This window comes from Arachis hypogaea, chromosome 2 (assembly GCF_003086295.3).
Source record: "Arachis hypogaea cultivar Tifrunner chromosome 2, arahy.Tifrunner.gnm2.J5K5, whole genome shotgun sequence".
Taxonomy (NCBI): domain Eukaryota; kingdom Viridiplantae; phylum Streptophyta; class Magnoliopsida; order Fabales; family Fabaceae; genus Arachis; species Arachis hypogaea.
Window position 1 is genome coordinate 5,495,873 of NC_092037.1, and position 71,016 is coordinate 5,566,888.

The 71,016-nt window shown below is 35.1% G+C and overlaps 6 protein-coding genes, 1 non-coding gene and 2 pseudogenes across 12 annotated transcripts; 6 read left to right on the forward strand and 3 right to left on the reverse strand.

Moving 5' to 3' along the window:
• Positions 1 to 1,099: 1,099 nt before the first annotated feature.
• On the forward strand, positions 1,100 to 2,741 carry LOC112720885 (uncharacterized; annotated as a pseudogene).
• Positions 2,742 to 7,173: 4,432 nt separating this feature from the next.
• On the forward strand, positions 7,174 to 8,087 carry LOC140176469 (uncharacterized; annotated as a pseudogene).
• A 10,688-nt stretch (positions 8,088 to 18,775) lies between these two features.
• Positions 18,776 to 19,731, reverse strand: LOC112734410 (uncharacterized). The gene has a single exon (XM_025783718.3). It carries the CDS (start codon positions 19,518 to 19,520, stop codon positions 18,903 to 18,905), a length of 618 nt encoding a protein of 205 aa, XP_025639503.1. The 5' UTR covers positions 19,521 to 19,731; the 3' UTR covers positions 18,776 to 18,902.
• A 9,216-nt stretch (positions 19,732 to 28,947) lies between these two features.
• Positions 28,948 to 33,102, forward strand: LOC112720892 (uncharacterized). Its single transcript, XM_072205762.1, has 7 exons — positions 28,948 to 29,349; positions 29,989 to 30,174; positions 31,039 to 31,174; positions 31,574 to 31,691; positions 31,855 to 31,891; positions 32,377 to 32,644; positions 32,803 to 33,102. Exons 2-7 carry the CDS (start codon positions 29,989 to 29,991, stop codon positions 32,886 to 32,888), a joined length of 831 nt encoding a protein of 276 aa, XP_072061863.1. The 5' UTR covers positions 28,948 to 29,349; the 3' UTR covers positions 32,889 to 33,102.
• Positions 33,103 to 33,389: 287 nt separating this feature from the next.
• Positions 33,390 to 40,153, reverse strand: LOC112734421 (granule-bound starch synthase 1, chloroplastic/amyloplastic). 2 transcript variants are annotated; one of them, XM_025783730.2, is made up of 14 exons: positions 39,847 to 40,153; positions 38,549 to 38,925; positions 38,144 to 38,224; positions 37,946 to 38,044; positions 37,766 to 37,855; positions 37,303 to 37,366; positions 37,117 to 37,217; positions 36,914 to 37,023; positions 36,466 to 36,709; positions 36,189 to 36,365; positions 35,269 to 35,460; positions 35,075 to 35,161; positions 34,098 to 34,226; positions 33,390 to 33,792 (listed from the first exon to the last, which is right to left on the reverse strand). In XM_025783730.2, the coding sequence occupies exons 2-14, from the start codon at positions 38,897 to 38,899 to the stop codon at positions 33,676 to 33,678; spliced, it is 1,842 nt and encodes a 613-aa protein (XP_025639515.1). In that variant the 5' UTR covers positions 38,900 to 38,925; positions 39,847 to 40,153; the 3' UTR covers positions 33,390 to 33,675. The 2 variants fall into 2 exon arrangements, with proteins under 2 accessions (XP_025639515.1, XP_072061864.1); XM_072205763.1 differs by having other exon boundaries at positions 38,671 to 38,925; positions 39,847 to 39,987.
• A 10,628-nt stretch (positions 40,154 to 50,781) lies between these two features.
• On the forward strand, positions 50,782 to 60,411 carry LOC112734433 (uncharacterized). Of its 5 annotated transcripts, none has more exons than XM_072205765.1 (20): positions 50,782 to 50,961; positions 51,050 to 52,493; positions 52,930 to 53,241; positions 53,368 to 53,607; positions 53,725 to 53,842; positions 53,903 to 54,060; positions 54,159 to 54,798; positions 55,010 to 55,074; positions 55,205 to 55,306; positions 55,403 to 55,545; positions 56,129 to 56,184; positions 56,285 to 56,946; positions 57,073 to 57,263; positions 57,361 to 57,658; positions 57,762 to 58,049; positions 58,158 to 58,267; positions 58,409 to 58,739; positions 59,128 to 59,535; positions 59,614 to 59,860; positions 60,073 to 60,411. In XM_072205765.1, the coding sequence occupies exons 2-20, from the start codon at positions 51,072 to 51,074 to the stop codon at positions 60,096 to 60,098; spliced, it is 5,817 nt and encodes a 1,938-aa protein (XP_072061866.1). In that variant the 5' UTR covers positions 50,782 to 50,961; positions 51,050 to 51,071; the 3' UTR covers positions 60,099 to 60,411. The 5 variants fall into 5 exon arrangements, with proteins under 5 accessions (XP_072061866.1, XP_029146981.1, XP_029146982.1 ...); XM_029291149.2 differs by having other exon boundaries at positions 50,823 to 50,961; positions 60,047 to 60,411; XM_072205764.1 differs by having other exon boundaries at positions 50,837 to 50,932; positions 60,047 to 60,411.
• Positions 60,412 to 60,886: 475 nt separating this feature from the next.
• Positions 60,887 to 60,958, reverse strand: TRNAC-GCA (transfer RNA cysteine (anticodon GCA)). Its single transcript has one exon. It is a non-coding gene; the product is annotated as a tRNA-Cys (tRNA).
• Positions 60,959 to 62,364: 1,406 nt separating this feature from the next.
• On the forward strand, positions 62,365 to 65,637 carry LOC112734444 (pyruvate dehydrogenase E1 component subunit alpha-3, chloroplastic). The gene is made up of 3 exons (XM_025783766.3): positions 62,365 to 63,300; positions 63,838 to 64,618; positions 65,054 to 65,637. The coding sequence occupies exons 1-3, from the start codon at positions 63,067 to 63,069 to the stop codon at positions 65,329 to 65,331; spliced, it is 1,293 nt and encodes a 430-aa protein (XP_025639551.1). The 5' UTR covers positions 62,365 to 63,066; the 3' UTR covers positions 65,332 to 65,637.
• Positions 65,638 to 66,608: 971 nt separating this feature from the next.
• Positions 66,609 to 69,774, forward strand: LOC112734449 (uncharacterized). The gene is made up of 3 exons (XM_025783777.3): positions 66,609 to 67,480; positions 67,578 to 68,609; positions 69,026 to 69,774. The coding sequence occupies exons 1-3, from the start codon at positions 66,737 to 66,739 to the stop codon at positions 69,326 to 69,328; spliced, it is 2,079 nt and encodes a 692-aa protein (XP_025639562.1). The 5' UTR covers positions 66,609 to 66,736; the 3' UTR covers positions 69,329 to 69,774.
• Positions 69,775 to 71,016: the final 1,242 nt, after the last annotated feature.

Here is a 71,016-nt window from a genome sequence, read left to right on the forward strand (position 1 = left end):
CAATTAAAAAAAAAGAGACAACTACATACTTTATTCATGTGCTCAAAGAAGGGAATAGTCATGCGGATGAGTTATAGCTAAATTAAAAATACACTCAAATTCCTTACTTAATTGTTTATAATTCACTTTTTAGTGTGATTTCTCTTTAATTTTCTGCTGATGGTAGCTAGGGATTATCTTTCCCTAGAATAGTTTTCTGTATAGCTTTGTTTTTTAAGCTTTAACTCTATTGATTATAAAAAAATAGACAACATTCTAAGATAACATAAACAAAAATTCTTTTATCTAAAATAGAAATAAAGAAAAATAATTAAAAGCAAAAAAATATATGATCTACAAAAACAAATTCTCTGTACACACACATATATAATTTTAGCTATTCAAGAAAACATGCAAAAAAATAATAATAATAAATTAAGCAAAAATTATCATAAAAAGTTTGGTATTGTATAATATTGTAAACCCTATTTAGGTACTATCCTCATTGTAGTTAAAAATATTACTTATATTCATTTGTGTTTTGTGATTTTAGATAAAAGTATCTAACAATAAAAAAAAAGAATACATAACAAACTAGATTACAATAACGAAAAATGTTAACTAAACTTTTTTCTTTTTTCATAAGATAAATTCTTAATTAGGATTGGCTTGACACAATTTTTTTGTTGTAAAACCAACACAGTTTTTTATTAGTTGAATATGCTCTAATGGTTGAAAAATCCACCAAAAATAGCATTCAATAGCAAAAATTCATCAGAGTTGGTATTCAGTTTGATGTACAACTTAGATCATTACTCTACTATAAAAGCAGCAAGCAATGCAAAAACTTTATATCCATAAATATTTATCTTCTATTTTTTTTGAATATCGAAGACACTTTTCTAATATGGTAGTTTCCTTTTCTCTTGCTATCATGTTATATTTTTTTTCGTTTTTTTCTTGAATTCATATTTTATTTCTTGAATGTTAAATTTGAGTTCCTCAAAGCTATATGTGTTTATGTAGTTTCTATGAATATGTTAAACATATATATACAAATTGCGTTACAAACATTATTGTTCACTACTAATCATATAAGCATAATCATTTATAGGTCAACATGAAGTTTATTTGCGAAGTGGTGATATTATCATTGTCAATTATAGTAATACAATCGAGCATCACATTCTCACGAGAACTTGGAAGTCCAAATCATATCAAGACAACTACTTTTTATACCAAAACGTTCGTACTGGAACCAGGAAAGGTTAGCAGACAAACTTTTTTTGATGTTGAGTTTCCAAGAGGCCACGTTGGAATCAAGAATTTACAAGCCGAACTAGTTGATGAACATGGAAACTCTATACCACTGTATGAGGCTTACCTGCACCATTATTTTGTTTTAAGATATTTTGAAAATATCACCATGTCACAACATGCTAATAAAAGTCAACCTAATTACGGTAAGTATTTTAAGAGAAACGATGGTGCATGTCAAACTTTCGTTAATTCAATTTCTTGGGGTCTTGGAGTTGACGCACGAAGAACTAGTACAGAACTACCAGATCCATTTAGAGTAGAAGTAGGTACGCATCCTGAGGATGTTCCAAAGGAATATGATGAAGAGAAATGGTTAATCAATATTTTGGTCATTGACACACGTGGTGTAGAAGACAAGAAAGGTTGCTCCCAATGCAGATGTGACCTTTTAGACGTCAAAAGTAAAGATTTGACAAACACAACAGGCGTTGATGGAACACCATTGCCTAGTGATTACAAAGGAGGAATTTTTTGTTGCGAGAAGAAGTCTCAATGCAAATTACAACAGGGATACAATGAAAAACAAAAGAGAAAAGTTGCTATTAAATATACAATATCATGGGTTGAATGGGATCAACAGCAAGTGCCTCTTAAGTTTTATATTCTTGATGTTACTGATCAAGTCACATATAATGGATCCGAACCAATTCATCATTGCGCGGTAAGTGACAATTATTTTGTTTTAACTAAATGCTAAGACTTACACTTCATATATTTCCTATAGCGATATATTATGATATGTATTCGATTAGTCAAGCAATATTTATTTTGAAATAAAATGAGTATTAATAATTGGTTCATTTATCTACTTATCTAATAAATATCTAAACAAAAAATTAATTTGCTGTAGGTAGAGTATTCTATAAATCCAGAAAAGACTGATGAAGGACACTACCATATTAAGAAAACAAATATTCCAATGACAAAAGGTGGTAGTCTCATCTATATTACTGCTCATGTACATTCAGGAATTGTTAATGCAACTTTATATGGAGAGGTAACGTTCAATATTTACCATAATTCTCATGCATAGTATTTACCATTAATTACCAATCGTAAACAGTTACATTTATTTAACTATGTACCTAAATTTATTTCTTAAAAACAATAAGATTATTTTCTGATTCATCATCATCATCATCATTGTAGGAAGTTAAATTTTCATAATACAGTCACCATTAAGACGTATATGCCTTTTTATTTTTAATTCAGGATGGAAGAAGATTATGTGAAATTAAGCCAATATATGGAACAGGAAAAGAGGCAGGCAATGAAGAAGGTTATGCTGTTGGAGCGTCTGGTTGCTATCCAAAACCGGGCTCTATGAAGATTAAAGATGGTGAAAATTTAACTGTAGAATTTATACATGAAAACAAATATACCACTGGATTATGGGGCATTTCTATGTCTATTTGGCAGAAGACTTACCAAAATCTTTGTAAAATTATTGAGCACTACTAATGTTAGTTTATCCTCTTTATGTTTTATAATTTAATAAAAAAGCAAAAAAATCTAAGTAGCTTGTTTGTCATAAAAAATTATCGCAATAAAACACATTGACGTAGTTATTGTACATATGTAATTTTTATTCAATAAGATATTAAAAAGTATGATCAAGGAGTATGTTGTTACAAAAAAGTGTTTATTGTTTTTCAATATGAGGCCATAACTGCAATCCCGTCATTACCCGTGGTGGTTGGAAGAAGGGGTATGCATAAAAAGGTCAGAAAAAAGTTAAAAATAAAATGTTGATTATTTATTGATCGTAATGACTTTAAGACAGAGATAAAATTATAACTCTTCGAAAACATTTGGATCAAAGTTAATTATTTTTCAAACTTTGAAAACATCATCAAAACATTGGAAAAATGTCCCAAAAATGAGTGAGAGTATATGGAATATAATAAAATTGAAACTGATTTGATTTTTAAACAAAATTCTTTCTTTGAAATGTATGCAAAATGAGAATTTATTTTATCCTTTATTTGTCTAGAGGATTTTATTGTAGCTGAAATAATTTGGTGTGTCAAAAATACAGAAGTCATATTCATCTTTTAGAAATTAATATAAAAGAGAAGAATTTCGAGAGGTGAATAGGTGGTGGAGGTACGGCAGCACAGCAACCTGGCAAATCGGTAGCAATATCCAATGATTAGTATTGTTCTAAAATGGTGGAAAATGATGTTGTAAATAAAGTATACAAAATTAATAAAATAATAAATTCAAATGAATGGTAAGTCACAGTAAGTGATGAATGTACTATAAATGGATTATTGTTGAATTAATGAGGAATTGATTATATGAATGGCTTGATAGTTTGATTTGTTGAGGTAAACTTGGAATTCGGATGCATTATATTAGAGTGGTTTGGTTTAAATAAGTGTGGAATGGTTTGAAATTAGATTGAATGGAATTTTGGTAAAAGTTGGCAAATTGATAAAATTGGTGAAAACTAAATTTGACCAACTTCGGTGCACTCTCACTTGGCGCTAGGAGTTTGGATTCGTTCGAAATTTTTCTTAAATCAAAGTTAGTTAAAAGATCTTTAAAATGATTTAAGAATGATAGAAAATCAAATTTTATAGAGAAAGATATGAACGATTGAAAATCGATATAAAAAATTGAATTATGAGATTATGCAGAAAACTATAATTTCTTATATGCGTGCCCACACACCATATGGTGCGCATGCACGGAACGAAGGCAAAGGAAGTATTCGTGCGTACGCATGACAAGGGAGTTTTACAAGTTGTGCGTACGCACGATACTGTGCGCACGCACAAGCTGGGAATTACTTCGGGTGCGTGCGTACGCACAAGCCCTGTTTTCACACTTAAACTCTGTTTTCAATTGTTTGGTTTTTTCAACAAGCTTGTAAACTTTTGTACCCCTAATTAAGGTCTGATACCTAGTTTTTGGGCTCTAAAATGAGTATGAGTGTATGAAATGGATTGAATTGAAATATTCCCAAATAACGATTGGTTAAACCGGATGAATTGTTACGGAGATGGTGGTTGGTCCTACCCGCGATGAGGACGGTGGTGTCATCCCGCTCACGTGTTAATGAGAGTGAGCAATTGATAAAAGACTGCGGATTAATAAACCCAGGCTTGAGGGATTAATAACGAATTGAGGTTAAACTATCTTAATAACAAAGTAGAGTTTTGGGGTTATGATGAATCATGATACTGATTGAGACTGTGGTCATGACTGGCGTGAGTTTAGATTGTGATTATGGTTATTCTACTTAGAAATCAATTACTGATTAATGAATACCTGCTTGGGTAAGATGCAAGGATTGAGCTTGTCTCACTTGCTCTGGGTTAAGTAGAGATGGTGGCTTCGCCCTGCCTACAGTGAAGACTGTGGTGTTATCCTGCTCACGAGAAAACATAATTGATTTCTTGATAAAAAAAAATTGAGATTAATGAGTCGATTGTTTTATAAATTGATAAAGAGACGAGGTTAATGAGTTTAATGAAGTAAGAAATTACTAAAATACACTGATAATGACTAAATATGGCCGAATTGGCTGGATATGGCAAGGTATGAGTGATATCTCGCTTGCGTGAATTGGTATGACACCCGCCTGGTGGATGAGTAATGCCTACTTCGAGTTGTGGTGGAGAAGCACATGTTTGAGTAGACGAGTAATACCTACTCCAGATTGTGGAGAAGTCCTTGGGTAGATGAGCAATTTCTATCCGAGTTATAGTTTAAAGATAAATGAGTAATTCCTATCCGAGTTATGGTTTGAGGGTAGATAAGTAATTCCAATCTGGGTTATGGTTTGAGGCACCTACCTGGGTGGATAAGTAATTCCTATCCGGATTGTGGTGAAAACACCGGCATGGATAGATGAGTAATACCTGCTCTGTGTTGTGGTGTTCTATATCCGAGTTAGCTATCGAATATGTGTCAAATTTGGCATTATAATTGACAAGTGAGCTCATGGTCAATAGGACAAGCATGCATCATTTACATTTGTGTGACTTGATTGGGTGTGCATCTTGTATCTGGATTGCCTTATTTGATTAATTGTATTTATATGCTATTTGATCTAATTTCTTTATCTATTATCTCTACTTGTGTATTTTTTATATTGCTTTATATGTATTTGAACAATTGAGAGGTCCCTTATGCTAGCGATGGTGACGCTGAGGGCTATTTTTTATGAGATAATAAAAATTGAATGATTGGATGATGGAATTGAGTATTAGTCGAGATTGAAACTTCCTGGGTAGATGTAAAGGTCGTGGTTTGCCCCACTTACTTTGGGTTGAGAAATTGAGAGTACTAGTAAAACTGATAACTTATGTTGAGACTGATTGCCATTAATAATAATTGTTAGAGACTATAAAACTGGAAGGGTTTAATACTGAAATGAATAATAGTGATATTGAGAGAGTTAATAGTTTAGTGTTAGAAAGAATCGAGATTAGACACAGTTACCAAGGGCTAAGACTTAGTTTGTTTACCCTATTTGGATTAGAAAGGACACTAGGCTTGAACCTTGAATGATTGGAGTTTAAGAATTAAGATTGTCATGCCTTTTTATATTATCTCTATTTGGAATTATTACCCTACTGGGAACCTTCGGGTTCTCATCCGTTGTTGGATTTTATTTTCAGATGCAGGACGTGGTGCACCTCCTTGAGCGTGTTGGTTTTCTCTCAGAAACGAAGACTGCCTTTTGGGTTTTCATTATTGCATTAGATGTTGTTATTTCTCCACTTTTGTATATGTATATGTATATCCCTCTTAGGGTTGATTTATGGAGAAAACAGGTTGTATTTTGTTTACTTTTAGTTTGTATTATACTTTCTAGCTGGTCTTGTCTTTGCAAGTTGTGACTAGTAATTGTTATGTATTTTCTTTTGAATCTTATATATATTTCTGTCATTTTGTATATCGTTGGTGTTTCGAGTGCGATGCAATTATTATTCTGTCATCTTTCTTCACATGCTCCTAGCTATATTATATTTCTTCAATTTATATATATGTACTTTGTTTTTAGAGGTCGTAATGTCTCACTATCTTTGACTTACAACTGCAGCATAAGGTTTTGTGTGGTAGGGTGTTACACCCCAAATATGACCATACAAATAACTAGATAAATGTAATTTTTATTCACCAATATTCAAATTAAATACATATAAGTGAATAATAAATCCGGTAGAAAATTGTTTTAGCCTACATTTACATCAAATGATTATATTGAGTAAGATACATAAAACTATTTTTAAAATTCAATTAAGAAAAAGAGGCAACTACATGCTTTATTCGTGTGCTCAAGGAAGGGAATATTTTTTAAATTCCTTATTATTTGTTTATGATTCACTTCCTAGTATGATTTCTCTTTTGATTCTTTACTGATGTTAGCTACGGGTTATCTTTTCCTAAAATAGTTTTTGTTTGGGGTGGCAAATGGGCTAACCTATTCTGCCTTACCAAAAGCCCCTATCCAGTTTAATGAGGCGGTCCTGAAATTCTACCCCGCCCCATCTAATGGCGGGTAGGCGGCCAAAGCCCACCTATTCTTTTTTTTTAAACTATTAAACATTTAAACAATATATATAATTTCACAACCATTTCAATAAATTTATAATTTCTAAAGACATAAAAATTTATAATTTCTAAATTCACAAATATTTAAATATTTATGATTCTAAATATCTAATAAACATAATCATCAACCAAATCTTTTAAAATAAAATAATAAAACGAACATTATCCAAAATATATAATTAAATATCTACAAGTCTCTAATCAATCAAATATAGAATAAAATTGAAATTATAACTTAAATAAAAAAGAACATTTTAAATTCAATTATCATCTTCATCCTCTTGTAGAAACCTAAATAAAAACGTGATGGGCCTGACGGGTAAGCCTGTTCTGCCCCGCCGAAACTCGCCAAAGCCCACGAATTAGACAGTACAGGTTAGGCGGACTTTTTTATTATGGCGGTCTCTGGCCCGCCTTTTTTGGTGAGTTACGCGTGCCGGCCCAGCCGATTTCAGTCCATTTGCCACCTCTAGTTTCTGTATAACTTTGTTTTCTAAATTGTAACTCCATTGATTATCAAAAAAAGAGACATGTTAAGATACCATAAACAAAGTAATTAAAAGCTAATATTTATGATCTACAATTTTAGTAATACAATTAAGCATGACATTCTCAGTAGAACTTGGGAGTCCAAATCATATCAAGACAGATACTTTTTATACTAAAAAGATCGTACTGAAACCAGGAAAGATTAGCAAAAGGTCTTTTTACGATGTTAAATTTCTAAGAGGCCACATTAGAATCAAGAATTTACAAGCCCAATTAGTTTATTAACACAGAAACTTTATGCCACTGTATGAGGTTTACTTGCATCATTATTTTGTTTTAAGATATTTTGAAAATATCTACATGTCACAATATGCTAATAAAAGTCAACTTGTATGGTAAGAATTTTAAGAGAAATGATGGTGTATATCAGGCTTATGTTAATTCATTTTCTTGGGGACTTGGAGTTGACGCACAAAGAACTAGCACAGAACTACCAGATCCATTTAAAGTGGAAGTAGGTATGCATCCTGAAGATGTTCCAAAAGAGTATGATGAAGAGATTTTTGTTCATTAATATTTTAGTCATTACCATACGTGGTGCAAAAGACAAGAAAGGTTGCTTCCAATGCAAACATAACCTTTACAACGTCAAAAGTAAAGATTTGAGAAATGCAACAAGCATTGATGGAAACCTAATGTCTAGTGATTACAAAGGAGGAATTTTGTGTTGAATACCATCATATTTACCGTTGAATTTAGCGTTGCAGAATAACGGCATCTTTACCGGCAAATTTACTAGTAGGTAATTTAGGCGTCAAAGTCGTCATGTCAAAATATTAACAATGGATTCTATTTTCGATGGTAAATTCACCGATAATAATTGGAGAAAAAATAAAAAAAAAGGCGCGACATTTAGGGTCGGATTTACCGGTAGAAAAATCCGACAGTAAACCCACTTAGTAGAATGATGTGTTTTAGTAACCCGCAATATGTTATCTCGGATTTATCAGACGGTAATTATACTCAAAATTCGAACCGCAAACCCTCTTCTCCCTCATTTGAATTTCTCTCTCTCTCTAACCCTCTCGCCTCCCACTTTCTCTCTACCCCTCTCATCTTTCCGACAGCCCTCTCCTTTCCAGAAGCCCCCTCTGACGCCGACAGCCCCTCCTTCTTTGACGTTGTTCGTCATTTTTACCGTCATCGTTGCTGATGTTGGATTCTGCCACTGCTGTTGCCATTGTCTTTGCCGCTGTTGCTGTCGCCGCTTCTGTCGCACCCTTCTTCTCGGTGCTGGCGCTATTCTTCAGGTAATGCTGCTAAACTTCCCTTTTTGTTTAAAATAGAAATAAGGTCTGATTTGTTATTATAATTTTAATTCTAATTTGTTATTATAATTTTGTATTCGTTATTTTGGTTCTGATTTGTTATTATAATTTTGTGTTCGTTATTTGGTTTTGATTCTAATTAAAATATGTTTTGAGGTATTGTTGATTAAGTTATTAGTTTGATGATGAACAAATTAAAACACCTAAGTAGTTAGGAACTCAACTAATTAGTTAACTGATTAAGTTATTTTTTTATATATTGTGGATATTTTTAAGTTTTAATTTATGATTGAGGTTGGTTGAATTTGTGAAAATAGCAAAAGTGGATATATGTCCAACTATAGGAGAGGTTATGCTAAAAAAATTTCAAATAATATAAATGTACACAAGATTTGTGTTGTATTTGTTAATTTATGTGATTTAAAGTGTCTATGAATTTTATCTTTGCTATTACATTGTTTTTGTGATTAGTGTTAATTAATATGTTCTTTGTAGACATGACGAGAGGTAGAGGTGTCACAGATCGACCTCGTGGTCGTGGTAGAGGGAGGGATTCTACTGGTACCCCTGGGACTTCTCAGTCGTCCTCCTCCTCTACTTTGACTACTCCTGTGACGTCACAGGAAATCGGTGTATAGGACCAGCCATTCATGATGGTCTCTAACCCTAACTATGTGGCTCCTACTACTGCTCCATCCCTGTAACCAAGAAGTCATCCGTTTGCTTCATCAGAGTGGAATCCTCCACCACCTCCTCTGCTCAGTAGCACACTATCTCGACGACGATGCTTCCAGTGGCAGACACTGCAGTGCCAGAATCCTCTCACGGATCCAAGCTAGATGCCTCTCCACCACCTTCCATCGTACGGATGATGATCTGACTTGATGGTTTGACGGCGTGAGTACTATTTTAAGTATTTTACATGCAACCATTTTAGTTAGTTTGATTAATTTAGTTACAGCCAATTTTCTAGTTTTAATGGATTTAGGTTATTAAGATAGGTTCGATTTAGGTTAGTATCTTTGAACTATTGAAAGTGTTTGAGAATTCTTGATTATTGATGGATGTTGCTGCTTAAGTTATATAATGCCATATAAATGAAACTACTAATCTTAATTAATTGAACTGCTTATTGTTGATTGATGGATGTTACTGCTTGATTCTTGATTATTGTTTGTTGATTGTTCATAGATGTTGTTGTTTAAGTAAATTGTTGATGGATAGAGTTTTTGGCGCATTCTAGTCACAGATGAAACTTTGCCAAAATTTATAAAAAATATAAATATAATTGAAGTTTATAGATTGCTTCAAATAACTTTTTAGTAAACTACTAATCGTATGTTTTTCATTGATAGGTTTGCGCTAAAAAACAATGCATGTACACATGAGTTTACTAATGTCATCAAGCTGATATACGACCACGATGGTCGAGCTTCAAGAAGATCCCAACTAAGACTAGAGAGCAATGGTTTCAGAAGTGGGCGGTAAAAACTCCACATATTCAAGCCTTAGTTAGTTTATATATTCTATTTTGTTTAATTATGTATTTAATTTTGATTAACTCGTACTTAATATTATTTCTACAGGAGAAATTTGTATAAGACAAGAATTACGATCTCATGATCGAGAAGATCTTCGACTATCGAATGGCTACGTGACTTCAGTAGATGTTGGAGGACGTACGTGAGCACCGCAACCATCTCACCATTTGGCCCTGCCCGGACATTAACAAAGCACTGTACGCCTATTGGGAGACTGATGATGGGTCACTGCACTGCCCGCAATCATCTAATTCTTTATCAGCCATTTCTATTTCTTGCTAGTGTATTCTTGGTTGGTTCTTAATATCCATGTTCAATTATAAGAATTATATGGTCTTTTATGGTGTGTATTAGACTTTTTCATTAGAAACTCTTGAAGCTTTGGAATTTTTAATGAAGTTACATCTTCCCAATTGATATTTACAAATTGCTATCGAATATCTCACTACAAATTATCATAGCCATCTTAAATTCTTTCTGTAAAGTGTTGTATGAGCTGGTGCAATGGAATTTTCTAATCTTCTTTCCTTGTATGTGTAAGGTCACTTGATAGATCTGGTATTCCTTTCAGTATCTACAGTTTGTTTATGAAATTCACTTGCTAGTATTGCATGTTCCCTAACTTAAATTACTTTACTAGCAAAGCTTTATATTTTGTGGCTTGCAGGTTATAGATTGCTTTAGTAAATTAGTATTTATGAAAGTAGTCCTTTGCTGACATTTTATTTTTTCTTAGGTGTCTTGTTCGAGTTTGGTGCCTCCCGATACAAGGGATACCTTATATCAAACCTACCACCTAATGTAAAATCATCATTGTGATCAAGTTTATGTTCATTTTAAGGAAGAGGTGTCTTGTTCGAGTTTGTGTTATCTGTTTCCTGTTTATTACAACCAAATTATTTTCTTCTATTGGTGTTATCAATTAGTTTTTTTTCTAATTATACAAAATTATGATTTTATCTATTTAGTCCTCTTTTATACACGTATCTTAAGTTTAATCAATTATGACATAAAGAAAATAAGTTATAGTAAAAAAAAGGTACAATATATTGTATTCTAGCAATTATTTTTTTAAATATCATGTAGAAGATTGCGGAGGGTTGAAAACCACCGCATTTTTTTAAAAAGCACCTATCAGAATTGTGGCGATTTATAATCGCCGCAATTTTTTTAAAAATTAGTACAGGAAATAGCGGTAGTTTTAATTAAACTGCCACAATTCCCCAAAAAACCGCCTCTATTTCCCGGTTCCCTTGTAGTGGGTTCAAGCATTGCCGTCTCACAAACAGAACTAGCAGGGCATCGACCAGGTCGTTGAAATATATCGGTGGGTCAGCGACTTTCATGAAAACAAAGGCCAGGCTAGTATGTGACTTGTTTCATTAAGAATTAAGTTAAGTTTGTTTAGTCTTAATATAATGTTATTCTTACTTAACTTAACTTGTGGTTTCAAAATATATAGTCTAAGTCGTTGGATCATGATGCGACGATGGCGAAGTCCTTCAAGTATACTCACACCTTTAAGGAGAACAAGGAGAGATTTGCTGATCAGCGGGCCGCGGATCATTATGTGAGTAAACATCATGTAATAAAAAGTTTTCAATTAACTACAACCATAATCATAAAATGTGTTACGCAGGAGTCTACACGCAAATATTGGATCAATCTCAGCCTACTGAAGACGATGGCAATAACTCCGCTGCATCAGTCGTCGATCCTGACATGGTTAGAAACGAGGCCACATCTGAGCCGTACAAAAATCGCGTTTATAGAATGGGATCATTTTTTGCTGACAACCTCCGCACATCCACATTGAGACATTCATCCTCCTCTGCTACCAATGGGCCTGTCGATCCCGAGGATGGCGCCGATTTGAGGGAGCAGGTGCTGCTCCTCACTCAGAGCCTTCAACAACAAGCTCCGCAGCTGTGAGAGTCTGAGGAGAGGTATCAGGCGATCCTTTCACACATGAAAAACACAAATGACCTCAGGCTGGAGCGGAGGCGGGAGCTACAGCAATTTCAGCTGATGGAACGCCACATGGCGCCATACGAATGTCAGATGCGCAATGGTAGTAGCGGCACTGCTGGTGGCAGCGACGCTGCTGGAGGCACACAAATATTATCGCCTTGGCCGCTGCCTCAGTAATAGGACCAGTGGGACGATGCCGATGATTATGACAATGACTATCAAGATTTTTATACACTATTTGATTGTATCATATCCTCTGTTATTTGACTTTTTATTTTATTTGTACACTTGATAATTTGACATATTTGGCTTCAATTTTAGAATTTGACTACTAATTATGTAAAAAATAAATTTAAATAAAAATTTAGAATTTGACCATTAATTTCATAAAAAAAACACAAGATGATGAACTTGTTGTCGGATTTCCTGAGAGAAAAATCTGGCAATAATAATGCGGGAACAAAATAGTTTGGCTTCAAAGTTACTATAAAAAAATCCATTAGTAACTAACATTAGATATTCGTAACATAAAAAACTAATTGTGCCGCTAAATCCACCGCAAGTTATCGACAGATAATAAAATCTGACGATAAATAGTTATCAGTAAAGTTTATACTATCAAATTAGATTTCATGAAAAATCTTACGATAAATAATTACTGGTAGATTATTTTTGTTTTTCTATTAATAAATTCGATGATACACAACGTTTTTATTGTAATGTATGATATGTATTTCAATTAGTCAAGCAATAGTTTTTGTGAAATAAATTGAGTATTGATAACTGCTGGTTCATTTATCAACATATCTAGTAAATATTCAAAAAAAAATTCTTAATTTACTATAGGTAGAGTATTCTGTAATTTTAGAAAAGTCTGATGATGGATACTACCATATTAAAAAAATAAATATTCCAATGAAAAAAAGTGGTAGTCTCATCTATACTACAGCTCATATACATTCAAAAATCGTTAATACAACATACATTATATGAAGAGAAACGTTCAATATTTACCATCACTCTCATACATCATCTATAATTAATTATTAATAGTAAACAATTATATATATTTATTTAACTGTGCATGTATCCTAAATTTATTTCTTAAAAACAAGAAACTTATTTTCTGATTCATCACCATCATAGGAGAAGTTAAGTTTTTAAAATACTGTTACCATTAAGATATATATATATATATATATATATATATATATATATATATATATATATATATATGTTTTTTTTTTTAATTTAGAATGAAAGAATATTGTGTGAAATCAAGTCAATATATAAAACGGAAAAGAGACGGAAAACAAAAAAGAATAGTTATCAGAATCGAACCGGTAATTAATCTGGTCATACGACTGGGTCATTGGATTACTGGTTCAACCGATGAATCACTGATTCACTCGGTTGATCCGGTCATAATTAAATAAAAATAATAAAATTATAAAAATAAATTAAAATCAAAGTTAAAATTTAAAATATATGTCTTCACAAGTATATTAATAACGCTACATTAATAAAAATAATTATCTTATATATTAATTGTATAAATAATCATTTAAAAGAAGAGATATAATAAAATAATTGTGTAAAATATTTTATAATATTAATATATTAAAATTAAATTATAAAAATAAATAAATACAATATTATTATTGAAGAATAAAAATAATATTTTACAATATAATTACTTTAATATGATATAATTATAATTTTTTTGAAGATGACAAGTGTTTTGTAAACACAAGGTATTGCTTTTTAGTATAGATATAATTTTAGCATATAATTTAATTAAAAGACATTAGCCTAGTGGATGGCTGGTGCTCTAGTTTTGGAAGGTCCGTTCGATCCATGGACATGTTTTTTGGGTGATTAATATAGAAAGGTTGTCTCCTACTATGATCCCGCTTTCTGCTGGTACACTGTGGAGGCGCGCGGGTTACATTGATCTAGTCGGGCTAACAGATTCAGTTCAATCCGAATTTGACCAGTTCAATCTGGGTTAGACCGATTCTTCACGGATCAATAGCACAAACGGTCAGACATTTATTCCGGAGTTAAAAGTTTGGTTCACCAGTTTTTCGATTGAACCGGTCAAGTCCGGTCTGGCCATGGACATGTTTTTTAGATGATTAATACAGAAAGGCTGTCTCCTACTATGATCCCGCTCCCCGCTAGTGCACTATGGAGACGCGCGGGTTTTCCGAAAGACGACGAACTTTCCGAAGGATTTTCCGTCAGTAATTACAGACGGATTTTCCGTCAGTAATTACAGACGGATTTTTCGTCTGTAATTACAGACGAATTTTCTGACGGATTTTTTGTCTGTAATTACAGACGGATTTTTTGACAGATTTTCCGTCTGTAATTACAGACAGATTTTCCGACGGATTTTCTGTTTGTAATTACAGATAGATTTTTCATCTGTAATTTGAACCTTGGAAAATCATCTCACACTCTGAATACAGACAGAAAATCCGTCTGTAAATCCGTCAGTAAGGAAAAATAGTTTTTTTTATTTTTTCAATTACAAAATAAACTTGTTTTCATACAAAATAAATATAAATTTAATACAAATTTTTATCTAATTTGTATTCAAATATTTTTAATATTTCAAAAAAGAAACATTCATCGTATTATCAAACTAAAAAAAAATACTATAAACAAGCAAGTCATAAACAAATTAAAACATTGTAATTCTATAACCAAATCAAGAAATATAAAAAGAGACATGTAGGAGTCAAGTTTGCTGGATCTAGACTGAAATTTATATATTCTAATTCTTTAATTTAACATCATCCTTAACACTGCTTCTTTACTTCATGGAGACAAGTTTGCTGAATCTAGACCGAAATTTATTAAATCTTTCTATTTCTGGTTAAAATGCTAAAATATTTATCTCAAACTCCCAATAGCGTTCATCATATGGAAGCTCTTTCCATTTCATCACATGATATTCCTACTCATCATCAACACCCCTGTACCAATCATATAAAAAACACAGTCCCCAAAAAATAAGCATTTGTTCACATGATATTCCTTCACATCATCAATTTTCTTTTCATAATATATATATATATATATATATATCTATATATATATATATATATATATATATATGGATGCTCAAATTGAACAATACAGATTCCAGACGACTAAAAGCCTTGAAATTTTAATCCCTTCAAACTTTCTTGTACCACAAAATAGTTCAACTTAATTAATTACCCGTTGTTATTCTGCATGTTACTAATTTGGGCATACAGTTTTTCTGCTTCTTGTTGATAATACTGCAAAATATACTATAATTTAATTAATATAATGGTAATTATGGCTATCATGGAATATATATAAAATAATATGTTCTATACTTATACCTGAGCATTAATCTCGAAAGCAGATTCAGCACCAGATGAATTTGAGCATGATTTCTTATACCTATTAATAGTTACTTTGACATTGCAATTTATAATAGTATTATTTGATTAATTGATGTATATTATTGAAAATCAGCATTCTAAAATCTAATAAACAATTAGCAACCAATCTTAAGGGAATGAAGTCGTAATAACAACTATCGGGTTACATGCTAATTTAATAAACATAAAAGAAAAAACTATCGGGTTACATGCTAATGAGAGAACAGCTGACTAAAAGAGAAATTGGTACAAGATATCCCCCTCCTTTACAAGAGTTCATGTAATGCAAATTTAAAGCATGTCAAGGCAAACATTGTAATTTTGGGCTTGCAACCGTTAATATAATAACAAAAAGGAATGAAGTCGTGTCTGTCTAATAGAAAAAGATGTATGGAAGATTCTGCAAATGCACCATAAACGATGGCAAGAAAGAATTACAATAAAGTTAAATATATCATAATCGAGGTAAGAATAATTACCACATCTTCAATATTGAAACCCTTAGTCCACTTTATTGTAATAATAACAATAATTGTAATAATAACAATAAAGAAAGTTATGAACAAAGAATAATGTTGAATCATTAAAAAGAACTAACCATTCCATGATCTTTTAGCCACTCTCTTAAAGGTCTATTAATATTCTGAGGATCATAGGATTTACCATAAAAGAAGTCCGGAATAACCACATAATAACCAGAAGCTGCAATTTTGTCTGCAAGCTTCCTAAACAACAAAAGATGAACAATGTTATTTAAGACAGAAACACATTGAGATGGAAACAGAGATAATTGACAATAAGAGTAGATTGAATCAGATTAGCCTCCTGCTTCTATTGGTGGTAAAATTTATCAAAACCTTCAGAAATTTTAAGTGAAAGATAGCGAGGCTTTAATCTTAGCAAGTAACCTCAAACAAAAAAAGCTTATACCTTCCCTTCTTGTCAATTTTTGTTCAGACAACTGTCAAATAAAAACACATTCAAATAATTAGAATAAAACAACAAAATTTGGTTTAATGAGGAGAAATAAGCTACAAGACATGTCCTGAATATTAACTCACCTCCAAATCAACATATGAGGGATTTCTTCCTATTGATTTAAGAAATTTGTCAAGACCACTTGCATTTAGAGCTGCAATTTAAAGAATCAGACTTTATATATCAGTGTAACTGTAGCAATGCATAATGAATCCAACAAAGAACCTATTAACTTTTGTCATATGTCAAATTAGACAAGAGAAAGATAGCACTGGGGTTTAAAAGAAGTTACCAGGGTCACACAAGGGAAGCTGGTCTTTGCCAAAGAAGAAGTTACCAACAGAGTCAACTATCATTCCGAGCTTCGAATCAAGCTTCGCCATTCAACAACAACCACCGAGTTTCCACTGAGTTGGGCTGAGTTTTTCACGAATCGCTGCAGACATGACTGACAAAAAAATCTCTTTCTTCGCTGATAGTAAAATAATTGATAAACCTACAACAAGCTCAATCAGCATTAACAGCAACAAGAAGATAGAAATTGTGAAGAAAAATTGATAAACCTAAAATTGACACAGAAAAATTGAGCCCTAAGCATTAAAATCACAAAATCAGATTATACCTGAAATTCACTAAGGGAGCAAACGCGACAAGAGCGGCGGCGGAGAGAGCTATGTGACGACGGCGATAAAGGGAGCAGACGCGACGAGAGCGGCGAAGGGAGCTCTGCAACGATGGCGACCAAGGGAGGAGAAGCGACGAGAGCGGCGGCGGAAGGAGCTCGTGCGACGCAAGGGATGACAGAGAGATCGTGCGATGCGAATGGCGGCAACGGCGGTAGAAGCTCGTGCGACCAGAGAAGAAGCAGCTCGTGAGGAAGAAGCTCGTGTGTGAAGTGTGAATGAACATGTGTGAATTGTGAATGAAGCTCGAGACATTAGGTTAAGTTAGGTTTACATCAATATTTTTCGACGGAAAATTTTAAATTACAGACCGAAAATCCGTCTGTAATAATTTAATAAAACGCAGTATTTTGTTTATTTAGTTACAGACAGATTTTCCGTCTGTAACCATTTCCCACGAAAAAAAAAAATTTCGATGGATTCTCTTTTCCGTCTGTAATTTACGCTAATTCATTTTTTTTGTTTTCCGACAAAAAATTCCTCTAAAATTTCGTCTGTAATAACTAATTTTCTAGTAGTGAATTTTTATGTTTATTTAGCATAAAACTTGCTAAAATCCTTTTAAAATTATTAAACACTGCTAATGTTTTTTTTTTTTGGTTTTGTCTACTAATGTTTGTTTATTTCCTCGCTCTATGTTTTGTCAATTTGAAAAAATAGCAAAATATCTCAGACAAAGATATAAGAAAAGCTTATATAGAGTTCTTGATTGGATGTAATCGATAGAATTAAGTAACTTGTTTGTCATTAAAAATAACGCATTGACGTACTTATTATATTGTACAGTTGTACTTATGTAAGTTTTATTCAATAAGATATTAAAAAAATATGATAAAAGAATGTACTGTTATAAAAAATTATTTATTACAAAAAAGAATGTATTACTTTTCAGGAATGAGTATACGTGTTTAAATAATTTATAATAATATATAATATATATTATGATACTAAACTTATTATCACTTTTGTGAAAAAAAAATGGTTGCACCCAAGACGATTGCGGAGCAAACCCATTACTCTTTTTTCTTTTGCGCAATCATTCAGCAACGTGTGAAGATTATGTCTTTTAATTTTTATACTTTATAATTAATGAGATCATTATTGAACATATAAGACCTAATAAATTAAATAACTAGATAAATATAATTATGATTCACCAATATTCGAATTAAATACGAATAAGTGAATAACAGAGCACACGATAGTTTGTTTTGTTTACACCAAGAAATTATATTGAACAAGAAATGGGAATTATTATTTTTTATGGTAACACTAAAAAAATCATAAAAAATCAGTTAATACAATCTGAATTTATTTTATTTAATATTTATTAATTTTAACGATAATTAATAAACATTAAATAAAATAAATTTAGTCTACTTTTTATTAATATTTTTGTTATTAAATATTTTTATATTTTTAAAATTAAATTAATAATAAGAGACCACTACATGTTTAGATATCACAAACAAAAATTTTTTTACCTAAAAAAGAAATGAAGAAAAAAATTAAAAGCTAATATTTATCATCTACAGAAGCAAATAAAGTAGACAATAATTAGGGTTATTAAACAATAATAACAATAATTAAATAAAAAAAAACTGAAAAAGGTAAAGCTAAATTTTAACTATCCACACCAAACGTAGAACCTTTACAACTGCTACTACACACGCTCCATTGATCGGAGTTGGTCATCATCGACGACGGCGCAACGCCGCTGCCGCACTTCGCCACCGTCCTCACACTCTCTATCAACGCCTCGGTCCTAGAATCTTGTGCAAGAATCTCCGACAGCTTCTCGGGGCTTATTACAAGCTTCACCTTCCACACACCCGTGTTGTTGTACCTAGGAAGAACCTCATGAGGTTCCCACCATGTGTTCTTGTTATTGTTAGGGTTAGGGTTTGTGTTCTTTTCACACGTGGACATTCTATATGGTGTTATGTTGGGATTATTGGTTTCGGTTATAGGTACCCTTTTGCTTGATGAAGATAATAATGTTGGATTTAGAGGTAGGAGGTAGTATATTTGGCCGCCATGGAGTTCTTCGCTGTTTGATAGAGGTTCTGATATCATGTTATGATACCTACGAAAAATGCCATGGCCCGGAAACTCGTTTGTTATGCATTCAACTGTGATGGGAGAGTATAGTTCCATGATTCCACCATTTGAGGTCACTACTTTCACCATCATGTCCTCCAATACACCATTTTGCAACCCTTTGAACACACAATTCCCCATTTTTTTTTCTTTTGGGAGAAGATCAATTTTTTTTTTTTTTGTGATGGTGGATATTGTTGATGTGATCTTAATATGATGAGGTTTTGATTAAATAAAGGATTTGGAATGGTGAGGGAGAGAAGGAATTGAACTATTGAAGGAGGTTTCTTGAGGGTTTCTTTCTTGTTTGACTAACCGACACAAAAAGGGATCAAATACTTTTCTTCTTTGTGATCAAGAACTAGATTACTTATATGAAAGAAATTGGATGTATATGGTGACAATAAGTTGGCTTTTATAGTGGGGTGGCCCCACTTGCATCATTAAGGAAGTAATTTATGGCAATTGTTTCTTTAGCACCATTGTTTAGGAGTTAATTATTATACATTCTTAGCTTGAAGATCATTGATGTCAAATAACTAAGATCTTTTAGATATGCTTTTGATGCAATTTTGTTAGATATTGTATGATAAAGTATGATATATTTTCATTACATTTATCTGTTAGATATAAGAGAAAGTATTAGGGAATAATATTTTTTTTGAATAACTTAAATAATAGGTTAAAAAAATTAATTTTAATTTTAAAAATCAAATTTTGAATTAATTAGATATAATTTTTATTTTGAATGCGTTAAGGATTTGAAATGCAGTTTGTTATTTACGTTATTCGTATCTTATAATAATTTTATGTTTAAATACTAAGATAATTACTTTTAAAATTTTAAATAATTTTACTAATGATAAAATATTTTTTTAACTATTCATATGTGTATGTGATTCTTTATGATGTCTCAATATTTTCTAAATAATAATATATAATGTCTTAACTCTGAATATTAATAGCTCCTAATAAGTTATAGATCTTTTTAAATGATTTCAGAACGTTATTGTATGTTATTTATAACTAACATGTCATTATTTATTTTGTTCAGTTATTATTGTATTTTTGTTACATTATTATTAAGGAGATAATAATTTAAATTATTTTATTAAATTTAATATTTATAATTTATATATTTATTATTTAAAATTATATATTTATTATATCTGATATTATACATTTATTTTAGAAGTAATTAATAAATATAAAATAGACCAGTTTAGATTAATTTAGGCTGATTTTATTATTTTTTAAATATTTCTTCTGTTTTATTATATTCTTAGCATCTAATATTAAGGTGCTAATAAGATATAAATAAAATATTTGAGAGGACCTTTTTTCTTGATTGGGAGCATCTTAGCATTTGTCTTATAGCATGCATTATGATCATCCTTTATTTTGTGAAGGCAATTATAAGATACAAATTAATCAGATTTTGGTCAACGATGATATAGGGGGATCATGATTCACGGTCAACATGTCTCATTAAGCTAATAATGCTGAACTTGTTTTCTTATTCATTCATGGGGCGGGGTACTTGTATCCATTGTTTACCTTTGCTTTAGAAAGAGGACCCACTTTTCACCGACAGTCAAAAAAACAAGATGAGCGAGGTGTTGCAAAAAGTAAAAGGTTTCAATATTTAAAAAATAAACAAAAAGTGGGGTTTTTTTAACAAAAAAAATAGGAGATTCGAAGCCGCAACATCTCAATTGAGTATGAAAAGACTATACCATTTGAACTATTACTTATTCACATAAAAAGTGAGGTTTTGATTTGGTAAACATTGTTCGTTTTAACCAAATTCTTTGATTAAATATTTAATTTTTTTCAAGTAATTTATAAAATTTATTTTTAAAAGATAATTTTTTAAAATTGTAACATTTATAAATGGTAAATTAAATTAAAACTAATTTCTAATAAACATAAGCGATAATAATTATATTTAGTAAAATAATTTTTAAAATTTAAATAAACAATAATATAATAATAAATTTGAATATTTATTAATATATAAAATTATATTAAATTATTTTAATTTTAATAAATATAAATAACTTTAAAAAGTATTTTTTAAATATTTTTAAAATTAATTTTTAAAAACTGTAAATATAATGAAGTGTTTATAATGATTTTAAAACGTACATAACACCTAAATTAGTCAAGATTAACATTGTGTTTTCGAGATAAAAATATAATAACAGTAAATATAAAATGTTACTATAAGTCTAATAAAAAAATACTTTTAGAAAATAAAAATAAAAAATTATTCATATTTTGTCTAGATATTTTTATGTCAGAGACAAAACATAAACATAACCTAAAATATATAATTGGACAAGATAGCTAGTCACAAGATTGCTAGTTATATATATTTTACAGTGGAAATTCAGGTGTAGTCGACTTTACGTGAAGTTGATAACTAAGAGCCATTAGATAAAAATTTAGTCAAATTAGTCAAACTATCTAACGTCTCTCAACTATCAACTTCACGTGAAGTCGACTGCACCTGAGTTTTCACCATATTTGATCCAACAAACATACATTATTGATTATTATTTCATGGTGCATGGTTAGTTTGCAAAGAGGAAGGTTGGTGAGGGTGAAGGGTGATGGTGGGTAGGGTCATGCATGGAGGTATGGTGGGATATGGAATCCTAATGATGGTGAGAGTTGAACATAAAAACAATAATATTGTTTTCCGGTAATTAAGTCAAAAAATAGAAGCATCTTATGGCGTATGAAATAGTATTTAATTTGTTTTATCAAATAATAATCAACGCAACGATGTCGGTGATGACTTGTGAATTGTCATATATTATAAATGATAAAAAAAAAGTAATGTTAGAGAGTTAATTTTTTTTAGTTAATATCGGTTAATTTTTTAAAAATTATTTTATTTATTTTAAATTTTAGATTATAAATTATAAAATTTTAATTTTAAATTCTAAATTATAAACCTAAACTCTAAAATTGATTCATATTGACTAACGAAAAATTTGTTCCCTGTACTTTCTCACGATGAAATTAGCCTATGCTTAATTACACCCGTTTAACACAAAATATTGTTAAGTAGGTTAAGGGTGGCTGGATATAGTTAGTTTTCGAATTAGTTATTTTTTATTACTTTCTGTTACACTTTCTATCATTATATAGTATGCAACCACTTTCTGTTACACAAAAATTTGTGATGTATTCTCAATCTTCTAATGCGAATTATGCTTTCTTCTTTCACAAGTTACTGAACCTAGCTAGAAACTCTGTTCTTCTATGCACATATAGTTCATACACCAATACTGGTTTAACATTCAAGAACAAAGTTGTGCATTGTTGGAATTGAAATCTTATGAAGTTTGAAAGATCATCAACAAATACTTCACAACATCGTCTAAGATCACAACTTAAATCTATAAGAAGCTTCAAATTGTTTTTTACTCTTTGCTACAGGAGTATTGGATTTGAATATTGAATATTCAAGAAAATACCACATATCCAAGCAATAATTGATGGAGTATTTAAAGAATATATTAAGCATGTCATTCAGTCATTTCAAAATTAAAATTATTTAGAGTATATACCCATTTTAGTCCCCAATAAATTTTAGATCAGAGACTCTAGTCCTTAACTAAAATTAATTATTTGATTGATCTCTAATAACAATTAAATTCGTCAGTCACTTGGATCCTTTGTTCCGTCAACTTTAATGGAAGACAAAATAGTCTATGACAACTCTAATAGGAGATAAAATGGTCCTTGCTCCTTTATTCAGAAACGACGCTATTCTTTCCTAATTTTCATCGTATCTTGTATAACCCTAACGTTCATACTCTTCCTTTTTACCTTCATAGTCTTCTTTTCCATTTTTTCCTTCCTCCTTTTCATCTCCAAAATCAAGCCATGGTGTAATTGTCGCACGTGTCACTACAACAAATTCGGGCTGAGGCAACCCTTTGAAAACGTTGCCTATAATACGAAAAAGTGTTGCCTTTGATCAAAGGCAACACTTTCTGACAAAACGCAACGCTTTTTGGGGGTTGGCTATACGGCCGTTACTTTTAGTCTAAGGCAACGCTTTTATGTATCAAAGGGAACCCTTTTTATGGCAACCTTCAAAAAACGTTGCCTTTTCTACAAAAAAAAATAACTCTACAAAAGGGTTGCCTTAGAGTACCCAAAGACAACGTTTTAGATAAGACTTTATGTCAACACTTTTTATGAGTTGTATTTTCTAATACATAAAGCAACACTTGTCCAGATTTTTTTTTAAGTTGCCTTTTCATATACCTAAAACAACACTTGTCCAAATTTTTTTAAGCTGCCTTTTTATAGACTTAAAGCAACACTTATCTAAATTTATTTATAGTTGTCTTTTTCTAATACCTAAAGCAACACCTTATTGAGTTTTTCTTAGGTTCTCTTTTTCTATATCTAAAGTAATATATTTTTAACTTTATTATATTTATATAAAATTTAAAGGAACAATATTTAAATATTTAAATTCAATTTAATCAATATAAGAAGAGAATGAGCTAATAAAAATATATTGCATATATATAGAAAGGTCTTCCAAGTACCAATTAACATACTTGTTAAGTTACCAAGTCAAATAAATGATAAACATAAGTAAACAAAATACATATTTTTCTCATAATGAAATTGAACAAAAAAGAAATTAGTTTTTTCATTTGAAACCAAAAAGACTTTATGCTTCACTATTGTGCCAAGAGTCGCCTTTATCTCTTTAGAAAACTTCATCCAGCCATAAGAAAGTCACAGTCAAATCTAAATGGACAAAAAAAAATATAGTCAAAACATTAGCTTAACAATAACATGTGTATTCAAGTGTTACAACAATAGTAGCAACTAAAACAGCAACCACGACAGCCATAAGACAGCCACCATGACAGCCATTAAACAGCCATAAAATAGCAATCACGACAGCCACAATACAACCATAAAGTAGTAAATAAACCAGTAATCATGACAGCCATAAAACAGCCATAAAACAACAACTAAAACAACAACCAAAACAACCATAAAACAACAACTAAAACAAGAAAATTATCGACTAACTTACAATAAATTATGGTTCAAAGTGTTTCTTCTTGATTCTTGTCTTGTATCGCTTCCATGCTCCTTGAACATCCGTCATCACCCATAGCTTTGAGGATTTTGGAAGAATGAACTTTGACTACAAACACATCGATTTCATCATCTCATATGAATAAAAAGATTATAAACATATGGCATAAACATAAAAATAAATGGAACTTACATTAATATACTTCCATATGCGTTTTTTGATTTGCCTAGGCACAGTTTTCTAATTAATGTACATCAAGGTAATAAAATCACTATTCCTTCTCATTGTTACAATAAAATTGGTTAATTCCTTCACTCTCTGAGGAGTTGGCCCCACGGCTACTCCACGATCAAAAGTCACTTCCTCCCTTTCTTTCCAAGTTCTTACATAAATTTTTAGGCATCTTGTTTTTTCACGAATCTTTTTAACCTTTGGTGTTTCTAAATTAAAAAATTGAGAAATAGTACAAATTAAAATAAAAAAACAGCCACTATTCATATAGAAAGGGATAGCCGTGAATCATATAGAAGTCTTTCCAAATTAAACAAGTATATGCACATGTTACTATTCATATAGAAAAGGAAGCTGTGAATCAAATATGGATTCGTAAACCAAATAATGATAATCAGAAAATATAAAACAAATAGTAACAAACAAAAGGACATCACCTTCTACATGAACATCTTCCATAACTTATTCTGCTTCCACATCAAAATTGTCATTTTCATGTTCACTAACATAATCTTCCTTAAGGAAGATATGAAAATTTTCTCCATCATTTGGGAATGGCCTTGATCTATCATCCTCAATAATTAGAACTTTAATATGCTTTTCTTCTCTTTCTAAATGAGCTTGATACTTTTTTACTAGCATTTTCCTCTTTGAAGTTGTTCTATTTTTCATTATGTTGCTGTATAAAAATATTAAACAGACATAAAACAACACAATAAGGAGCAAATCAAGTAGTGAAATATAACAAAAATTGCCAAATTCTATATCACATAAAACAGCAAAATGAGGAGCAAATCAAGTGGTGAAACATAATCATTAATTTCACTTGATGGTAGGGACTTCTTTAAAATAGTTACATGGGTAGAGACTGAAATAAAGGCCTTCTTACTGGTAGTTCATTGCATGAAGGCACTGGACAATTGTAAATATCACGCCTAGTCTCATCAACGACAAACTGCTTTTTTCCGTACCTTAACACAGCTTTTAGAACAGAAGCTGCAAGAAAAATATAATAGTGGGAATTTGTTTAACCAGGGTAAAAAAGATGGAACTGAAAAAGCACCAGAAAAATGTTGATCCACATGAAAACTTTAGAAAAATTGAAAGCAAACCCCTAAATTCAGAATTATTAAAAAGCCCCAAAAAGACATGTATTCAAAAATTTGATTTACATACTAAAATTCAGAACAGTCCCAATTTTTCATAAATCAGTTTTGCAATATTTACTATTAATTTATTAATTCTCTCGTATACTTTCCCCATCACATATTACAAGGTCATATCAATTTCAATATATCTTTTTCGGATTTTCACAATATTTATTTACATAACCAAAATTAATGCTAATAACCTAGCAACAAGCTATTAACCTAATGAGTTTAGAAGAGATTGTTAAACGTTTGGTTAAAATGAAGTAAAAGAAAATACCATTGTATCATTATATTTGATTCAGAACCATATATACAATCAAGAACATAAGTACAGGCACAACAATATGATTCAGAAGAATAAATAAGGTCTGAATTGTGATATATCTTTTTCTCCAACATGAAATTTGGCCATGAGTTGGAAAAAAGATAAAAATATCTCTGTGATTGGTACACCCACTTCCTCCGCACTTCACCCACTAAAAGCATCCACCTCCACGTCTTCGATAATAGCATTACCTCCAATCCTGACAATATCCACCACATCCTCAAGACCAAGTTTCACAACTACCCTAAGGACACATCTTTCTCCACTCTCTGACAAGCAATATAAATTATTGGACATTAGGATATCATGAGAAGATTTTCCTTCAATATCATATGCAAATTCTCATTTGGAATGGTCCATTCCTTCTCTCCCGAAGTCCAAGCTGGTAGACAGCTTTGACCTCGCATCCAAGCTATCAGTACAGTGAGCAATGTCGTCGTCGCTGATCATATAAAAACTGAAGCAATTACTGAACATTAGTGCAGAGAAGAAACTGAAGGAAACGATCGGAGTAGTGGACAATGTGACTATGGAGATGATAGGGCAAAGGAGGAGAGAGATGGCGACGACGAAAGGTTTTAACAAATCGAACTTGCTGTCTAGATTCATGTGATCCATCGAAGATGACAAAATACTTGAGAGACATAGTCATTAGTTTTTTGAGTATGAATTGGTTGAAAAAATTGAGAATTTTTTTCTTGTGAACATTAAAGTTGCCGAGTGTGTATTATGTAGCTTGAAGTTGCAGTGTTAGACTGTTAGGGTTATGCAAGATACAATGAAAATTAGGGGAGAACGACGTCATTTCTAAAAGTAGGGTCAATGCAAGGACTATGTTGTCTTTTAGAGTTGTCGGGACTATTTTATCCTCTGTTAGAGCTGACGAAGCAAAAGACCTAAAAGACTGACGGAGTTAATTGTTAGAGATCAATCAAATAATTAATTTTAGTTAAAAACTAAAGTATCTGATTCGAAATTTTTTGAGGACCAAAATGGATAAATCCTCTATTATTTAGAGTTGTTGAAGCAGAATATTTTTTTTCTTGCTTATGAAGATATATTTAAAAGGTTTTACCACCAAATATACAACTGTTATCTGTCTATTTACCATTTTAATGAGAAAATCCGATAATCACAACAAAAATATAAACATTCAATTATTTATCGTTGGATATTACAATCTGTCGCTAAAATCAACACAAATTCTGGTACAAATTTTTTTTCAAATTGGCTCAACACTTACATTATATTGTAAGATTTGCGTGGAAAAATCTAACTGAAATATTACGGTAAAAAATTTTGTAAAATAATGGTCGTCAAATATATTCCACTTATGATCTTGCACTTATCAAATTTTTCCGACAAAAATTTCAACAGTAACCCCTGCCCTAAATTCTAAAATGTGAACCCTAATAATATATCAAAACAACTTATTACTAGCCATATATGGCTGTAAACTCTTCTTTTCTCTTTCTTAGTTTCTCACTTTTTTCCCCTATGGCATTGAGTTATATCTAGATAGCCCTACAACTTTCGGTGATACTTGATTACATTTTGAAACGGGGTGTTAATCATATAATGATGTAGTCTATTCTAATATAATAAAGAAAAAAAAAACTAAAATAATTTCAAATGAAATGCCTTTATTCTTTATAGCCCTAGCACAACAAGAAACAAACTTTGACCCTTTATTTTAGATTCACAACTTTAGGATTAACTTTCTCCATAAATGATGAAATGGATTGAAAGGCGTTATACAAATATAACTTTTTTTTGGTTGTCCACGTATCCCCAACTTAACAGGTCAATGACTAATTTGTCGTAGATCAAACCTCCATTTAAAGGTCTGCTGTTGGTCAATGGGTTACTGCATGCACAAGGCGGGATTCAAACCCCTGATACTTGCTTAAATAAACAAGTGAGTTGAGCACTCGACCAACCTAAGTTGGTTGTTATACAAATATAACTACTATAGCACACTTTAAATTAAAAGGTGTACTTCCTATGGGTTCTATCACTACATTTTAATTTCTGCATGAACTAATCAATTAATTATGATCATAGTTTAGTGACGACACATTCTAGTTTTCAAAAGCAATAAATCTAAGAAACAATTAAAAACATATAGTTAATAATCAGTTGATATAAATTTTGATATGTACTTTTCGGAAATTGAACATAAATATTTTGAATATTTAGATGTGCAATTTTTTTTAACCGATTTTCATTATCCCCTAACAAGTTTACTAGATTAAATTAGTTTCAAAATTAAAACAAGGATTATTCACTTCACATTGATTAATGGCCAATTACAATGATAGAGACTTGAATGAACTTAAATTCTGTAGTTTCTTTTCATTTTAGAATGTTCAAATTTGACATAAGCAAAATTGAAATAAAACTACTTGCAAATTGCAATCTCAAGTTAAGGACATATTTTGAAATGTATAATGAGGCCAAATATATAACTCTATGAATATTTGAATAATAAGTTCTTATATTCCCTCAAAACTCTTTTCTTTATTATTATTATTATTATTATTATAAAACATTTTATGAACCCAAATTTCTAATAAATAAAAATGAAATTTTTTTTTCTAAACATATCTATGATCTAATTATGAAAAGTGATTAAATAAAGAAAGTGACAGCGAAAAGTGAGAAATTCGCTATTAACTTAGAAATTAAAGATCCCTATATTGATTTTTCAAAAAGTATTTTTTTTTCTGGAAAAAAAAATAGAAAAAATAGCCTGTTTTAATATGATTATAATAATTTGATTCTCTGTAATACTCTCAGAAATAGAAATTTATCCTGTCATGACCCCATATTTTCATTTTCACCACCTTCTGGAAAAAAAGTGGCTGAAGAAAGAACTACACACAAAGAAATAAATTTGCAAAGGAAAAGAAGAGTAAAGAGGGAACACATACACATTAAAGAAAAGGATATTATTTTTGGTATATAGAAAAGGATTATTATCATCATCATTATCTCCTCAAGTTCTACAACAACTTCAAATGGATCAAGTATTTTGAAGATACATGCATATTTGGGAGAAGAAAGTTGAATAGAGGAACATGAATTTTTTAGCACAAGATAAATATGTCTAGTGCTCCTATAAAAAAACAGCATAAATTATTATAGCACACAGAAAGTGGTGTTATAGAAGAAAAGGTTTGGTCCTTTACAATTTTTTTTATTATTTTATTTTATTTTTATATATGTTGTATTATTATGTTCTCTTTTCTCCTTTGTGTTGCAATTGATTTGTGTTAGTTAGAGATTTTATTATATATGATGCCTCAGCTCATATTTTAGTTTCTTTCTTCCCTTTTATTCTCATCCTTTCTAATATGAACTCAAAAAAGAAAAATGATGAAGCCAATGAGTTTCTGAGAATGATGAAGGAAATTGCATTTAGTTTAAGCTTACTTTCATTTTTTATTATTTCTTGTTTCAGTTATACATATAATTATTCATGGGTTGTTTTTTTTTTTTTTTGGACAAATCACTATATTAAGTCGAGAGGAGCAAAAATTACACAAATCCGTCAAACCAAAAATTATTTCATGAATCAACTAATGCACATTTTTATTAATTTAAATTTTTAAAATAAATAATTTTATGATAATTTTATTTGTAGATTTTTCTTGCCGCCTAATTCAATTTTGCTAATTTTTTATTTTAAATTACTGTTTGGACCTTATATTACTTTTAATTTTTTTTAAGCCTTTTGTTTAATTTTCTTGCTGTGTATTATTAATCACGTGCATCATATCTCCCAAAAATTAAAAGAAAAAAAAATTATTCCAGATGGTGGATTGTAACAACAATACAAGGAAACACAATGATTCAAGTTCTAACAAAATATTTGTTGGAGGGTTGGCTTGGGAGACTCAAAAGGAGACACTGAGAAGATATTTTGAGCAATTTGGAGATATTATAGAGGCTGTTGTCATAACAGACAAGAACACTGGAAGGTCCAAGGGTTATGGCTTTGTAAGATTACTTTCTCCTATTTAAAGGGTTTTGCGCAATTTGCAATTAGATTTTTATATTTTTAAATTTTATAATTTATTATATTTTATAAATTAATTAAAAAAAACAGGTTTGATTAAGAATAAAAACACTCAAATTGGTTTTTCTAAAATTTTGAATCAGACAATTTGATTTTTAATAAATTTTTATTTTTTTTATAAATTCTTAAAATGATTTTTCTTAGATAAATTGGTTTTTTTTGTCATTTTAAAAGAAGATTAATTTATTTTATAGTGATCTTTTTTAATTTGGATGACCAAATTATTTGACGAGAAAATTTTTGAAAAGATTTCTAATAAATAAAAATTTGTTAGGAACCAAATGTCTCATCTAAAATTTCTTAGGACCAATTTGATTTACTCTTTTATTAATTCAAATATTACTATTTAATTGTTTATATTTTACAAACTTTTTTCAACTGATTCTCTCTCATTTAAAATTTTTATGATCCAAGCTCCTACACTATAAATTTGTTTTTAAAAAAAGTAATTAAATAATACAGGATTTTGATTAATAGAAATATCAAATATGTGAAGTATAGAGATCGATCTAATTAAAAATATATATATACAATATGAAACTTTTAATTATCACAAACTTTTAAACAATGTAAAACTAATTAAAAATTGCCCATTTAACCTTCTATTTTAAATCCTCACATATATCTTCTTTATATGGTATATATATTTGCTTTACTAGTTAATTTCATTTGGCATATGATCATATAGTCAACAATTATTATTATTATTATTATTATTATTATTATTATTATTATTATTATTATTATTATTATTATTATTTGGTAATTCTCTGTTTTTGCAATAGGTCACATTCAAGGATCCAGAGGCAGCAAAGAAAGCATGCCAAAATCCATCTCCAATAATTGATGGGAGAAGGGCAAATTGTAATATTGCATCAACTGCTGCAAACAAGAAACACTCATCACAAACTCCTCAACATGGTCTCAATTTCCTTCCATTCTTTTTTTTTTCAACCTTATTATTTGCTTTGTGTTTCTCTTTTTTCTTTTCTGTTTTAATTTTGTGAAAAAAATAATTGTTTCATTTTATTTTCACAATATTTTAAAAATAAATAACACTTCAAATAAAAACAAGAACAAAAAATCTTACTCTTTCTTTTTCAATATAATGACATACCTTTCTTTTCTTCATTTTGAGTCCTTTCCATCAATTTAATTTATTTATCTCATTCTAAGGGGTAATCTATTGCAACCTTTAACATTGTTTATCATTTATCAATTAAATATCAATTAAATATTAATTATTTAAATTAATTTTCAGGGATATATGACTAATAACAATAACAATGAAATTAACTTCTAATCTTCAATTTGATGCAGAAAGGTTTAAACCAGTGGCTGGAATATTGGCTTCACCTTCTCATCATCATTTTGTTCCTTCATCAACATTTTTCCATCAACCTAATGAACAATTCAGAATTCCTTATCCAACTTATAGGTAACATATATATAAAAGCACCAGGCAATGTGTACTCTTTTTTTAATATAATAATAATATTAATAATAATGATTAGTTTTACAGGTTAATATTTTGCCTTCTTCCTATATTGTCTATATTTTCATTATTAATTTGGCTTTTTTTTAATATCATCTATTACCAGATATAATGGATACTCACAAGAAACAATGGTCCCTATGGTAAGTATTCATGTGCAAGTGGATGCTTAAATATATAATAGAAAAAAAAATACTAATCTTCTCGAAAAATTTTGTCCAAAATTCCTTTTTCTTTTTCCACTCCTATTTTTTCATATTTTTTACTCTAATATTTTATAGTATATTGACATGCATGTCACTAGTTTGGTTTATAATTTAAGATTTAAAAAAAATTAATTTTGATGCACTGTCGATATAAAATAGATTTACACATACATCTAATTTTTATATCGTCATATCACCAGAAATAATTATTTTTTATGTTGACAATGTGAATAATCATTTAAAAGAACGAATATAATTAAATAATTGTGTAAAATATTTTATATTGTGAGTCCATAAAAAATAAACCTTATAAATATAAATTACAATTCTTTATTTGGTGCATATTAATTATTGACTATGCCTTATATATATTGGGCAGATTTATTTCTTTTGATTTTTTGTTTGTTTTTTTTTTTTTTTAGAATTGTTATGCTATCTATGGAGGTCAACAATTCTCACCTTACTACCCTTCCAATAATGGGGCAATAGGGCCATTAGGGTTTATCCCTAATATTTACCCTTTGAATGCTCAATATGCACATAGATATCATAGTCATCAAGGTCATGGTTTTAGGGTTCAATATCCACAAATGATGCAAATTCCAGTTTTACCCCCTAGAAGACCATATGGCTCACCTGGTATCTTGACTTTTCCTCCTTCAATGCCAACACCACCAATTACTAATTCAGGTGAAAAAATATTTTGATCTTTTATGTGTATATTATGATTATTATTTTTTAAAATTTCTGTATAAAAATAAAATTGATTTTGAATTTTAATATTGAAAATTTTGAAATATCTGGCTTTAATAATTGACATTGGCTATTTCTATTATTAAATGTAACAGGGACAAGAACTGCTATTAAAAAAACAGAAGTGGCAACAAGAAAAGGTGCAAGTGCTTCAAGACCCAAAAGAACTTCTTCTATCTAAAATTCATCATCAACTTAATCTCCATATGGATAGAGAAATTATGTCTTGAAAATAATTATGAAGATCAAAGAAGGGTTCAAGGACAAGAAAGGGTTGATAATAGTGATATATACTTGAATACTTGGTGATATGATTCATAAAAAAAGAGCAGGGACATAGATTATTATTATGTGAAAACTCAGGTGCAGTCGACTTCATGTGAATTTGATAGTTGAGAGCCGTTAGATGAAAATTTAGTCAAAATTTCATTACTAAAATTCATCTAACGGCTCTCAGCTATCAACTTCACGTGAAGTCGACTGCACTTGAGTTTCCCCCTTATTATTATTATTATTATTATCAGAAACATATATATCAATCAAGGGAATGATTCCAAGAATGATTCAACTTGGAAGAGTTAATTGCTCAAGGAATAGAAAAATGTATATTATTTTATATGAGAATTAATATTGTTATGTTGCGCATGCCACTAACTGACCTTATCCCAATAATACCCAATAATTAATGGATAATTTCAAATTGTTAATTACTAAAAGTTATTATAAAGGGGTAAGTATAGTAGCATCCAATGATACATATAGTCCTACTTTTTGAAAAAAAAAATTAAAATAAGCACTTTTAATATGTAGATTATATGATGGATAAACGCCGCTAATTAATTTGAAATTAATAAAATTAAACTCCAAAAATGGAAGGAGGAGTATATATAATTCATCAAACTCAGGCTATATATATAGATAGAGTAGGTGAATTTTTCCTCATATATCCTTGTTGATGTTCTTATAAATTATGGAGCTGCAACATTCTCCTTTGCTTGTGGAGCAATTTCTTCTCCATCAATTCCAGGTTCATTGCCAGGAACTCCCAAACTTAAAAGTACTTCCTCCCACTTCTTAGCAGGACCCTAAAATCCCCCAAAAAAATAAATAAAATAAAATATCATGTCGAGGTCAAAAATATAGCTTAGATTGTCTCTAATAAAAAAAATTATAATTAAAAAAAATAGAATATCTCAAATTTAGATTTGCTCTTTTATAAAAATAAATACTAGATAGAACTCGTAATTGAACAAGCCAAACCAACATATAAGTCGACTGAAGTTGGTTTGGTCTTGTTCTGTTACGAGTGTATACTTAAATATGACCGTGTTAAATTTGTATTATTTATATAGATAGATGCTTTATTTTGGTTATTATTTTGATTAGTCACCTTCCATGAAAGATCTTGAGCCATGCAATTCTTGATAATTTCTGTAAAAGCTCCAGTCCCATACACCGCAAGAGCCCTTTTAACGGTTTTGGCAATTGCATTTACATCCGAAGGATCCACAGCTTCACACTAAAACAAAGCACTCAAAATTTGGCAGAGGAATATTAGGAAACCAATATTTTTTAGATAATATCAGTTAATTTTTTTAAAATTATTTTGCTTATATTTTAAATTCTAGATCCTAAACTATAAATCTTTAATCTTAAATACTAAATTATAAATTTTAAACCCTAAATCCTTCGAAAAATAAAAGTTTTAGAATTAAAAAAAATTAACTAATATTAAATAACTAAAAATTGATTCCATGTACTTTCTCTAATAATAATAATAATAGTTTGTGCTAGTACTCAAGGACTTGTAATTTAGTCTTCTATTTAAAATTTTGTGAAGGAAAAATATGGAAAAAAATATTTTATTGTTTTCACTTTTTTCTTCCATGAAATTCTATAAATAATACTGAGAGTAAACAGACTCTAAAATTACACTTAGAAACTAATTCATTGGATATAGAAAAAAGAAGATAAGAAACAAAAATAACATAGAGAAGTTATATATGTTTCTGTCCATGTATGTTGCATTGTCTAGAGGCCAGTTTTTTATATAGACTGAAAATTAGGAACAAAATGCACCTTAAATTGTGAAAACAATAAAGTTCTGTCTTTTATTTTCATCTCGTATTTTTATTTATTTTTTTCTTCATAAAATTCTGAAAATAAATAAACAAAAGCTGAAAATACAAACTACATGCATCTTAAATTTCCTATCCTAAGATATTGTCTCTAACTCTAAATATATAGTAAATACATTATTGTATCGTATAGTCTCTATATTTAATTTGAATCCTGTGTCTCTGCTACCAAATGCAACCAAAGCTACCATGGGAAATTTTCACATTATGAAATGATAAAAGGTGTTACCTCAACATTGAAGGGACCCATCTGAAATCCTGTGAAACCTTCTTGAACTGTGTCAACTAATCCACCAGTTGAGGCAACAATAGGCACCTAGCATATAATGAAAAATAATACAAAGTTTAATAAATATATATACATATTACCTTAATGATTAGATTAATAAATATCATAGCAAGTAAAATTTAATTTAATCATACAGTTCCATAGCGCATAGCTTGTAGTTGAATAAGACCACAAGGCTCAAATCTGCTAGGAACCAGTAGAAAATCAGCACCAGCAATGATCATATGAGCTAAAGGAACATTGAATTTTGCAACTCCTCTGGCCTTGTCTGGGTATAATGTTTCAAGTTGTTGAAGCTGTTTCTCCATTTGTTTCTTTCCTGTTCCCTAATAAGGCAATATAGGAAGAACACTAATACACCATACGGATACGGAGATACGGTAATATTACAAGATATAATACGATTTTTTGTATAACATATAAAGTTAAAGAAGTAATTATAGGGTGCTTATTATTCACATGAAGATATCTTCATGCGAAGATAAAAGTTAAGATGTTGATACATGTTATGTTAAGTAGTTTAGTCAAACATGTCAAAACTATTTAATAACTTTTAGCTATTATCTTTATATGAAAATATCTTTATGGGAGTAATAGGATCAAAACTTATTCAGGTACAAAATTTTTGAAAGTTAGCATGAAAAACAATAATCTAAAGGGTAAAATATAATTCTTTTCCCCTAACATTTGTGACTTTTTTCAAAAATATTACTAATGTTTAATTTCATTTAATTTTGTCCTTAACCTTTTCAATTCGTTCAGTTTTGTCTCTAATATTTTGGATTTGTGTCAAAAATTATCCCTAAAAATTTTTAGTTTTGTCCCTAACATTTTACATTGAGTTAACGTCTTGGGGCAGTTTTGACACAAAATCGAAGACGTTCAGGGAAAAATTAAATGCAACTACATATTAGGAATATTTTAAAAAAAATTCGCAAATATTAGGGAGAAAAAGTATAGTTTACCTAATCAGAAGTATCAATGAAAAAGGGATGCATATTATGTCAAATTGATTTTTTTTTAAATAAAAGAATAAAAAAAGAAAAAAACTTACAAGGGCTACTATCTGAACATTCTCCTCAGTCAATTGGGGAATAGCAGCTACAAGAATATCAGAACCTTTTTGTTCTTCAAGCCTACCAATGAATCCAATGAGAGGAATGTTTCTATCTATTGGCAATCCAACTTCAGCTTGGAGAGCTTCTTTCAAAATATATTTTGCTTCCAACACCTAAATTACAAGACTTTGTAAAGGATTTTTCATATCTTTAGACAATCTTCTTATGATCCATACATAACAGAGTTTAAACACAACTATTTCCAGTTATTACCGTTGAAGTGTCGTATCGGACAGCAATATATTTGTCGGTTGACGGATTCCACTCCTGCACATCCATGCCGTTGACAATTCCAATGATGCCGGTTCGGCGAAGGATGTTGTCCAATTCAACTCCTTTGTCAGGACCTGAGACTAGTTCTTTAGCATAGTATGGACTAACAGTTAACACCATGGATGATTCTATGATTGCAGCTTTCATCCAATTAATTTTCCTTCCTATTACTGGTTTAACATGTCTGCATGATTAGATCAATATAAGTAGTTAGAATTTGTAATTGGATACGATGGTAACAACTCATAACTATTTGAAGATTTCTAAGGTGTTGACACGTATTATGTTAAGTAATTTAGTCAAATATATGAAACTATTTAATAATTTTCAACTATCATCTTTACATGAAAACATTTTCGTGCGCGTAATTACCAATCATTAATCATACCCATCAATGAAGTCAAATGAGCTTTTAAATTGGTCAGGGAGATTGAGAAGCGAGAAGTCTTCGAACGCGAATCTTCCTTGGTAAGCAATGTTGTGGATACAAAAAATGACCTGATAAATTGTAGCATTCACTGAAAATGAGTTGATTATCAATGCATAATTAAGTATTAAGTAACTAATTAACCAATGTTATTTAGACTTTACTTTTGCATTCTTATAGATTCCTCTTGATTGGTACATGGATTTCAGGTAGCAAGCGAGAAGGGCCGTGTGCCAATCATTGGCGATAAAAATGACATCTTCGCCTACGTAAAATATAAAATAAAATAAATAAAACAAAACATCATAATTAAGGATCTTATGCTGATTGATTAAGAACTTAATTCTTACCGTATGACCCAGAAAAGTATTTATTGCTCTTAAGATTCAGAACCCTTGGTGCTTCCAATGCTGCCTACAACATTGAAAATATGGGAAAAGTAGGAACATAAATTAAACTAAGACATTTGAATTCAGATTTAGATACAGAGACATTAGATTAATGTAATTAATCCTTCATGTAAGGTAGCCTTGTTACACTTATAAACTGCCTACAACTGATAAAAATTGAGACAAAGAGTAGATTTTCCATGGCAAATAATGTGTATCTTTTTCAATCTCATCCCAAATTAAAAGTATGTAGGATAAAGTTTAATAATGTTAATTTCGTCCCTAACGTTTTAAAACGGGTGACAGATTAGTCCTTTCATACAAAGATCCATACATTTTGCGACGAAATTATGACTTTCAAATCTGAACGGACCCTTAGTCTCTAGTGTTTATTTTTTTTGTCAGAAAAGAGATATAGAAGTACCTGGCAGAACAAGCTAAAACGTAGTTCATTGTCTTGGTAATCTTCCCCTGCATAAGGTCCATAAAGTTTGGTTCCGGTTTTGCCCCAAACCTTCAAATTTAGTCCTTAATAAGTTCTTGAATTTCCCAACATATTCAGAGAAGAGTATAGGGGAAAAAAAATCAAGGAATATTTTGCAACCTTCTCAAGAAACATAGGGTGATCGACAAAGACACGATCAACTCCTCTTTTATAGCAATGGAAGAACCGAACCTTTTCTGTTCTGTCTCCAATTTTTACCTGTAATAAGAAAATCATAATGCATTTAGACATAGAAAGAACACAAACTTGGTGAAAAACATGATTCTTCATCATATTTTCAATTCTAGGAGTGTATACCTCAACTTGAATACTTGTATCCCATGCATCTTTGTACTGATCATATCGCGGCGCAATTGTCATAACTCGATGTCCATTAGCCTAGACAAGGATTAATTAGAGGTAGTCTTGCACTCATTGAACCCCAAACATGCCAATCAGTGCAAAAAGCTAATGTTATAGGAAAGAATTAAAGCTTTTACTTTGGTTATTGACTTTGTAATCACGATTCATCTTAATCCTCGAATATTTCCAAATGAGATTCATTGGTCATTCTGGTCTCGTCATTATAGATCAGTTGATGTATCAAGTTAAATAACATGGTCAGACCACATGTCATTTCACGTGACACATCAACGAAGTATAATAATAAGACTACAATGACCAACGGAACATAATTCAAGTGACTAAAAACAACAAGCTTACTGCCAATGCTGGTGGCAGACCTCCGATTACATCGCCTAAGCCGCCGGTTTTGCTCCAAGGAGCAACCTCAGTTCCCACAAAGATCAAAGTCATTCCACATATGATGACACCTTTAGGCTTACCTCTCTTGCTTTGAAGTCCCTTCCTCTTTGATTTTGCTGCACTAACTTTAATTTGGGTTCTGTTCAGAATCTCATCCACATGGTTCAAGACTCTTAGTCCATTATGATTGTTGGTGTGCTTTAGTTCCATGGGTGACACTTTAGACTCACATGAGAAAATTGGTCCATGGGAAACATATGATGAACTTCTTGAGACTAAGTTGCTTGAAGCAGTCATCATTGTTGCCATCTTTAATTCCCTTGATTCTCAAGAATCTGAAGGACATCAAAGATTCCATCAAAATTAGAATGAGTATCACAAAAAGACAGGCTAGACGAGCCAACCCGTGTACGCTTGACTAAAACCCTTTTAGCTCGCGAGTTATATGAGCCAAGCCAAATTGACCTGCTTCTAAACGAGTTGTGATTTTACTGGCTTGACTCCATTTTTACAAGCAATCCGAGCCCATTGCTTGTTTTGAGGGCTCTGCTGCGTTTGTTTACAGGGACGAAAACTAAGACAGAGACTGACACACAAAATTATATTTGACAGATAAGACATGGATAGAGACACTGAATTAGTGTATTTGTGTCTATCCTAATAAGAAGAGGATAGAAATACTAACAAAGGAACACAACTTCTTTTTATTTTTTATTTCTTTATTTTTATTAATTTTTCATAATGGAAAAATATAGGTAGACAATGAAAATACTAAACAATGTGAACAATAGATATATCGGATGTTCATTTCACTAGGTATCCGGATGATTATTTTAATATTAAAATTTAGATGGATAATTTGGAGGTATAGTGTGTTTTTATTTAATTGGTGGTTGTTCATGTTGTTTAAGTTGTTTAAGATAATCTCAGGTCAAAAATGCTTTTAAAGCACACATTCAATGCTAATCATTACATGTAAATATTTCTAATCATTACATGAAAGCAATGCTAGCCATCTTCCCAAAATCTCAACACTATTTCATTATCTCTGAACTCAAATTACTGTGTAGTACTACTAAATCTTCACTAAGTTGTCATGATTTCAAAGTTCTTAGCTATTAGATATTCAAGAATGGAAGCTAATTGAGGAACCATTTGTTCCTCATAAAACTCTGTTCAATTGAATGAACATTGCTCATTAACAGAACTTGAACATACAATAATACTCAAACATGGAATTGGAAGTTAGCACTAACCAGATTATGAAGCACAAAGAGGATTTGAGGGAAGCAGAAGATAGAGGTAGTTGAACTCAGCTTCAAGGACTAACCTGAAGTTTCCACCATTAACGCAGAACAATTATTAATTAATATTATATTGTATATTTTATTGCTTCTAAACGATTCACATGAGGCTGCAACATTATTTATAGTGTACTTCTTAGTACAGTGACATGCTTCTATATTCCACGTGGCAACCTTAGAATAATTCTGGTGTACTCCATTGCTTTTGACGCCTCAAATATTACTAGAGGCTTACATCATTTTGAAAGAAAAAAGAAAAAAATTGGGTAAGTTTCTAATTTTAGGGACCAATGAATAAAAATTGGAATATGCCCTCGTGTAGAGTAAGGTCAATTTTTCGTTTTGGGCTTTTTCTCTGTTTTGATAGCAACATTTTTCATGGGAAGTTTCTCTAATTATTTTTACTTTTTTAATTGTTATTCAACTGCTCGTATACTTGTCTGTCTTTTGATTTTTTTAAACACAACTACAGAGACAAATACATGAAGTAAAATTATAAAAATGGGACCGAGGTAAGAAAAAATAAAATAATAATGTTATAATATACATCACTTTGGTTAAGTAATTTTTTTTCTCCCATGATATTTTTTAATTTGCTAGATCAATTACTTATTTATCGCAATTAAAAGTTAAAACTCTATTTAAAAATTTATAGTTGATTAATAAATTATTATATAAAAAATAAAATTTAAATTTTTTATATTTATTTAAACAAATAAGTAAACTACCTCAGATGAGTTGGTTTTTTGGTTTAAGTGTTTTTGATAGAGCTAGATAGATGTAGCATGTTATGAACGGTGATAATAGATAGAACTTAGAAGCACAAAAGAGGTAAGTTGGGTGGATAAGTTTGAAAAACTTTGGTTTTCCACAACATCTTGGACCCAAAGAACCCAAATGTAACAGAATGGACTGGCCCCCAACTCAAACTGAAGAACTTGTTAAGTTGATATGGCCCAAAAAATAAAATATTCTAATGACAAAAACAGAAAAAAAAATAAATCAAGTTTAATTGATCTAGTGAGTAATTTATTAATTAGTTTAAGTAAGTGTTCGATTTAAATATCACTTTGTACATATAATACCTTATTAATCAACTACAAACCCTTAAATACAGTACTACTTTAATTGGATAGCTAAATATATTGCGATAGAAAATCACTTCTATTATTATTATTATTATTATTATTATTATTATTATTATTATTATTATGAATTAGCTAGATTATCTCATATCATTGTTAGGAAAAAACAATAAATTTTTTTATATGATAAATTACTAAAATAGTATATGTTCGGTTGTCGGATTCCGGACAGGTCGGGTATACAAGTGAGAGGATGGATGGGTGAGGACGCCTTAACTTGGGTCGCACTTGCAGCGGACTAGCCGAGCTGGCGAGCACTTGAGCTGGTGAATGGACGAAAGGGGGGTGCCACCTGCAAAGACACTCCGACGCCTAAGTCAGAAATCGTACAAGCAGGGGAAGTGATGTGGAAGGCGACGTACCTCGGGGGAAGAGCCAATCTTCCCCTTATATACATGTCAGTAGTGGGCCCCTTATGGGACAGGCCCATATTTCCAAGGACGCTGTCTTGCAGCCGTGTGTGAGTCGTACAGGACGCGTGTCCGGGTCGGTTGGAGGGCGCCTATCCGGGTCGGGTACTGCTTGGGTCGGGTCGGCCCAAAGCTGATTCTGGGCCGGGCCGTAACAGTGCCCCCACGCGCCAATGGTAGTCGTGGGAGCTACCAATGGCGTGTCGTCTTGCACCTCGTCTGGTCGGCCGCTCGTGGGGAGGGTGTGCCCCCAACGCGCGTCTCTTGATTGCTCAAACAACCGTTCCATCGCTTCGTTTCCTGCGCCGAGCATTGAATGCTCATAATGGGGTAAAAAACCCGTTTGAAAAGACTATTTTGCCCTTAGCAGTTTCGCGCTTTGGAGGCCATTTTTAAACGATTGATTTTGATGTTTCTATATTTTTTTACACTCCCTGCTCTTCCTTTCTTCCTTCCTGCTACAAGATTTCAAGGTGTTTGCTGTGGTGCCTCCGTTCCTGCATTTTCTCCAGATTCGCAATCATCCTTTTTCCATCAATTTAGGTAAATCTCGAATCATTCCCCCCTTTATGCATTATTTTTGGTATGCTTGTTGCCTTGGTTCTTTGGATGTTACTGTGTAACTTTTTAGTCACGAGTAGACGTGTTAGGGGGAAAAGTACCATTCCAGGGTAGGTTTTTTCTCGCTCTTTTAGCCATTTAGTCTTGTTTGGTCTTAGTCGGGAAGTCGTGAGGGTGGTGTGTGTGTTCGGCTTGAGCAACCGATCTCTTAGACTAACTGGATGGTACCCCCATGTAGGTATGGCTCGCACGGTCTCCCGGGCATCCGTTAACCCCGCGGCGTACGACCAATATGCTTGGGTCGTTTCCGATATAAGGGAATCACCCAACCAAATGGGCGAGGAGGAGCTCACCGAGTTCCGACAAGCCGGGTATTTGTGTGGCGGGACTGATGAGGAGGCCAATTACGACGCCTTCGTCCCGGCTGCTCACGAGCGGTTGTATGAAATCAACTTCCAAACCCGCCAGGTCGCCGACTGGATTTGGTTCTACAAGGCCATGTTCACTCAAGTCGGAGTTCGCATTCCGTTCTCAGCCTTTCAAATGGCGCTCTTAAACCGAATTTCTGTGTCACCGTCGCAGTTGCATCCGAACAGTTGGGCTTCGATCCGCTGTTTCGAGATGGTTTGTGAATATCTCGACCTGCCGGTGTCCGTAGATGTCTTCCTCTTTTTCTTCACCCTCACGAACCCTTCCAAGGAGGGGAAACATAAGAAAGGGTTTATGTCCTTCCGGGCTGCTCAGGGTCGGAAGATTTTCGGCTTGTTCGAAGATTCTTACCATGGGTTTAAGGACAAGTATTTTAAGGTCCGCCCGGCCAAAGGTCGTCACCCCTTTTGGTTGTCTTTGGAGGGGGTACGGCTCATCCCGACTTATTGGAGCTTCGGGGCAGGAGCCAATAGTTTTATTAAGGTACTTTATAAAAACATGTCGGAAATAGATCAACAGATTGCCGAGGTGCTAAACGCAGTTTTTGGGAAGAACCCGGTAAATCCCCACCTCCTCATGGGTGACCGGGAGTCCGGCCGTAACTATATTTGTGAGAAGCTTTCTACTTTACCCTTTATCTTTTTGATTTTGTTGATGATTTGTGGTGACTAACCGACCTTCTTCGCTCTTCTGCAGTGGATATGTCTGCGTCGGTGACGGGTCTTCCCGACTTGTTTCAAACCTTCCTTGGTGGCGGCGATGACGAGGAGAGTGACGAGCAACCCGTCCCCGAGGGTCCTGATGCTTCGGAGAACAAAGACGTTCCCGAGCAGAAGGCCGCAACCGATGGGATCGGTACCTCGACTCAGGGCGCCGCGGTTGATAGTGGCAAAACAGTCCATGCCTCCCCCATCCACGAGGTAGTAGGAACTGGCGGTTCCGTTCCTGGCCCGGATGTTGAGGTGGAAGAGGTCCCCAACCCAAAGAAAAGAAAGAAGGCATCCACGGCATCATCTAGCCCTGAGGGCGTTCTTACCGTCATGGAGAGGAACTTTGACGCCGGTAAATTCATAGATTCCGAGCTGATCCCTGGTACCGAGGAACATTTCCACGAGTCATCCCTTGCCGGACAGGCGAGGTGGATGTATCGCACTCTCTTGCGTGGGGCCGTGATAGCCCGGAAGGCCGAGTTCGAGCTGTCCGGGATGGAGTCTCTCCGTAGGAGGTTGGAGGCTACTGGGAAGGCCAATAATGAATTAAAAACAGAAGTGGAAACTCTCCGGGAGCAGGTGACTCAGTCTTCGGGAAAGTTGGATGCCGCCGAGAAGAAGGCCACCACTGCTGAGCAGAAAGCTACCGCCGCTGAACAAAAGTTAGCGGCCGCCGAGAAGAAACAAAAAGAGTCGGACGCAACGATTGAACGTTTGCTCGAGCGTGAGATGGCTCTGGAAGGACAGGTCGGCGCGGCGCAAAAGCGGGTGGCCGAAGTTGAGGAAGAAAAGCGGGCCGTGGAGGCCGAGCTGACGACATGGAAGGCGAAGTATAAAGATGTTGTCAAGCAGGGCAAGGCTGCGATCTTGGGCACTGAGGAAGCCCTCAAAGCTCAAATTAAAATTGTTGCTCCTGAGTTCGACACGTCGGCAATCGGGGTCCGCAAGGTTATTCTTGATGGCAAGGTCGTCGACGTCCCCAAGAAGTGAATTTGTGTTTACAGCTTTTTGTGCAGCCGCTTTGTTATGACTTGTAAACTATTTTAGTTTTAGCCGTTTTTGGCTTGCGAACGATTTATCGTTTTTGGTGTTTAGCCGTTTTATGTTGGCTTTTTATCAACGACCGTTTTATCGTTTGCTCGTGTTGCCGTTTCTTTTAACCGTTTTTTGGTTTATCGTCTTCGCTTATATTAATGGCTCATGGCCTTTTGTGTTGTCGTTATGATTGTGACTGACGGGTTCCCGGGGTGATCAGTCCCAGGGACGTACGCCGTCGTTGGACGTGGTGGTTTATCTGAAAAATTAAGTGACAAGATAGGAGAGAAAATTTGCACAAGTATATATTATTCGGTAACTGTGTAAAGGACAGATAAGTCGCTATGAGAAGTTCAAAAGATAAATTTGCGAGATGACCACTTAGCTATCCTGGTCGGTTAGTCGGGCCTTCTCCTAGGAGTAGAATCTTCTTAGGTTGTCCGCATTCCATGTCCTCGGGACCTCCTTGCCATCGAGCCTTTCTAACTTGAAGGCTCCTTTTCCCATCACCTTTTTTACTCTGTAAGGGCCTTCCCAGTTTGCCGCTAGCTTGCCTTCTCCGGGGGTCGGCAAGCCGATATCGTTCCGCCTCAGGACGAGGTCGTCAGGCTCAAAGTCCCTCTTGAGCACTTTGGTGTTGTAGCGCAGAGCTATTCTTTGTTTTAGCGCTGTTTCCGTCAAATGGGCCATCTCCCGGGCTTCATCTATCAGGTCCTTTTCTACAGTTTCCTCTACTCCTTTCAAAAGCAATCGCGGGCTCGATTCACCGATCTCCACGGGTATTACTGCGTCCACCCCGTATGTTAGTCGGAAAGGGGTTTTCTTGGTGGAGGATTGCTCGGTTGTTCGATAAGACCAGAGGACCGATGCCAGCTCGTCGGCCCAAGCACCCTTTTTGTTGTCCAACCTCTTCTTTAGCCCTGAAAGGATAACTTTGTTGGCGGACTCCACTTGTCCGTTCGTTCGAGGGTGTTCTACCGAAGAGAACCTTTGCCTTATACCTAGGCCGTTGAGGAATTCTGTGAACTTTTTGTCAGCAAATTGTGTGCCATTGTCCGAGATGACGGCTTCTGGTATCCCGAACCGCGTTATCACCTGTCTCCACATGAATTTTCTGCAATTGGCTGAGGATATGCTAGCCAATGGTTCGGCTTCTATCCATTTGGTATAGTAATCAATTGCCACTATGAGATATTTGACCTGCCCAGGGCCGACAGGGAAAGGTCCTAAGAGGTCGATTCCCCATTGAGCGAACGGCCGGGAAGTCGTCAGCAAGCTTAACTCGTTTGCCGGCGCCTTGGCAAAGTTGGCGTTTTGTTGGCACTTTATGCACTTTTTGACGAACTCTTTGGAATCTGCCATCATCGACGGCCAGTAGTACCCAGCTCGGATCAACTTCCTTGCTAAGGCTTTTCCTTCGATGTGGTGCCCACAGCAGCCCTCGTGGACTTCCCTGAGGACGTAGTCCGTTTGGTCGGGGTGTAGGCACTTCAGTAAGGGTTGGCTGAACCCTTTTCTGAACAGCTGTCCTTGGATGACGGCGTATTTGGCCGCTTCTCTCCTTAATTTCACCGCATCCTTTTCGTCGCCAGGGACTTGGCCGTGTTCTAAGTAGTTGGTGATGGGGTCTAGCCATGAAGAACTTAGGGTTGTTATGTGTAGTGCAATTGTAGGTTCCCTTGCCATGCCTTGGATGAGAGACTGGTTTCCCTCCCCTGGCTTTGTGCTGGCTAATTTGGATAGGAGGTCTGCTCGGGTGTTCCTTTCCCTGGGTACATGCTGGACCGTGACCTCGTCGAACTTTTGGCTCAAGCTTTTGACCTTTTCCAAGTACTTCTGCAACAAGGGGTCCTTGGCTTGGTAGCTTCCGTTTACTTGCGAAGTGACGACTTGGGAATCGCTGCATACTTCCAGCCTTTTTGCGCCGACCTCTGTTGCTAGGGTCAAGCCGCCTATGAGGGCTTCGTATTCTGCTTGATTGTTCGAGATGGGAAACTCGAATCTGACCGACTGTTCGTATACGACCCCGTTTGGACTTTCTAGGATGACCCCGGCTCCTCCGAAGGTCTGGTTGGAGGCTCCGTCCACATGGAGCTTCCACCGTGTATCCGTGTCTTCGCCTGGGTCTCCTGTTATTTCAACCAGGAAATCCGCCATGGCCTGCGCCTTGATGGCTTGCCGGGGTTCGTACCGTATGTCATATTGAGAGAGTTCGATGGACCAAGTCATCATTCTTCCCGCCAGGTCGGGTTTTTGGAGAACTTGTCGGATCCCTTGGTCCGTTCTGACGACCACTTGGTGACTCTGGAAGTATTGTTTTAACCTTCTCGAGGAGGTTAGGAGTGCTAAGGCTAGCTTTTCCAACTTGCTATATCTTAACTCTGCTCCTTGTAGGGCTCTGCTTATGAAGTAGACTGGTTGCTGGGTCCTCCCATCCTCCCGCACTAGCACTGCGGCCAGGGCTTCGCTTGTTATAGCGAGGTACAGGTACAGTGGTTCCCCGTCCCTTGGCTTCCCGAGAACGGGAGGTGCCGCTAGGATTTCCTTGAAGTGTTGGAAGGCCTCTTCGCACGCGGGTGTCCATTCAAACGCCATCCCTTTTTTCATGAGGTTGAAGAATGGCAGGGCTTTTGTCGCCGAGGCCCCGAGAAACCGGGAAAGTGATGTCAATCGCCCTGCCAACCTCTGGACGTCCTTGACACAGCCCGGGCTCTTCATCTGAAGTATTGTCTGGCATTTCTCCGGGTTGGCTTCTACCCCTCTCTGAGTTATCATAAATCCCAGGAACTTGCCGGCCTCCATAGCGAAGGCGCATTTGAGGGGGTTCAGCCTCATACCATGTTGACGGAGGGATGCAAACACACTAGCCAGGTCGTGTAGGAGGTCGTCAGGTCGTGTTGTTTTTGCCAGGATGTCGTCCACATAAACTTCGACCGTTTTTCCTATGAGGTCGTGGAATATCCTGTTCATCAGCCTTTGATATGTCGCTCCTGCATTTTTCAAGCCAAATGGCATTACCTTGTAGCAGAAAGTTCCTCCTGGCGTTATGAACGCCGTTTTGTCTTCGTCTGGTCGGTGCATCGGTATCTGATTGTAACCAGAATAGGCGTCCATGAAACTCAGATACCGGTACCCCGCCGCAGCGTCGACGAGCGCATCTATGTTGGGGAGGGGGAAGCAATCTTTGGGGCATGCTTTGTTAAGGTCAGAGTAGTCCACGCACATTCTCCATCTGCCATTGTGTTTTTTCACCAATACCACATTTGAGAGCCACGTCGAGTAGTCCACTTCTCGTATGAAGCCTGCTTCTAGGAGACCGGCCGTTTGCTTGGCTACCTCCTCCGCTCTTTCCGCCGACATCTTTCTCCTTCGCTGAGCCACTGGGCGTGCGTCTGGCTTGACGGCTAAGTGATGTGAAATGATTTGTGGATCAATGCCCGGCATGTCGGCTGGCGTCCATGCGAAGAGGTCCTTGTTGGCCCTTATCATTTCAATCAAAGGCTCCTTCAACTCATGTGGGAGGTTCTTGTTAATGAATGTGAACTTTTCCCCTTCGTCACCGATGCTAAATTTCTCCAGGTCCCCTTCTGGTTCCGGCCTTGGGTTGTCCTCTACTCTGGCATCGAGGTCGGCCAGGAATACGCCAGATGCTTCCTTGGACTTCTTTCTGAGGGAAAGGCTGGCGTTGTCACAAGCGACCGCCGTCTCGAGGTCTCCTCTTATGGTCCCTATGGATCCATCATCGGCGACAAACTTCATAACTAGCAGCTTGGTGTTGATTATGGCTTCAAAATCATTGATTGTTTTTCTTCCCAAGATGATGTTGTAGGCTGTGGAGTCTCGGAGGATCACGAATTCGGCCATCGCCGATCTTCGGCCTTGCTTCTGACCTACCGAGATCGGCAGGGAAATGACCCCGTCTGGTTTGATGAAATGGTCGCCTAACCCGATAACCCCGTGCTGGTGGGTCGTCAGGTCGGCATCCTTCAGCCCCAGTGCGTCGAACACGTTGCGGAACATGATGTTTGAATCGGCCCCGGTGTCGACAAGGATCCGCTTGACGAGGCCGGTTCCCACTCTGGCCGTTATGACCATGGGAGGGTTTTCCGGGGCGTCGCTGAACCATTGATCTTCTGGGCCGAAAGAGATGGGCGGAGGTTTTTTGGTATTCTGCACAGGTGTGGATGAGATCGCCAGAACCTTGGCGTCTTTCTTGTGTGCCGACCGGGACTTTGGTGCAGTGTTTTTTGCCGTTACCACGTTTATCACCGTTAGGCCGTGGTCTCTGTCTTCGGGCTCCTGTCGCCGTTTGATCGAGCGCGTCTTGCCTTCCTCATCCTGATCGCGATAGCGCCTTCTCGGCTCCCTGATGAGATGGGAGAACGCTGCTAGCTTCCCTTCCCTTATCGCCTGTTCCAATGCATCCTTTAGGTCGAAACAGTCCTGTGTTTGATGGCCATATCCCTTATGGTAGTCACAATAAAGGTTCTTGTTTCCACCTGTGCGGTCCTTGAGTGGTCGGGGCTTCGGAAGAATTCCTTTCTCAGCTATTTGTTGATAGACTTCCACAATGGGGAGGGTGAGTGGAGTGTAGTTAGTGAACTTTCCGACTCGAGGGAACGGCCTAGGAGCTTTGTTCGATGCCTCCTCCCTAACCTTTTCTTTTGCTCTCTCCCCGTCGCCACCGGACTGCCGGGTCTGGCCGTAACCGGACTGCCGCTTATTGGCTGCCACGACCCGGCTGACTTCCTCGTCGTTTATGTACTCTTTGGCCACCGTTTGGATTTCATGCATCGTCCAAACCGGCTTCGTGGTAAGGTGTTTCCGGAAGTTCTCGTTGAGAAGGCCGTTCGTCAGGCAGAGACTGGCCACCGAGTCGGTCAGGCCGTCGATTTCCAAGCATTCGTCGTTGAACCGATCTAAGTACCTCCTGGTCGGCTCTCCCTGTCTCTGGGTTACCCCGAGGAGGTTGATAGGATGCTTGGCCTTTGCTATTCGCGTTGTAAATTGAGCCAGAAACGCGCGGCTAATATCTGAGAAGGTATAGATAGAACCTTGAGGGAGGCCATTAAACCATCTGATCGCTGGTCCTGCTAAGGTTACCGGGAAGGCGCGGCACCTTACCTCGTCGCCTACTCCCTCTAGGTTCATCCTGGCCTCAAAGGCCGTGAGATGTTCTAGAGGATCTTGGGTTCCGTCATACCTCATGTCCGTTGGTTTGTCGAAGTGTTTCGGCAACCGGACCTCAAGGATAGATCGGTGGAACGGCGTGACACCCATTATCACAGGTTGTCGTGTTCTCTCGGATTTCCCTTCTCCGTCCTCACGACCTCTCGCCGTTCGGCGAGTTCGTCTGCCACGAGAGTAGATGACTGTGTCGTTTCGTCTTCTCGGAATGGGTGATTCCTCTTGTGTGCCCTCTGCTTCCATCCGGGATGCAGATATACGCCGTGAGCGGCTTTGGTGAGAGCTCTCTTCTTCCTCGCCCCCGGGGGACGGGGTGTAGCTCGGATCGGTAGACCATCCATCCCTCTCACGGTCGGCTAGCTGTCGTTCTAGGTTCTGGACTCTGTGGCGTAGCTCCTGCATTATTATGGCGCTATCGCCGCCCGTTCCTCCGAACGGTCGGGTTGTCGTGTGTCGTTGGGGGGATCTCCGGCCTCCCCTTTGCGAGTTGACGGAGGCTGCCCCTTCCGCTCCGGCTGCTCGAGCTCGGTCGCCGGGACCTGGCGCGACTTCCATTCAGGCAAAGGGGGTCCCCACAGACGGCGCCAATGTTCGGTTGTCGGATTCCGGACAGGTCGGGTATACAAGTGAGAGGATGGATGGGTGAGGACGCCTCAACTTGGGTCGCACTTGCAGCGGACTAGCCGAGCTGGCGAGCACTTGAGCTGGTGAATGGACGAAGGGGGGGTGCCACCTGCAAAGACACTCCGACGCCTAAGTCAGAAATCGTACAAGCAGGGGAAGTGATGTGGAAGGCGACGTACCTCGGGGGAAGAGCCAATCTTCCCCTTATATACATGTCAGTAGTGGGCCCCCTTATGGGACAGGCCCATATTTCCAAGGACGCTGTCTTGCAGCCGTGTGTGAGTCGTACAGAACGCGTGTCCGGGTCGGTTGGAGGGCGCCTATCCGGGTCGGGTACTGCTTGGGTCGGGTCGGCCCAAAGCTGATTCTGGGCCGGGCTGTAACAGTATACAAATAAGAATTTAATTTAAATGCATTAATTTTAACAAACAATTTTATACCATTATTTAATATATTTATGTATTTAAATGATCTTTTAATTAATAAATTCAAAAATTTAATTATTTTTAATGATATAAAAATAGATAATTAATTATTTATATAAAAATTTTATATTGATAATACATGCAAATTTTAAAATAGAATTAATAAAATTTGGTAAAAAAAGATTATAAAAAAAGTTTAAAATAAAAAATGTTGCACAAAATATCAAATAATCTCATTTTTATTAACAGAAAATATTAACTAGACGTCAATATTTTTTATCAACAAAAATGGTGATTTGAGGATTTTTTTTAATGTTTTTTCTCCAACATCTTATTTGTAAAATGAAATCTAAATGTCAGTAGTTTTCGTAAATGTAAATAAATTAATTTTTTTGGTGGAAAATTTTTTTTATGACATATCTGAAAGAAATTTTTTACAAAAAATAATCTAAAAGTATTTTGGAATTTGGATACAAAGCTGAGGAGGTTGATCATTAACAAAGAAGGAAGCTGTAAGTTTCACTGAATTTGATTAAGCTGCGTAAGTAATCATGTTCTTCTTCTCCTTCTTCACTATTTCAGTATATTGTGCTGAGAAATTTAAAAATTAAAAAAAAAATTGAAATCAGAATTGTGAAAGTTGCATTGCCAATGGAGCTCGACATCCACTCCTTCCTCCCTTCCGACGAAGAAGATGACACCGCCGATCACCACCGTCGCACCGTCGACGACATCCTCAACGACTGTTCATCTTCCTCTTCTTCTCCCTCTCCTCCTTCTTCGCCTTCCACTTCTTCTAAACCCTTCCACCCGCTTCAAAATTCCCAAACTACCCTTCCGATCCCTCAATCTCATCCTCATCAGTATAATTCAGCAAGACCCGCTTCCTTCTCTCGGGTCAAACCTCATGACCCGTTTTCCAACCGAGTCACGCGCCCGCCGACGTTTTCCTCGCTGCTGGGCGGTGTTAGGTCTAACGCCAAGCCTGGCGCCGCGCTGGCGGCGGCTGCGGCAGCTTCTAGATCCGTCCCGACGCCGCATGCCGCCGCGATTAAGTCACGGAGGAATTTGCAGAAGTTTGCGGCGTTGGGAAGTGGGGAATTGAGTAGTTCGATCGGTGGAATTGGCGATGATTCTGATGTTTCTTCTAGAAGTGAGTTGGGAGAGGGGACTAGTGATAGATTCGAGGGGTTTGAGTCTGGTGTGGTTGAGAAATTCGATGAGTTAGAAAGGAAAGTTGAGGATTTTAGGGATCATAGTGAGAGTAGTGGTGGTGTTGGTGTTGTTGATGCTGAGGTTGATGGTGGTGCTAACATTGGGGTGGAGAATGATTCTGAGAAGAGGGATTTAGATGTGGTTGACAATGAGAATGATGATTCTGAGAAGAATGTAGTTAGTTCTGCACCTTTTGACCATGATGATGATGATGTTGATAAAGAGAACGAGAAGAAAATTGATGCAACTATTATTACTAATGTTGTTGTTGATGATGATCTTGATGTTGGTGAGAAGGGGATAACTGAGGACGGATTGAAGAGTGAGATCATTATGGTAAGAGAAGAGGCAGTGAATGATGGTACTTTTGTGGAAGAGAGTAAGAGTGAGGTGAATGATATTGTAGGTGATGGTGATGGTGATGGTGATAATGGTGGTAGTTTGGTAAGTGATGATGTTAGTGAGTTGGTTGAGGAGAGGCTTGAGGAGATGGAAAGTAAAAGGGCTGCTAAGATAGCAGAGAAGAAACTAGAGTCTTTGAAGAAGCCGCTTGAATTGGCAGAAGAATTGGAGAAGAAGCATGCTTCCACTGGTATGCATTTGGAAGAGGGCGCTGCTGCGCAGCCTATGAGACTAGAGGGCGTTAGGAGGGGCTCCACAACACTTGGATATTTCGATGTTGATGCAGATAATGCTGTCACTAGGGCCATCTCGTCCCAAGCATTCAGGCGGGAACATGGTTCTGCACAAGTGTTGGCAGCTCATGCCAATTACATTGCAGTAGGAATGGCCAAGGGACTCATTGTTGTAGTGCCAAGCAAGTATTCCATTCATCATGCTGACAGCATTGATGGAAAGGTTGGTTTCTAATCCGGTGATGCTTTATTTTATGCTACTTCAAGTTCATTGCTCAATGAATCATGGAGGTTTACATTTTTTTCTTGCAAATATCTAGTGTAATATGCTAAATGATCTATAACTTAGTTAACATTTCATTTCTGTACTTTAACATCTAAAATTTCTATATTTGATTTTACGTGAGAGCAGATTCTATCAGTTTTTGAGCTGAAATATTGGAGTTGCTTCCCATAATGAATGAAAAGTTAACATTGCAAGACAAAAGGTTTTATATGTATATTAAAAATAAGAATTAAACTAATAAAAACAAATTTTTCGTAAAGAAGATTGAGAGATAAAAAATACTGGTCATGCTTTCCTATAAGCATTTGTTTTATGGTAAGATTTGAGTTCAGGCGATAATTCCATTTATCAATATATTTCATTTCCTTGTTAGATGTTGATGCTTGGTATGCAAGGTGATCGAACACATGCTCCTGTAACATCCATGTCTTTCAACCAGCAAGGAGACCTTCTTTTAGCTGGTTATGGGGATGGTCATGTCACAATTTGGGATGTACAGAAAGGTGTAGTGGCGAAAGTTATTAGTGGAGAGCATACATCACCGGTGGTACATGCATTTTTTCTTGGACAGGATCCTCAGAATACTCGTCAATTTAAAGCCGTCACTGGGGATTGTAAGGGTCTGGTTCTCTTACACAGTATCTCAGTGGTCCCTTTGCTTAATAGGTTCACCATTAAAACTCAGGTAAATGGAATTTGTTATCCATGTGTAATGTATATAGCGTAGTATTATCTAGAGGACTTGTGAGTTAATTTAATATTCAATAATCTCATGCTTCTGTTCTTTGTGGAACTTGTATTAATTCTTTAGTGTCTTCTTGATGGGCAAAAAACGGGCTTGGTACTGTCAGCTTCACCACTCCTTCCTGATGAATATAGTGGTAGTGCGTCACCTTATTCCCAGGGGAGCACCACAGCCGCAGCCAGCAGTATAAGTAGCATGATGGGAGGTGTTGTTGGGGGAGATGCTCCTTGGAAACTCTTCAACGAAGGCTCTTCTTTGGTTGAAGAAGGCGTCGTTGTATTTGTCACACATCAGACTGCTTTGGTGGTATGAAGCTCAGATGTTTGTGCTGATTCCATGTACTTTTTATACTTTAATTTTTCCTTCATCTTTGTGGAGATCCTTTGTGTATCGTCTACTGAATATGCTAAATCTTTGTTATAGGTACGACTAAGTCCTACATTGCAAGTTTATGCCCAGCTTTCTAGGCCAGATGGAATTCGCGAGGGTTCCATACCATATACCGCATGGAAATACCTGGCACAAACATGTAGTTCTGCTGGTATGGATTCATTTTGTTATATATCATGTTGACTTGTTTCTAAAGATTCCTCTCTTGCAGAAAATACGTCGGCTGATGCTGTTGAAAGAGTATCGTTGCTTGCAATTGCCTGGGAAAGGAAGGTTCAGGTTGCGAAATTGATAAAATCTGAATTAAAAGTATATGGAAAATGGTCTCTTGACAGTGCAGCCATAGGTCTGGCATGGTTGGATGATCAGGTATTAAATCATCAATTGTCTTCCCTTTTACCCTTCCTTTATCTCTTTCCTTGATTGTTAGTCATAAGGGTATTTAAGAAGATTTTGATCTTCTTCAGATGCTGGTAGTTCTCACTTCGACTGGACAAATGTATCTATGTGCCAAGGATGGAACTGTGATTCACCAAACAAGCTTTGGTGTAGACGGTATTGGAGGCGATGATCTGATTTCTTATCATACTCACTTCATCAATATATTTGGAAACCCTGAGAAAGATTATCATAACTCTGTCGCTGTAAGAGGAGCTTCTATTTACATACTTGGTCCGATGCATCTTGTTGTTTCCCGTCTTCTTCCCTGGAAAGAACGTATTCTAGTTTTGCGGAAAGCGGGTGACTGGATGGGTGCCTTGAACATGGCAATGACTCTTTATGATGGCCATGCTCATGGGGTTGTTGACCTTCCTAGAACCTTGGACGCGGTGCATGAGGCCATAATGCCCTTCTTGTTGGAGTTGCTTACATCATATGTTGATGAAGTATTCTCCTATATTTCAGTAGCCTTCTGCAATCAAATTGGAAAACTGGATGAATCGAGTGATTCAAGTAGCAGAAGTAATTCAGTGCATTCTGAGATAAAGGAGCAATACACACGTGTTGGTGGAGTTGCTGTTGAATTCTGTTGTCATATCAAACGGACAGACATCCTTTTTGATAAAATTTTCTCGAAGTTTGTGGATGTTAATGTTCAACAGAGAGGTAACTTATTGTCTTAGTTTTGTCTGGAACTGGTAGGATATCTAATAAGGCTTCTATTTTCACTTCTTATTTCTCTCTTTTTGTGCACAAGCCTCAATAATTCTTTTGGTTATTGAAAGATCAATAGTTTGTTGGCATGCTCTCACATTTCAAATACATTCTTTTCCTGTTCAAATGGATAATACTGCAAATATTTATAATATTTTTCTAGAAACATTTTTGGAGCTTCTGGAGCCATATATTTTGAAGGACATGCTTGGATCTCTACCACCGGAGGTATTAGCTCATGTCAGGCTTTTTGGCACAGTTGGATGATACAATAGCAAAACTAAGTTTTGGCTTTTGAATTTACATTCTTAATTCTTCTAATACCTTTCTTCTTTGTATTTCTGTCCCTCTTCTCAAGATTATGCAAGAACTGGTAGAGCATTATAGTGCTAAAGGGTGGTTACAACGGGTTGAGCAATGTGTACTTCACATGGATATTTCATCATTGGATTTTAATCAGGTTGTTGTTAGATCTTCTAAAACCTCTTCCCTTGCCCTTTATTTCTTCTATTGGCCTGTCTAACTGTTGAGTGCTTATATTTGATACATTGTTTAGGTGGTCAGATTATGCCGGGAGCATGGCCTGTATAGCGCCCTGGTGTATCTCTTTAATAAAGGACTAAATGACTATAGGGCACCTCTGGAGGAGCTCTTTGAAGTATTACAAAATAGCCAAAAGGATACTGCTGTCGCACTTGGGTATGTTACATCTGTCGTTTTTAATATATTATTCTTGTTTGCCTTCACTTTATCCATGTAAAACATGTTGCTGCAGAACATTTGTGGACTTGAGAAATACATAGATCTTGTCAATAGACTTATGAATACATTTTCTTTCAAAAAAGACATATATAAAAAAAAGTTTTGAGAAATGTAATTATCATTTATGAGTTGCAAAGTTGTCTTGATGGCAATGTTAGGAACCTAATTAATCATGGGAATATCTCTTAAACATTACGATTGAAAATGTTCCTCCTCCTTGTCAAACATCCTGTGGCAGAATAACGTAACCATTTCAGTATTTCTTTTTCACTGGTCGTGCCATTAAATAAAAAGGATCTTCTATTGAAAAATGAAAATATGCCTTTCTTATTTGAGCCTAGTTCTGATATTCCATTGGCCTTCAAATGCTAATAAAGTGTCTAGGCTTACTTGGTGGCTGTCTCTACTCTCTAGTATGTACAAGTAAGCTGACAGCAATTTATTTACTACATGTAGGTTTGTTTCTGCTTTTAATGGGTGGTTAAATATACTTTACTTTTTTTGCCTCTTGTTTTAACAGGTATAGAATGCTGGTTTACCTCAAGTACTGTTTTACAGGTCTTGCTTTTCCACCAGGTAATTATTTTCTCTGTTCTTTTATCTTATTTCGTTTTATTTGTCGTCTCAATTAAATGTATTTCAATAGTTCTCGCTAAAGATTATCCGATATTTACAGGCCGTGGAACTATTCCTCCTACACGCTTGCAATCTCTTAGAAAGGAACTTGTAGAGTTTTTGTTAGAAGACTCTAATGCTTCGAAATCACAGGCAAAATCAAACTTAGTTGCAAAACAACCCTGTCTGAATGTATATCTTCTCTTAGAGTTGGACACTGAAGCTACATTAGATGTCCTTAGATGTGCGTTTGATGAAGATGAAATTTCAATTACTGCTTCATCTTCACTGAACTCGGTTGATCAATCCATTGAAGAAGCAAAGGAAGAAAATGGTGTTACTGAACATCAAAGTACTTTGGTTCAGAACACAGTAGATGCTCTTGTTAAATTAATTGATATGAAATCTGTTTCACCAGACACGACCTCTAGCAGTGGTGATGATGGGTTGATAAAAGAGTGGCCATTGAAGGACATGGGTTATCTGTTTGAGTTCATTGCCTATTATGTCGCTCTCCAAAGAGCCAAAATCTCAAAGAATGTACTGTGTCAAATATTTGAATATTTGACATCAGAGCGGTACTCTGCAACAAATGTCTTGGTTCATGGTTCAACTCCAAAAAATAGAGAGAAACAAGTGCTTGCACTTTTGGAAATACTGCCTGATTCAGACTGGGATGCATCATATGTACTAGAACTTTGTGAGAGAGCTCAATATCACCAAGTGAGTACATGGACCCTTTTGATCATATTAACCTCTTGTTGCCCCAGATGTTTAGGGGTACCAAATATTAACTTTTATCTGGGTAAGTAGTTATTATTTAACCATTTTATTTTTGTTGGGTTTTAGGTTTGTGGATTTATTCATTCCATTAGACATGAGTATGTGGCTGCACTGGATAGTTACATGAAAGATTTTAATGAGCCTGTTCATGCTTTCTCCTTTATCAACACAATGCTCTCACGGTTGACTAACAAAGACCATGCTACTATTCGATCAGACATCATATCTCGAATTCCTGAGTTGGTTGAACTAAGCAGGTGATCCTCCTTTATGCTACATTTATGATTTATTTATTTCTATTTATGTTGCCTAATATTCCTTGTTTACATTTTTTCCTTTTTCAATTGCATGCAGGCAGGGCACATTTCATATGGTTATCAGTCATTTTAGTGATGAAAATTCTCGTATCATCACTGAACTTCACTCTCATCCAAGAAGTCTGTTCCTTTATTTAAAGACACTCATTGAGCTTCACTTGTTTGGTACCCTAGACTTGTCTAATTTGAGAAAGGGTAATCTTTCTAATGAAAAGCCAGTTAAGGATGACTCACAAGTACTAAGTGATTATATAGAAAATATATCTAATTTCCCCAAATACATTCGTGAAAATCCTATCCATGTACCTGATGATCTGATTGAGCTTTACCTAGAGGTGAGTACTTGTACCAATGTTTTTTCTTTGACACGATAAAGTGATTTTTCTTATTTTTTTATGATTAGTTGTGGTGGGAACTTAGCTTAGTTTGATTTTGCAGTTACTATGCCAGTATGAAGGTGGTTCAGTTCTCAAGTTTCTTGAAAAGTTTGATAGCTATCGCGTGGAGCATTGTTTACGCCTATGTCAACAGTATGGCATTATAGATGCTGCTGCATTCTTACTAGAAAGAGTTGGTGATGTGGGTAGCGCTCTTGTACTTACACTCTCTGATTTGAATGATAAGTTTGTTGAAGTTGATGATGCTGTGGAAGCTGTAGTCTCAAAACGTTCCTTACGTGGTTCTTCCCATACAGAAGTTTTCAACGCTGTCTTAAGAATGAAAGAGGTTTGTATAGCTGTTTCTGGAATCTTTAAAGACGCAACTGTGTAGGTTTTGCTTATATATTTGAGGGGTTAAGTAATCTAACATGTTTTATGGTCATTAATCCGACAGGTAAATGACTTGCTCAATTTACTACGTGCCTGTATTGGTCTGTGTCAGCGGAACACCCCTCGACTAAATCCTGAGGAGGCAGAAGCTCATTGGTTTAAACTACTTGACTCGTAAGATTAATATCAATCAATATGTTTTTCCTTTCTTGCTTATGTTTTTATTTATTAGTTGATTTGTAGCTTAGTTACAAAGTGCTTAATAAAATGAAAAGTCCTACTATTTGATATTAACTACCTTTCGGTATCATTCAGATTTTGTGAGCCATTTATGGATTCAAATGTTGAAGACAGAGCATATGAAAGAAAACATTATTTTGGGATGCTAGATGGACCAGAAAATTCACAACCGGATAATGAAAGCTATAAGAGCAGATGGAAAATATCTAAGTCTCGTAATGGTCATATAATGAGAAAACTGCTAAGCCAGTTTATCAAAGAAATTGTTGAGGGAATGATCGGTTTTGTTCACCTTCCAACTATCATGTCTAAACTGCTTTCTGATAATGGAACTCAAGAATTTGGGGATTTCAAATTTACCATATTGGGCATGCTGGGAATATACGGCTTCGAAAGAAGAATTCTGGTAAGTTGAACATGTTTCATTTTTTTAATTGGATCCTCTTATCAAACTTTACAAATGTATATGCGTCTCTCTGTGTTCACTGAAAATTCACTATTGAAGGTTCAAATAGAATTTTGTCAAAAGTTGCTTCAATAAACATGGCAATATGGCTTCAATATGAATTTCAAAACTTCCATTCTTTCTTGTATTTGTGGGAAATTCATTTTGTACTGAAATATTGTCTTAAACTTGAAGACCTACATCAGTTTTTTAATGGATTTGAATATTGCTGCAGAAAGTTGCTTGTTGCATTTTATTATCACATTTGGAACTTCTTGTTACTTGCATTGTGACCTTAATCTTGAGGTAATTAATCAAAATCTCGTCTTTCCGTTTCTTCTGCCCTTAGGATGCCGCGAAATCCTTGATAGAGGATGATACATTTTATACTATGAGTTTACTCAAGAAAGGGGCCTCTCACGGATATGCTCCGAGGACTATACTGTGCTGTATTTGCAATGGCCTGCTCACGAAGAACTCCACTAGCTCTGGAATTCGAATTTTCAACTGCGGTCATGCAAGTCATCTACACTGCGAAGGTTTAGAAATCGAGTCATCAAGAAAAGGATCTGCATCTGGATGCCCGGTATGCATGCCTAGCCAGAAACCCCAGCAGTCTAGAAACAAATCAGCCATTGTTGACAATGGCTTGATCAGCAGATTCTCTACAAGACGCCAACCCCCACATGGAAGCCCCATTCCTCCGCATGAAAATGATTTAGCAGAGAATTCTTATGGACATCAACAGATATCACGGGTATTTACACACAAATCACTATATATCAAGGTCATGAATTTTCTGGAGATTTTATTAACCTTAGTGCTGGTTTTGCAGTTTGAGATCTTGAACAGCTTGCAGAAAAATGAGAGATTTATTCAGATAGAAAACTTGCCTCAATTGAGGCTTGCCCCACCTGCTGTATACCATGAAAAGGTAAATAAGGTGATAGATTTTCATGCTGGGGAAAGTAGCAGTAGTAGTTCTGCAGTTTTGGAGAAACAAAGTAGAAACAACAAGCAAAACCGGGAGCTAAGAGTTAAGGGTTCATCAATCAGATTTCCCTTAAAATCAACTATATTTGGTAAGTATAATTTTATTCAAGAAAACCAGGGGCTGATTGGTGCCTATTTTTACTGTTTGGTTTAGTATAATTTTGCTTCTTCTTTTTTTTCCACAAAATCTTAAAAATAGAAATTATTGAAAGTGAAAATAGAAAATAAAAATCGAAACCAAATGTGTTGTTTTTACTTTTTGCTGGTGTTTTAAGATTTCTTACAGGGAACCTGTTTGCAGGCAAGGAGAAGAATAATAAGAGGTGATTTCTATTTTTTTCAAGGACAGAGGGAGCAGTGTTTTATGTGAGACAGAGGTTTAACACTAACCAACTAACTGTACAGGCTAACATTAGATACATCTTCCCTTTTAGTTTTGTCTATAAAGCTTTGGATTTCATTACTCGCTTCAGGAACCATTATTATTCTTTTTGTATCTTATTCTACTTTATGTACATGCTACTAACTGTTGTAACCACACACAAGGTTTTATGTATACGCTGGAAAGGTCATTGTAGTAAGTGTGAGATATATTCTAATGTGATGAGGGAAACTTTTGATTCCTCTCCTTATTTTGTAACCTTTCACACTTTCCTTCCTCCTTTTGCTTGTATAAAAAAAAAAGAAAGGAAAAAAAAAATAAGAAGAAGAAGAAAGATTCATTATGCACATATATGTAAGGCTTTTGGTTGGGTTGATATACCCCTTCTTAATGTTGAAAGACCAATGTTCAGCCAGAAACTGAGTTTTAATTAATTAAACTTCCCTCAAACAAACTAATTCATTAATGTTTTTCTTATGCGCCAGATATCAACTTTTTGTAATTATAAAAGAGTGACCCCTTTTTATATTTATTTTTTTCCTCTCATAATAATCATAGTTTTAGAAGAAGAATCAAAAGGAGGAAAACAGAAAGAGCAGTCATCTACAATATCATAATCAAACTGGGGAAAAGGGGGTAGCATATAAGTATCAACAAATTATGTAGAGAAGAAAAATAAAGGCAGGCATCATCATAAAATGCCATGGAAGAAGAACAAAATTGTAATAAATTAAGGGCCCAACCGGATTCGAACCGGTGACCTCTTGAGCTGCAGTCAAATGCTCTACCACTGAGCTATGGACCCAATGTTGTTAAGAAAAGATATTTAGACTTTTTATAGAAATTTAATATTTTATAAAATTGTTGAGATTATGAAAAGGACTTGAAAGATCCATTTGCAATGCCAGGTCGACAGTTAACAAGGATCACATGATCATGCCATTCCACTCCATTAGCTTTATTAATTTAGTTCAAGCCACCCTCCCAATTTTCTAACATTGCCTTTGTCTCTATCCTTGTTCATGATCACACATCATTTTACAGCGACCCTTGAATAGTTGCAATTGCAAACCAGTCAAATATTTTATCCGTCAACATTAGCTTTCTCTTCCTAAAATATAAATGCATGTCCTTAGGGGCGGCAACACTACCCGAACCCGCGGGTACCCACCCCGCTCGGGGCGGGTAATTACCCGCCCCCGCACCGGGGCGGGTTTTAACGGGACGGGTTCTTGGGCGGGGCGGGGCGGGGTCGGGTTTAGGTTGAACCCGCCCCTACCCGCCCCGGTATATATAATATATATGTAAATATATATATTTTTAATATATAATATATGTAACATATATAAAATAATTAGTAAAATGACTAATAATATTATATCATATATAAATTTTTATTTTAATTTATATTATGTATGTAAATGGTGGTTATATAATTTTTAAAATTTAATTTTATTTGTTGGATTTAATAATTATAGGGACGGGTAGGGGCGGGGTGGGTACCCGCAGGGGCGGGTTAGGGTTTAACATTTTACAACCCGCGGGTAGGGCGGGGCGGGTTTGATGCGGGTTTTTTGTAGGGCGGGGCGGGGTCGGGTAGAGCAAAAACCCGCCCCTACCCGCCCCGTTGCCACCCCTACATGTCCTCATATTGTCTATGTAGAATGAATAATGTTGGTCGTTATAGGATTTAGTAATTTCCACAAGAAATTACCAAAATTTGAAGCAACCCCATATCATAATCAATTCCTTTACATTTTGCTCCAATGTTTTTGGATGTGTGATGTCATAAGAGAATTCATACTACACTAATATAGTAATATCTATGTGAGAAAATAACAAAGGACATTACATATTTGTATAAGAAATTTCACTTACATTCAAATGCCTTTTCCCAAGTCCATACCTCCTCAACCATAAGATTGCAAGTTTATTATTTTATTATTAAGTTATTATGTATCAAATTTATATAAAATTAACTTACCAATAGGCTTATCCTCTTGGTAACTAGAAAAACAAAATAATTAATATAGGTTTGAGATTTATTAGAGTACTTTTTATAAAGCATCTTTTCTTTATTTTTTTTATACAAAATCCAAATATTAAATTTTAATTAAAGAAAAGAAAAATGCAAATTCATTCATACATTTATGAATTCTTGTTGAGGAGTGGACTAAATTATAAGAGTATGCGAATAATACTAGCAAATGTAGGAAAAGTTGGTTGGATTTTTGGTAGCATCCTCTTCCTCCTCTTTATTACATTATTTGTTGGTTACCACATGAAATTTGCACATTTTATCGTGAGTTTAATATATTGACCGTGTAAAATATTTTATTGTCTAATTATATTTATTTTTTTAAAATTATTTATATGATTGATATAAAAAATAATTATTTTTACTAAGATAATGTTATATAATAATTAAATATATATATAAAATTATTTTATATTAAAATTATATTAAAAATAAATTAGTATATTATCTATACACTAATTTATTAAACTTTTGTCTTGTAGATATTTAAATTTTTTAAAATTTAAAAATATATTTATATTTTTAATTATTTTAAAAAAATTAAAAATTTAAATATATTTTTAACTCCTCAAAACTTTAAATATTTACAAACTAAAAAATCAATGATCGATTTATTTTTTCCTCTTAACAATATTACATATCCAAATTCCAAAGCTTAATTCGATTTTTGCTAAGTAGCATAGCCTCGTTTCCTCCGCCACCCCCTTTTAGGCTTTCACTTCCCATTTTGGTTCTTGTGAATATAACTTCTCATTTTCCCCTTCCATTCATTCCCAATTCATTCACATTTCTTCTCTACTTTCTCTCATTCCCAACATAAACATTGCAGTTGCAGACATTTTCCTCGTTCCCTTTTTCGTTGCAGTCTAGAAAGAATGTCTTTGTCTGCAACCAAGTTCGTGCACCCCATCACAACTCCTCCCTCTACCAGATCCAGTGACAAGCCTCTCTTTTCCACTTTCTTTGGATCCAATCATACCAAGCTTCGCTTCAATAAACCTATTGTAGCTGCTCAACGCCGTTCTTCATCGGCAGCATCTACGTCTTCGCCTGTTGTTGCTGTCTCCGATGTTGTCAAGGAGAAGAAGCTCAAATCAGCCTCCAATCTGGTGACCCTTTATCCTTGTTTCTTCATTTTGTCATTCAAAATATCTTCTTTTTGTGAATAGCATTATTTTTATGTGATGGGTTTTGGTTGAAAAACCCAACTTTTCACTCAATTCATGTCCTTTTGAATTGTACCCAGTTGGGTTTATATGCTGCATGATTCGAATCAACCTCCAATTTGGTCACCCTTTATTATTGTTTGCTCATTTCACGTTCAGAATCTCTAAATTACTGAACTTTGCACTCAATTCAGCTACTTTGAGTTGGTACCCAATTGGGTTTATAAGCTACATGAACTTCGCTCAATTTATAGAAAAAGGGAGATGTATAGTTTGGACTCCATTTACTTTTTACTATATTTGAGATGTATAATTGCTTCACACTTTGCTGATGTAGATTTTTTTGTTTTTGTCTTGTTTTAGCTAACTGGCTTCTTAGTATCGAGAATAGTGTTCTTATGATGTTTGGTTGTGCAATATTGGTTTGGGAATATGATTTTTGATTATATAGAGATTTTTATTTTGACTTTTTGTGAGCAGCTAATTACTAAAGAGGAAGGCTTGGTGCTCTATGAAGACATGATATTAGGTAGGTTCTTTGAAGATATGTGTGCCCAGATGTATTATAGGGGCAAGATGTTTGGTTTTGTTCACTTGTACAATGGCCAAGAAGCTGTGTCAACTGGATTCATCAAGTTTCTTAAGAAGGAAGATTATGTGGTGAGTACGTACAGGGACCATGTTCATGCCCTTAGTAAGGGGGTCCCGGCTCGTGAAGTGATGAGTGAACTCTTTGGGAAGGCAACGGGTTGCTGCCGAGGTCAGGGCGGTTCGATGCATATGTTCTCAAAACAGTTCAATTTGCTCGGTGGGTTTGCGTTCATTGGTGAAGGAATTCCAGTGGCCACTGGGGCAGCCTTCTCCAGTAAGTACAGAAGGGAGGTGTTGAAAGAACCAGGTGCTGATGAGGTGACATTGGCATTTTTCGGAGATGGGACTTGTAACAATGGACAGTTCTATGAATGCCTTAACATGGCAGCTTTATGGAAATTGCCAATTGTGTTTGTGGTGGAAAACAATTTGTGGGCTATTGGTATGTCACACCTCAGGGCAACTTCTGATCCGCAGATATGGAAGAAGGGACCGGCATTTGGAATGCCCGGGATCCATGTCGATGGGATGGATGTCTTGAAGGTCAGAGAGGTCGCAAAGGAGGCAATTGAAAGAGCTAGAAGAGGAGAGGGACCTACTTTAGTGGAATGTGAGACTTATAGATTTAGAGGACATTCGTTGGCTGATCCTGATGAGCTTCGTGACCCTGGTGAGTATTTAGATTAAGATATATCTAGTTGCAATATGTTATTAATTTTGAAGTGAATATGTTGATCATGATCCTTTGCATTTATCTGCAGTTACATTATGCATGACTGCATTTGTTTAGGTCATATAGATTTTGATGTGTGCACCCCATCTTCAAGGCGGATAATTTTTTTGCATTTGTGCATACTAAAACTTGTTGATGATGGAAAGTCGTCTCACTTTTTCGTTGGCTCTTTGTAAACGCTTATAACTTTGTCGAAGAGTTCTCTTGACTAAGCAACCAGTTCTCTTGATCACTTAATATGTAATTGTTTCTTGGTTTGCCAAATGCGCAAAGGATCTTTATACTCCTATCTTTTCGTACTCGTGTTTTAACTATGGTGATGGCTCAATGCTCTGAATAATTACTAATCAGAATCTGTTTCTTCTTTGGCAGCTGAGAAGGCACACTATGCAGGCAGGGATCCCATCACAGCACTGAAGAAATATCTTTTTGACAACAAGTTAGCCTCTGAACAAGAATTGAAGGCCATAGACAAGAAAATCGAGGAGCTACTTGACGATGCAGTCGAGTTTGCTGATGAGAGCCCTCTCCCTCCCCGCAGCCAGCTTCTGGAGAACGTATTTGCCGATCCAAAAGGTTTTGGAATTGGACCGGATGGAAAGTATAGATGCGAGGATCCAAAATTCACCCAAGGCACTGCTCATGTCTAATCCTTTCAAATTCTGACAATCTATCTGCTTGGTGGTTTCATTTTTGTATGCATGTTCTTATTTATATGCTTAGTAGTCATAAAAAATTACTTACAGAATGTATTATTGTTATTATTACCTTTTTCTAATATAAACAGTATTTGTTCTCTAGGTTGGTATTATTGTTGGTTGAACTAGTGTCAAGAATGATAATCCCCTATCGTTTGATTATCTTGCTTTGCAGCCTTTGTAGCTTTTATATTATCTGGACCATGTAAAATAACATTGTAGTTTTACATCATTTTGTTATTGCTGTTGGTTCATTCACCTTTTAAGTTGTCCCAAATTTGCTGATTATAGTTGGTGTTTGATTTGGTGTAGAGAAAGCTCAAACTATGATTTGGTGAGAGTAGACTTTGTTTTAACACATTTGAACACAAACGTTGGTATTCGGTGTTTCTGCATTCTGCAATACTTGAGTTGAATTTGTTGATGATTATTATCATTATTGAACCTTGAATTTATTGTTGTGTTGCTTAAAAAATCGGTTAGCTAAATATTTTGTTGCCGTAAATATTTTGTTTTTTTGGTTGCTGAGTTGAGTAACAATGCTACGAAAGATATAGATGCAAATCAAAATAAGGAAAATGCTGATCAAATCCAAATTTGTCCTATAAAGATATAAATGAGGAAAATGTTGATCAAATCTAAATTTGTCCTATAAAGATATAAATGCTGACTTTGAAATCATTTTTGAATTTGATTTATCGATTGTGTTATATTTTCATTCGTTTTTGTTCATTTAAATTGAGAAATTATTTTGTTTTAGAGACTAGATTATTATCACTTTTTGCATTATTAGTTATGTTTAAAAATTAATATTTGATTATTATGTTTGTAAAGACTTGCATTTTAACTTTTAAGTTTCAACACATTTTTTTTAATTTTATATATTTTTTAATTATGATCTTAACTAACCCTACTTTCCTGCCTATGATACTACACAGTCCTAACAACCAGAAAGCATTTCAAATTCAAGATAAACAATACCCACGTAAATAACAAACTGCACATATTAAGGAACTGGATTTCTTTCAAACACCTCCCCCATAACCGTATTTCATCTCTTTCAAGTTCAGTACCTTCATATACATCCATATATATAGTCTGATTTTTATTAATAAAGTGACCATTATTATTATTATTATTATTATTATTATTATTATTATCTAGTTTACTAACAAATGGCCCATTTATTTATTATTCTGATATAAGGAAAATATATATTCGTTACCAAAGAAGAAAAATATATATTCCAAAATTTGCTGCTTGTTTCAGATTTGAAATTTGAAATAACTCACATGCATAGTGGTTCCAATTTTCATCGATTTTCAACTTCCTGATCATAAACTGAATCGCCGTCACCATGGCCAAAAGCAACGACGTCACCATGGCCACGAGCAAGGAGGGTGTGGGATTGCTGAACCCGAACCCGGACAAGATGCTATCAGTCCCACTGAAGAAGAGTGATCCGGTGGATCTGTACCGGCCGTTACGCGACTTGGTAGCGAGAAAATACTCAGAGAGCGATGCAGAGAAAGTTGAAAGCGTTCTGGAAACCCTAAACAAATGTCGCAGTGACATGGTGGAGCGAGGGGACCTCTCCCTTCCCATGCAACGTGATTGCCTCATCCACTACTTCAAATGCCTCTGCATGGTTGAGCCACTCTTCACCGCTGACTCCGACGACTCCGACGGCGGCATCATGTTTTTCTGGTACGACGCCTTCGACCCTGACTATATATGTGTGGATGGAGTCTTCTCCCATAGGAGTATCCAATTGGAGAAGGCTGCTGTTCTCTTCAACCTTGGCGCCATATACAGCCAGATTGGAGCCTCTTGCGACCGCACCACCGCCCTTGGCCGTCACCTTGCAATGGACGCCTTCAATGCCGCCGCCAAATTCTTCTCGGAACTCTGGAAGGTTTTCGCCAAGGACATCTCCGCCACCCTGGACTTGACTCTCCTCTTCACCGAGACGCTGCACCAGCTCTTCTCCGCTCAGGCTTCGGAGCTCAAATTACAGCAACAACTCGACGACGACAAAAGCAACAACGACGCCAGTGCCGCTTTCCAGAAACATCGATGTGCCCACCATTTGTCTAAATCGGTCTGTCTTGACTCTTGACACTTACTGATTTTGCATTTATTTTTTCATTTTAGATTTTCAATAGGATGATGTTGATGATGAATTGATGATGATGTAGGTTTCTAAGCATTACCGTAGAGCATATGATCTGATAATATGTGATTCGACTGCATTCAAACATGTCTGCTCATTTGACCACACTTGGATACCTCATCTTCATCAGAAGCAGAAATTCTTTCGGGAAGAGGCTCGTCAGAGGAAATCATTCATCCTACCCAATTCCAAGCGACCTAAAACATCCTCGTTGGTACAATCTTGTCCTCTTGATCATGATGCAGAATCCATCACGGAAAAATTAGTTAGAGGGATTTGCAGGCACTCGGACCTATGGACACCCAAGCAACAACTAATATACCTTGACCTCCTCCTCTCCGAGTACAGCCCTTTCAAGATTATGGATGGTGGAAAGCTGCTGGCTAACCCATGGGACATGCCTCCTCCTTATCCAACAAATTTTGCAATCCTCTCTTCGTCGTCTTCGTCTTCGTCACATCTTATGGCATTCCCTTTGAAGAAGTGTGAGCCCTTGGACCTCTATGAGTCCCTTCGCAGTTATGTTGCCCTTAAATACTCTGAGAGCGAGGCAGAGAGAGTAGAAGGCCTTTTCAAAATGGTAGACAAATTGCGCAGTGAAATGCAGCGTGATGACCTCTCTCTACCCATTCGCCGTGACTGCCTCATCCACTATTTGAAATGCCTTTGCATGATTGAGCCTTTGTTCCCCATGACTACCTCACCCAATCCCCCTATCTTTGTTTGGTACAATGCATTCAACCCACAACAGGACTCTTCCCAGCACAACATCCATTTCGAGAAGGCCTCTGTTCTCTTCAACCTGGGAGCCCTCTCCACCCAAGTTGCTCTCTCCTGCGATCTCACCACCATCCAAGGCCATCGCCTTGCCAAGGACGCCTTAAATGATGCTTCGCATTGGTTCTCCAAACTGTCGCATGAGGCTGAGAAGGCATCTGCCACCATTGAATTGTCAGTAAACTGTGCCAAGATGCTGCGTGAGATAATATCCGCTCAGATTGCCGACTTGGACTGGAATTTTCCTCATTCCTGTTCTGTTCGATCATCATCATCTCCGGTAGGCGATAATATGAACTAGCACATGAATCTAAATTAAGTTCTTAAAATTTCAATTGTCTTTATTTAGTCCCTAATTGTCTCTATCTAATTTCCAAACTTTACTAAATAACTCATTTAGTCCCTAGTTGTCTCTATCTAATTTCCAAACTTTACTAAATAACTCATGTTAGTCCTTGAAACAATTTTCAATGCACCGGACAGCTAGATACCACATTGGACTCTCTGAAAATTGTCCCAACTACTAATCTAAGTCACGCTTGTAAAGTTTGGAAACTAAATAAAATCAATTGAAACTTCATAAACTAAATTAATTCTATTCTGTATATATCATCATCTAGTTCTTCAGCTGATTATTTTAATTGATATCATCATATCAATCTTGATTTGTTTAATTGTGTGATTGGAATGATGCAGGCTCTTCTGCTTTATCAGAAAGCTTATGATCTGTCGACACTTGAGCCTTTAGCTAAGACTTTTGTTCAATCCTCGATACCTCAATATCTGAAGATGAAAACCTGCCCTGTTGTAACTGATCCAGGTGATATCACTGAACAATTTCTTTCAGGGTATGGTAAGGCTAAATCCCTGCTTGTAGAGGGATGTCAACCACCATGCTTGGATATTAAGGATGGGAATCTTGTGGCCAATGCAACCTTAGAGGCAGTAAGGTTGGCATTGAAGGAGATGAACTTGCAGGAGTCCAAACCACCACAATAGCATTACCATAGAGAAAAACTATGTAAGCTTTAGGAATCAACTTTTTTTTTCTTTTAAACTAAAAAGGAAAAGTCTAGGGGCCAGCAGTTTCATTGAATTTTGGCCAGCATGTAATCAGCAGAGAAAGGTGAGCCATTGGATGAAATCTCATACCAATCTTACACCATCAAATCATTATTGATGGCTAACAATCACAAAAATTGCTGGCCCCCTAGCATTGCTCAACTAAAAAAGCTTTAGGAATTAATTACTCTTGTTCAAAACTATTCCTTCAAAATTTATTGTTTCTATCTACACAATTTTTATGATGTGCTGCAAGGTCCATTGATGAGTTCTGCTTTGTTCACTGCGGTTTTCTTACTTAACCCGGTTGAAGGTTCACTAATCATTTTGTATTGTTGGTAAACTATTCATGATTAAATTAGTTTGAAGTCATCTGGTATAAATTTCTTTTCTGATGATATGTGTTTCTATAATAACTTAGATAATCCCAAATTCAAAGTAATTAAACAAAAAAATAATGAATTTCTTCTCTGGTATTGAATAATTTTGTACAAAATCCAATTTTACTGTGTGGATGAACAAATTTCTTCTAATTTTTTGGGCTTCCCCACTTTGTATTTTGTAAAAACTTTGCCTGTGCCAACATTTGTTCTATGTAGGAGATGATCATGAGATTAATAATGATATTGATGTTACGTGGGATCAAGATTATTCATCCTGCTTTGTTCAAACCATTTTTTTTTTTGCTTTAATTCATTTCAGTAAATTGTTCGGTTCATAGTTTAGTCTTATGTATAATTGACATAAGTTTCTTTTTTTTGTTGGCTTTTCATTAGAATAATTATTAACTACATATTTTCTTCTTTTACTCTTATTATTTATTATTTGCAACTCTTTATCAAAACTCGTTTATGTCTATTTTATAATTCTATTTTGTAAATCCCTCTTTTATTATTGGCAATTCGCTAGATCCTCTAATGATTAACAACAAAATCTTAGAAAATCATTTTATTCTATTACGATTTACATAAATTAGAAATCAGTGTGCAACGATTTACACTCATACAAATAAGAAAAAATATAACCGATTTTGGTTTAGGATATTTAAATAATATTGGTTTTTAAATATTTTATTTCAATCTCTTATCCTAAATAAATCATGCATTTAAATTGCTAAAATTAAAGCCATGCAAGTATTCTTTCTCCTTCGTTCTTTTTCTTTTTTTATAAATTTTTAAAAGGTGTTATTCAACCAAAAAATAATTAAAAAAAAAACAAAAAGATTCAGATGAAAACAAAACAAATATTAAAAAAAATGTAACTTGCAACATCAACAGTCACACCAAGTAATAGTATAGTTATTGTCCAACTCTACTCTTCAAGGTTCACTAAAAATAAGCCCTTATCTTTAACCCAAAATAAACACTACTACTTTAGTGTCACCTTTACCAAGCCCACCTCATCCAAGTCCAACATCATTTTTGTTGAAAAAATATTCAAGCACTAGTAAAATTTAGAATAAAGTGTCGTTTTTATCCTCAACGTTTGGGATAAATTTTAAAGTTATTCTTAACGTTTCAATCGTCCTATTTAAGTCTGCACCACCACTAGGGGTGGAAAAAGGTCAGGCGGCCTGTCAAGGGCCTGCAGTCTGGCCTGTGTTTGGCCTGGCCTGACCTGTTATA

Coding starts and splice junctions, on each gene's coding strand:
- LOC112734433 (XM_029291148.2), top strand. CDS start 51,072: ATGGAGCTCGACATCCACTCCTTCCTCCCTTCCGACGAAGAAGATGAC. Junction 52,494..52,929: donor CTGACAGCATTGATGGAAAG/GTTGGTTTCTAA, acceptor TTTCCTTGTTAG/ATGTTGATGCTTGGTATGCA. Junction 56,185..56,284: donor AGGTCTTGCTTTTCCACCAG/GTAATTATTTTC, acceptor CGATATTTACAG/GCCGTGGAACTATTCCTCCT.
- LOC112734410 (XM_025783718.3), bottom strand. CDS start 19,520: ATGGGGAATTGTGTGTTCAAAGGGTTGCAAAATGGTGTATTGGAGGAC.
- LOC112734421 (XM_025783730.2), bottom strand. CDS start 38,899: ATGGCAACAATGATGACTGCTTCAAGCAACTTAGTCTCAAGAAGTTCA. Junction 38,225..38,548: donor GTCTGCCACCAGCATTGGCA/GTAAGCTTGTTG, acceptor ATCCTTGTCTAG/GCTAATGGACATCGAGTTAT. Junction 36,710..36,913: donor TCATTTGACTTCATTGATGG/GTATGATTAATG, acceptor CTAATCATGCAG/ACATGTTAAACCAGTAATAG.
- LOC112720892 (XM_072205762.1), top strand. CDS start 29,989: ATGGTGGATTGTAACAACAATACAAGGAAACACAATGATTCAAGTTCT. Junction 31,692..31,854: donor ATTCCTTATCCAACTTATAG/GTAACATATATA, acceptor ATCTATTACCAG/ATATAATGGATACTCACAAG. Junction 31,892..32,376: donor AAGAAACAATGGTCCCTATG/GTAAGTATTCAT, acceptor TTTTTTTTTTAG/AATTGTTATGCTATCTATGG.
- LOC112734444 (XM_025783766.3), top strand. CDS start 63,067: ATGTCTTTGTCTGCAACCAAGTTCGTGCACCCCATCACAACTCCTCCC. Junction 63,301..63,837: donor TCAAATCAGCCTCCAATCTG/GTGACCCTTTAT, acceptor TTTTGTGAGCAG/CTAATTACTAAAGAGGAAGG. Junction 64,619..65,053: donor TGATGAGCTTCGTGACCCTG/GTGAGTATTTAG, acceptor CTTCTTTGGCAG/CTGAGAAGGCACACTATGCA.
- LOC112734449 (XM_025783777.3), top strand. CDS start 66,737: ATGGCCAAAAGCAACGACGTCACCATGGCCACGAGCAAGGAGGGTGTG. Junction 67,481..67,577: donor CCCACCATTTGTCTAAATCG/GTCTGTCTTGAC, acceptor ATGATGATGTAG/GTTTCTAAGCATTACCGTAG. Junction 68,610..69,025: donor TTCGATCATCATCATCTCCG/GTAGGCGATAAT, acceptor GGAATGATGCAG/GCTCTTCTGCTTTATCAGAA.